General features: G+C 33.5%; 1 protein-coding gene across 1 annotated transcript; it reads left to right on the forward strand.

Moving 5' to 3' along the window:
• The first annotated feature begins 26,138 nt into the window (after positions 1–26,138).
• Positions 26,139–37,980, forward strand: LOC128241302 (uncharacterized). The gene is made up of 6 exons (XM_052958237.1): positions 26,139–26,198; positions 26,964–27,098; positions 30,347–30,466; positions 31,110–31,208; positions 31,745–31,880; positions 37,850–37,980. Exons 1-6 carry the CDS (start codon positions 26,139–26,141, stop codon positions 37,978–37,980), a joined length of 681 nt encoding a protein of 226 aa, XP_052814197.1.
• The last annotated feature ends 34,109 nt before the right edge of the window (positions 37,981–72,089 follow it).

Raw genomic sequence — 72,089 nt, forward strand, 5'->3', positions numbered from 1 at the left:
GATTAATTTCAAAAACATCCGTCTAGTTCTTTGCTGATATTTCCATGATTATAGACTATCATTGGCAGAGTTATAGATGTTAGAAGCAACAAGAACATGAACTGTTAATTACATGCATGTATGTTCCCTCACTTCCAACTTGAACTTCTTTTGAATCGACGCAATTTTCCACAGCTGCCGAACAATATATTTATAAAGTATGGCTTAACAAATCTTGACAAAAATGGGGGCGGTAACAAAGAATGATAACCGTGGCTCAGGACAATTTCTACGTTGAATACAATGACTTGTAAACAAAAAAACGTGAGTTACTACACTGAATTTGGACATGATAGAATAATTTGTCAGAGGGTTTGTACCAATCCATGTGGAAAGTGTTTTCAAGTTTGGATTTATGATATTTTATGTATTAAGTTTGAGGATGGAAGTTCATTAATCGTTCCGTTCAATTGTTATAATAAGCCAACATATGTATATGTTCTTATATCAATGTGAAACGTTATGTTGTTCCCATGCACTTTCTTTTTTTTTACTTCATGTTTGATGTTTCATCGGTTTATTTTTAAAAGTATATTCTTTGTTATATTGCTTAAAACCTTTTTTAATAAAGTTCACAGATATATTGGTACCTTAAACTGTATTACGGGTAAATTAACACCAGACAGTTTTATTAAATTGAAAACAAATATATATCTTTTATTCCTTTATTCTGAAGAATTTTATCTTGGAAATTTTCTGACTAATATAACAAAAAGCTACCAGTTTGAAAAGAGAATGTGTTTAGTTTTTCTAATGTAACTGTATTCTTGTTTTTTTTTATGTCTTCTTCAACAAGTTGTTTGATTTTCTGTGATCACTATCTGAACACAAATATTTATCAATTTCCCCATTAAGCTCCCAACTTTTTAAACTTGTACAACAGCATATTCATTTGTTATCATTTTCATGTAGCCTATTCAATATGTGCATATTATTTTCTGTGAGTAACTAAAGTATAAAATGTAGATTTTTTTCTGCTGATTAGACGTATGACTGAAGATATATAGGTCCGTTATCGGCCCGACAATATTTCGGTCCGACTTGTATCCGATGAGCAACACGATATGAAAGATACATCGTATACGATATCTATCCGATATATGAAAATGATTTATATCGGTCCGATATATATAATTTATGCGAGTTTCGGCTGGGAAATAAAAACAAATGCTATATATTCATATATTGATTTTGTTTTATTACTTTCCTTCAATAAAACTTATCATAATATAAGCCTCATTATGGTGTCATTACCAAATGTCATCCGTGCAAAAATAATTTATGATTAATATAAACAATATAAATTAAAGACAAAAAATAATGTCGATGTTAATATATTAAAACCACTAATACATCTTTGATTCAAATGTTAAATTGTATTTATAATAGATAATCATTTAATACATGTCATATTTGCTATTTATCGGACGGTGTCTGAATAACTTTCAACTTATCATTTTTTCAGCAATCTTATATTACTGGTTTCCATGCACTTTTGTTAAAATTGGCTCGTTCCAAGACAAAAAATAAAAAAGTTTTCAAAAGGTTAAATCTGTGAGAGTGCAGCTTTAAACTATCTCAAGCTGCGGACTACCTACAGCTTCACGTTAACGTGGTTTTGTCCATTTTCGTACCTTTAATGAAGGCCATGTTTGGAAGATCAACGTCAGGGTCATTTCACCCTCATATTCCTATGTTTGACCATCGCTGAAGCCATTGATCGATTTAATAGGTAGTTTATTCGCCTATTCTAACATTATGTGCCTTTGACTTTTTTTATGTGGTTTCAATACTAGAAAAGGTTGTAAATTCACAATCGAGAAAAATACTTCTTGTACGGTAACATGTACGTGTGGGCAACTGTTTGTGCATTATGTCATCCAAGTAAGGGTTCATTGTACAATTAATAGCATGTCCGATATTACTAAGAAAGTTATAAATGCGCGAATCACTTAGCCTACACGTCAAGTTTAAATGAAATTTTGATAACGACTTTGAAACTCAACTGCATCTTTTACATCAACGTGCAGCTACAAGTACACTTACACAATTTGCTTCGCCACCTCTGTAATAATTGATGAATGTGTGATATTTTTTGTTGTCTTAAAAACAAAACAAGATTTCAAAAAACGCATCAGGATTTTTTTTTATTGAAGTGAAAGATAATACTTAACTTATATTCTACAACCATTAAACAAAAGACTGTATCAAATACTCCATCTCATTTATTAAAGTTTGTTCGCAAATGAATGCGAACACGACTAACCGGAAGCAAACACCGACTGGAGAATATCCGAAATACACTTAATATATGTGCTTGTATGTGGCATTAAAAACCACGTGGTATGTAGTACGTGCATATATGTGACAGAACGTTAGCTTATTCAAAACTGTTTGCTTTCTTTTTTAATATACAACAAAGTTTTGCTTTTAGCATTGGTACCGCTAATCGCTACTAATTGAAATCTCTACGCAGTATCCAAACAGACAAAAGGTGGCGGAGAAGGACCAGGATCTCTTTCTTATAACTAGCTGACCGTCGTTCGTGGAATCTGAAGTTATGAAAAAAGTAAATAACTGTTCGATCGGAGTCATATCCATTTATCGGTTAAACATTATGAACAGAGATCTTTTTAAAAGGGAAACCACGTATAAAACTGATTTGGGCAATTTTAAAACAACAACAACAACAACAACAATAACAACAACAGCTACAATAATACAACAACAACAACAACAACAACAACAACAGCAACAGCAACACCATTAACTATATCAGCAGCAGCAGAAACAGGAGTAGCAACAGCAGCAACAACTGCCACAGCAACAGCAAGAAGAACAACCATTGATGTATAATCGATATAACGTCGCAACAATAAAACAATAAATAAGGAAGCGTATGATAGTATTTTGTATTTAAAATATTTGATAAAAACGCAACTTCTACTTTACCCCAAACACAATGATACATCACTTGATACTTGTTAAACATTTGGTCCCCCTTTAACGGTCATCTGCACATTGCATCTACCTGTTTGTTGTCTAAGTATAAACAGATCTCTTCCGACGCACATAGCGGCCGCCTGAGGACCTAGCACTGCCCTATTTACGGTGATGTCCGTCACTGAGAAGCGCTGCTTGGTGGTATGTGTAACCTCAATAGACACCTGTTAATATTGAGATAAAATATTTGATTACTACTGAGATTGATATAGCAATCTGCAACTTTGTACCAGTATAATAGGCTCATTTGAAGACATGTAAAGCACTGCCACCGTTTCACTGAGCTACAGGCCCTTTCTATATCTATTTGTTTGGAAAACGAAACAAACCTTGTGTATTATCATCAAATATAACATTTTCACACAAGTACATGTTCGCCTATTTGTAGCATATTTTTGTAAATATGTATGTCGGTAACGTATTAGATTTACGTGAAGATATCAAATATTTCACTACGTGATTTTCGTATGCCTTTGTGACCATATATTTTATTGTACCATTTGAAAAGGGTGTCTGTATTGTAAAATGAATTTCTTTTTAAAATACACCTTACGCGCATTTGTTATTATAGATTGCAAATTATGTCAACAGCTAAAAGTAAATAACTTTCAGATTCTAATGAAATAATAACCTACTCAGCATTCAATAAAAGAAACACCTCTAACATTTGCAATTTAACGACCGAGAATCAATACAGCTTTAAATGTTCTTATTTATCATTTGAATGATTGCAAATTAAGAAAGGAAACACAGATTTACTCTGTGTAACATCAAGAAGCATGGGAAGCCACTTTACATATTTTGTTATCAAACCTTTGATTGAACAGTGACTTAACTGTCATGTCTTATACTTTTCCTCTGACTTCAAGTTTTATCAACCTATAACATATTCCTTAACATTATAATCAACTATTTTTGTGAAGGCCATAAAGACTGATTTTTTTGTTTTATAGTGACACTCTTATTCAAAATCAATACATACACTTGTATAACAAACAAAAACTTAGCGTTAAACCTTTAACTACTAACTAAATAATGCATTTATGGAAAATATCAATTACTGATAACAATATTGTAACCGTGTATTTAATAGCTGAAAACACAGAAATATTAATTGATTGGTGAGTGCTAATACATTTAGTGTGATCTACTATCGTCTCATAAGATAGAAATACCGTGTTTTCTGCACCTTTCATTAAAAAAAATAAACTAGGTGTCCTTCATAAGAACCGTTGTTATCGACTTTCTTTTATCCTTCTTGGTATATTAAAACAATTGTATTAGGTGTGCATCTTTAACACATTTGCTACCATGTAACATAAATACATACAGATATTTTTAGTCAGATTTTGCAACAACCTAACCTTTATACTAACTGTTAGAAATTTATGTATAACGCATGTTCGGTCCGTCAATTACATAAAATTATATAACAATATCTTTTTAAAATATACCATTGTTCAAAATCACTGCAATACCATGCGCTTCTATGTGTATACGCCTGCCCTGTATTCGGTTAAGGCTTACAGTGGATGACGTACGCTTGACTTAGCAAACTGTTTTGTTTCAAATCTATGTTGCATACCACCGCATAAACTAAACTGTAATAAGGAGGATCAAATCGCAAATGTAAGCTGCTACACTTGTACTGAACTCAAAGCGCAATATTTACTAAAGGTTTTTCGGCTTACATTTACGATCTGGTTCCCTACTCACAACGTAGGGGCTGCTGCGGAACTGGGATACAAAATAAGAAAGTTTGCTTAAGGGAGCGACCGTTTGTGGTAACTAAATTTAGGTCTAATGTTTGAGTGTTACTGAAGAAAGAAAGAATTTGGTGAGCTCTGTTTTGTCAGCACTAACCTGTTGCTGTCCATTATTGCTGTAGTTGTCTCTGTCGCTAATGTTAAACGTGGTCAGGTAGCACCCTGGGAGGTGGTCCATCTTGTACACTGCGAACCCCTTAGGTGGTAGATAATTAATTATTGTTTGGTAACTATTTCTTATGGAAGCATCAATTTAAACCAATTTAGCGGGCTTCTCTATGTTTGCATGTTTAGTGTTACATGTTCATACGTCAGCAATATAAACACAATGCAGATGAATTAACAACTAGTATGTAACCGTGCATTTAGAAGGGTTGTAAATGTATACCGCGGTATGAAGTTATTTCGGTGAAAGGAAAAGGCAATTACGTTCAATTTGTATGTATTAAAATGTATCTGATTGTTTTGAAAACATCAAATTTCTAAAAATAACTCTATTTAAAAAAAGATGAAAGGATTTCGCCGTCGGCATATATCGAGCACGTGACCTTTTTGCTTTCATACGGGACTAGCATCACTTTACCACAGAGACAGATGACAACGGAAAGGTTTATGATTCATTGGAAGAACATATTTCTTCACATTTGTTACTTCTTATTGGTTAAAACATTTATTTTATCATGTCAAACAAATTATCCGCAAAAGTATGTTTCACATTTGAGCAACCTACTGTATCATAGTCCTTGACAACGCTGTTGTTGGGGGAAGCGAACACATCTTCACGTTTCGTGATGACTACAGTTTCCTTGACAACGTGGCGACCGTCCTGGTAGAAATCCGCCGTGTATGTCTACAGCAATAAGGTTGTGATGAATTACCATAGCGCTACGTAAAATACAAACCGGAGTACAAGTGCCCATTATATATGAACGCTTGCAAACGGATTATACAGCAACTTAGGAGAAAAAGAGAAGAAAGAAAACATTACAAAGCTTCGACTGACATATGTTGTGCCACCCTTTTGTCGGGCATGCGAATAATAACTAAATTTTTCCCGCGTTTCAGAATTTAGCTTCGTTAGTTTATACTTTTTTATTTTCATCGGATTGTAAACATATATAGTCCATTTTCGAGTCTATTTCTGGTCAAGTAACCAATTCTTTTGACTTGGCTTAAGCCTCAGACATTCTCAATTAAAATACACTGTGTATTGCATTGCAATTTAAAAGAGTGATTTTCATTCAAACGTACAGTACCCCAAGTACTCAAAATGCCAATGGACAAACACACACGGCAACCTCCATATACCTATGTTAAAAATATGAATAATCTTCCATATCTTTATAACAAAGTATGTTGAAATCTGTTCAATCTCAACTCTACTACCCTCAAGCCAAACCTTCTGTAAATTCATATATTTACGCTTAATTTTGTTCGTGGATTAAGTGAAAATAAAAATGATTTGTGTACCTGTTGTTTGCCTGTCGAGTCCCGGTGGTGAAGCGAGTGCCCCAGATACACGGAGCCCAATATGGCGGCCGTTAGGAGAGTTAGGAATACGCATGCGCTTCCCACCAACATCGCTCGAGTTCCGGTATTTGTTCCCTGTGAAGAGAGAAACAGACAGTACAAACACAAGAAAGTATTGGATTAGGTTTATGCTAAACTATATCACAAACTTAAGAGTAGTAATACCAAGTAAGGCTTTGGGAAGGATGTTCAAGATGGTTCTATCAATACAATGAGGCTCCGTGGAGGAGGTTTCTTAGAAGCCTGTCCAAATAATGAGGCTTATAGGAGGAGTGCTAGAGATTCCTAGTAAAACAAAGAGGCTTCGTCAAGGATGTATTGAGGTTCCTATCAAAGTAAAGAGGCTTCGAGGAGGAGGCTTCAGAGGTTCCTATCAAAACAATAAGCCAAGAGCATCGTTAAAAGTCAAGTTATATTTGCACCCTTATGGCGCTACTATTATGATATAATATATTTAAGGTAGGTAATAAATTAAAATGTATATATAAAAATTTATAAATTTGTTTGTTAAGTGCCTGTCACGCTGAAAAAGTCTTTTGAAGGACAAAACATCAACGTTTAAAAATCATATCTTACATTAAGTGTTGAGGTTCAATATTTAGTAAGCATAATATATACATATATACATCCGTTGCAACTAAGTGCTAAGGTGTTTTGAGCAGTTGAGCATATTGGCGAAAAAAAAATTGCTCAGATTTTTAATAAAAAATAATTACTATTTTTTTTAGGATTTCTTTTGACCAAATGCATATGTGTTTGTGTCGAAAAGGTCAACGCTTCGCAATTAACAATGTGGTAATAATAGCTATTTAAAGAAATATATTTGCATAAGTGAACCAGGAAATAAAAAAAATAAAACATGAACATTTGAAACATATTCATTTTTGGCCTTCTCCGCCTTCTTTTGCACTATGGAGAGCCTTCAAATAAGATATTAAAATTATGATACTTCGGTGAAAACATTATAAATATTCCAATTTGACAGTTTGTAATTTTAAACTAGAGCTGTCACAGGAGTGACGAATACCCCCAAATGCCCCCTGGACACAGGAATGGCAAACCATTCCTTTGAAAATTCCATTGAAAAGAGGCCATAACTCCAAGGTTACTGCACACTGCATCTTCTTTTATCATGCATGTATTGTTTTATTTAAATATGTTGAGTAATTTAGAAGTTACACTGCTGACTAGAAAAACTAGCTGATGCTCTAGCTAATCTCTTCTGGAAAAATTTAAGGCCTGTATGCATCTAACTTCAGGACTTTTGATGGTCTTTTTAAGGACAAAATCAATTAAAGGTCTTTTTAAGGCCATGCAAACATTCTGATTAATACAGGTGCACCAAATCACATATTCAACAGTTCATATCATGGTCATTGACATCTGAAAGTTTGAAAAAGATTTATAGAAAAAATGAGAAAAAATGACCAAGGATTAGGCTAGACAAAGCTGTATAATTTTTGCCTATTTTAACTTATTCAGGGGCCATAATTGGAGACATGATCATGTGATTCCAACCACAATCACAGGGGCAAATGTTCTCACCATGGCTAAAAGTTTGAAAAAGATTCATTCAAAAATGACGAAGGAGTAGGACGAACAAAACTAATTTTACCCAATTAAACTCATTAAGGGGCCACAACTCCACTCAGGATCATGTGACTCCCACCAAATTCATGGAGGCAAAGGTTTACATCATGGCCATTAATATTTGAAAGTTTGAAAAAGATTTGCTCAATAGCTTCAAAGAAGAATCCTGGACAAAGCTAATTTTGCCCAATTTAACTCATTAAGGGGCCACAACTCCACTCAGGATCATGCGACTCTGACCAAATCCACGGAGGCACAGGTTTACATCATGGTCATTAATATTTGAAAGTTTGAAAAAGATTTGTTCAATAACGACAAAGATGAATCCCGGACAAAAAAACGGACGGACAGACGGACAGACGGACAGACAGACAGACGGACAGACGGACAACCCGATTCCAGTATACCCCCCCCCCCCCAAACTTTGTTTTGGGGGGTATAATGAGACTTTACTGTTAGCATGTGTGTGTATTCTTAATTGGTTGATTACCTTATTCAACGTTTGGCTTTAGCAAGAAAAGGCATGATCATGATTTAACTGCATAATAACCTTTCTCAATAAGAATTGATGATAAGCCCAAACTCTAGAAATCAGTTCACTTACAATATAGTCGTTCATTTGTACTGAACGGCTGAAGAAAAAACAAGTTATGTAGCGGACATGTATCTTTGCAAATAAACAAGTCTTTTATAAACGATTATAAATGTAATTTGTTGTTAAGTCGAGACTGTTTGACATAAAGATAAGTTAATATAAACACTAACATTTTAATTGTACCAGGATATAGTCTGTAAAAGTCTTAATAATCACAAAAACTGCCACCTGCGGCTTTGTATCATTCTGTCATTTTTGACGGGATAATATTTTAGTTTTACCAGCACTTAAGAATTTTTCGTTTATTACCGTCTTATGTTTTAGACATAAAAGAAAACATCAAATCCATTTACATATAAACACTTTCTACTCATACACGAGTACCAGTATATCGATAACCTTCTAAATATATATCTTTATATATCTAAATAAATAATTGATGCCTTAGAATAGAGCCTTCATATGAGAAAACGGAATAGAAGCTACACAAAATTATATACACATTTATGATGATATTAAGAGAAAAAAACAGACAGTGGTGGAGAAGTTTTAATATCACGGATGAATATGAGAACTACATTAAACACTAATTAGTATAAGTACGAGGGTCGTCCTTAAATGTGCACATGTATAGTAAACGGAAAGAGGGGAGTATTACTACTATTGAACTATACATGGGTCGTCCCTAAATAGCGTATATTATAGATACGGCGATAGAGCGTAGTATAAATAGCATTGCGTAGGATAACAATACTTGAGTCGTCTCTTAATAACGTATAAATAACGTATAATAAACTATACAAGGATAGTCTATAAATAGTGTGTAATAAACTAAAACAGAGAGGGAGGGAGAAGAGTATTAATACAATTGAGTAAGATAAGTAACTTATTCACATTGTACCTCGTCCAAAACTAGCGTATAAAAACTGACAGAGTGAGGAGTATGAATATCATTGAGTAGTTAAACTACCTTTCATTTCTTGTACGACGGTTGTCTCTACGTAGCGGAAATAAACAGAGAGAGAGAGAGAGAGAGAGAGAGAGAGAGAGAGAGAGAGAGAGAGAGAGAGGAAGAACTATATTGATTAGAATAACCACCTTACATACCTTGTCATCCCTGAATAGTGTGAAATAAACGAAGGGAGGGAGAGGGTAATATAAATAGCATTAAGAATGACAACTACCTGATATGTCTTGCCCGAGGGTCGTCAAGAAAAAGCGTATAACCGGTAGGAAGGAGAGTATGAATACGATTGAGTAGGATAACTACATTATACAACTTGTACGAGGGTCGTCCGTCCCTAAATAGTGTGAAATAAACGAAGAGAGAGAGAGAGAGAGAGAGAGAGAGAGAGAGAGAGAGATGTGAATGTCATTGGGAAGAAGGATAGCTACCTTATGCTCTGTGTAAAAGGGTCGTCCCTTGATAGCGTATAATAAACATAAAGAGATAGCGAGGAATATTAAATCATTGAATCAGATCACTACCTGTTATATCTTGTACGAGAGCCGTTTCTAAATAGCGCATAATAAAGAGAGAGAGAGGGAGGAAAATGAATTTCATTGAATAGGATTACTACCTTATACACATTGTACGCGGGTCGTCCCTAATATAATTGAGCAAAATTACCATCAATGTTTTCTTCTGGAATAAAAGGCACTTTGAAATAAAGATTTTCAACACTGAGTCGAGACGTTTTGTAACATCTGTCACACGAATGGTCTGAATTGAAACATTCTTATCTTTATTCCTTTTATGTCCACTTTTAGAAGAAGACCACACACGCTTTATGTATTGTGATTTATTAACAATAAGTACAACAAGAATGGGTAGGTAAATGTTTGGCGACGCATATTTTTCAAAATATTAACGAAACAAATGCCGATCTTATGAATATACCTAAAAAATGCAGTTATGATAACTATATTTCTTTGCCAAACAAAGCAGAAATAAAATGTGGCACATTTGCCTTTTTATATGAATATGATAACTGTTTTGTTATGTTTTCTGATTTGCGCCATCCTTAACTACTAAGCATGTGTGTCCGTTTGTAAAACATTAAATATGACAGAAAGGTTATAAATGGAATGCCAAATAATAGTACATACAATTCAGTGTACAGTAAAATAATATGTTATGCATTCAATTTTACATGATAGGTTGAAACAATACTTTTTCATCTGCGAAGTACCGTTTTGCTCAATTTGGTTTGCCTATGTTCTGTTTCCATAGTAGCTTACCGGTCTAAGCTGTGTATTTCTGTTATAGGATTGCTACTAGTCCGGGACAAAATTTTAAAGTATCGATGATACTGCTTTCCATGGATCATGATTACATACAGTCTCAAGCCCATGGCCCAGTCTTAGATTTTCATTTTTTTGTGACAAACATACATGCGAATAACTCTACAAATTCGAAAAGTAATAAAATTCAGGAATTTCTGTCATCAATACTCAAATACAGAGTCTGATCAGAATATTGTGAAGAAGGGTAGATTGTACTACCCAAACCCATATTTTTCACTGAGTGACTAACCTGTTTGTACAGTGCTATATAAACAGCCAAAAAAGAGTTTATAATATCACGTGCGCAGACTCGTTCATTTTTTAAGTCATGAAACAACGATTTATTCATCCATCAATGATCTATAAACTTTGTTGATTGCGATTGTGGCCTTAACCTTATATATGTACTTGTATTATTACAAATTCACTCCACCAACACTTCAAACTTCAATTCAAACTCCGGTGATTGTTTGAAATGCTTCCAACCAGGTTGTCAGATTTCTTCTCTAAACATAGTTTTAAAACAAAGTAGAAAAGGGTGATCATCAAAGACTGTGTAATAAAAATAAACCAGCTCTGTCTTTCTGGAATTAGTCAGGAATAATTGATTCGTAATATAGATACGAATTTTAATGCCAAGTAGCAGTGGAGCAATCGGTGTCCAAATTACTTTTCTCAATCTAGAAACGATTTCACTTGAAACACTGTCTCCTTTAAGAAACAAGAAATTGATGAAACGTTTTAATGCTTAATTTGAACTCGTTATGATCCGATTGTGTATCACGACTCTTCTGTTTTCCTTACCACAAGGATTATTTTTTTATCCAATTTACATTGGATTAGTTGTAAAACAGTTGACGACCGAACACATTTCTATCCCTTATCGCTAAATTACTATACTGTATCTTCTGCGAACTGGATTTGTGCTTGTGCTGGTCCTCTTTTATTTACTCGAAGTAATTTACATTGCTAAACCGTGAGCGAGTGATCTGAGCGCCTAGATCATCATACAAAATGGTTTTCGCGGTTAAGCTATCTGACTTGAATTTGAAAGAAAACAATCTCATTTGTGCCCGTTTCAAAATGCCATCGTTTCTTCTGATTTATATAGAATGGCTCGCGCGGTTGACGTTATGGACGTTGACATAAATTCTTTTTGAAATAAAAGTTGGACAGCGCCACCAGAGTAAATTCAAAACTAACAAGGTTATGATTGTTGACCCCTACAAATGACCTTAAAGTTTTATTGGAACCTCGGGAAATTTTGAAGTCTTATTTGCTACCACTTAGATCGCGATTTTACTTTGCATGTATCTTGCATTTGTCTTATGAAGGAAACACCATTACTTCTTATATTACCAGTTATCACCAAACCAACAGCGATATTAGTACTTATTAATTGATATTAATTGGACAGCAGCACATTATCAATCAATATACATTTTGTAAACGAAACCACTGCCCTAAAAGGAAAACATAAAAGGTACAAAAAGTCAGTTTGATGTTATAAATTGACCTACTGTTTAGCTAGATACAAAAGTATATCAGACACTAACCTGGACCCTTTTGAAGACTTGAGCTTCACTATCCTTAGCAGTTCCCATCTGGACTTTCATTCTCAAAGTAGTAACTTTAAAATAGTAAGACCTTAGAGAGTTGCTAGTCTGTAGCCTTCTGGCCGTGAGTCTCGATGTGAAGTTAGAGAATGTCCCATTTTATACAATTTGAGAGCCGGATATTTAAAACTGGCTGTTAGCTGTCAACCATTAGACAAGAAGCGAGTATTAAAAAAGTAATATATTTGACTTATAAACGTGCAGTTCAACAATTTACATGTGACGGTTGAGATCTTTTTATGATAAATAAAACTCTAGTTTCACTTGACATGATACGTTAATTTTATGCTCTTAATAATTCAAAGTGCTCCATGACAATGGCTCTATGCACACGTCGATAAGATGACCTTTAAAGAAAAAAATGTAATACTGGACTAGGAACCAAGAGCATAACCATTGAACGATGATTGTTACATGACATTTTGATCCTTTTGACTCCACACATGTTCACCAACCCAACTGCGGTTATACCGTGATAATGGCATCAATCCCGCAGTTCGTTTCTTAAATATACGTTTTACATGATGCTCTTCTTAGAACTATATCTTCTAATATATGATTGAGTAGTTTGTTTTTTTCAAATTACAAAACAAACTGTATATTAACTATACTACAATACACCTGGTACAGAAGAGAATTCAAACATGTGTTACAGTATATTTCTTATATGTCAATTAGGATTGGCCTAGTTTTGTTTATATTTTTATACATCACAGACATCACTCCATTTACGCTTTTTTACACCATGTTTTCTTTTCTTTTTATTTACCCTTGACTTCACATACATATCTACGAATATAATAACATCATATAATGAAGGATTCAAGATAACTTCAAAACCACATACGCGATAGCTTATATTGTCATTAAAATTGAGAGCCCAAGATATGCATTCTCATACACCACAGCGATGATGCTTTGCGTGCAGCCCTCTGGTTAAATCACCCCGATTCTGAGTGAAAACAGCGAACATTTCAAAACCGTTTTGCCTTTTTATATTTATTGATTCGCTGGCAAGCGGCAAATCGTGCTGATTGCCTTTAAGCCAATTCGGATTTTATCTTCTCAACATAACAAGATGGACGCTATCGATGAGAAAAAAATGTGGGATGTATCTTTGTCAAACCTCTGGTGATTGAAAACGTATTTTGTATAATATATATCAAAGTATGGGACGTCATTGCTGTTATGGTTATATAATCCATCAATGTTTGCGCTGCTTCTCATGAGTAATAACTGGATATTGCATGTAAGGGCATAAGCCATAGGTGCACTTAATGTTAAGGTAAATACAATTGACAACTTTGTGATGAGCCTCTAGTTTAACATATGACTTTTAAAACGACCTTGGTGTTATACTTTCGGACAAGCGACGAGCCATAATCATTTCTTATTAAACATAGCATAATTCAATGCACAGTTTAAGATTAATTGCCAGAAAACCAGTCTTAATTAACCGTTTTTATTTGAACTATTTTTTATCTTTTCCCGCGCGCTTTTTTTCGCAGAAAATGCGTTCAAGACAAACGGATAGGTAGAATCTATCTGTCTTCCCCCGTCTTGGGTAATATATATCATGTTCCTTAACTCGCCATTTCAGTATAATAGCTTAATAGAATGTGATACGTGGTTAAATATGAGATGGGTTAGTTGTTCAAGGCATAGCAATTGCCTATTTATATAATAGAGCAACAAGTTATTGGTTTTACTTGCCTTGCTATTTGTCCAATGTGCTAGTAGCTTACTTATACAAAATATAGAGGTATGCCATAACCTTTCCGAAATCCGACTTACATGGACTTACATGACAGATGAGTGTTGGTACCCTTGCCATTTGACCTAACACTTCATCATAAGGTGTAATTTTCGAAGCCAATACTGAAATGCATGGCTCTGTTATGAACGGTGTTGATGCATGAACACGACTTTGAGATGTACCGTTCACTTCTAACTTGCCATACAATATAGTCATTTAACTAAGTGAACTCGTCACAAGGCATACTATCGACTCGTATACATTAAGCAATATGAAGTCCAATTGCACGGCTAGCATTCTGGGCAAAAGCTCTGGCAGTTATATATTAATCAAGATATTCGTTGGTTACAATGCCAAAATAAGTATAATTATATATAAACTGTTTCTACCACTGATTAAATGAGAACTAGCATTAATTGCGGACCCAAGTGAACAATGCTATTCCTAGTATAATTTGCAGTCATTTCATTAATATTTCACAACTCAGCTAAACCATTTAAAAGTGTCTGTAAGTCAGTTTCGGTTGAAGATAATGGAGCAATGTCATCAGCATATATGAAAAACCTATTTTATCATCTTGTACAAAAACAGTATACCATCTTATTTTTGTAATTAATTCGCTTGTGATCCAAGCATATATTAAAGACTAATGGCGACAGGAAGCAACCTTGTCAGTGACAATTAAAAGCATCACACCAGTCGCTGTACAAAGGGAATGAATGTCAGCTTAAATTCAATCAAATACAAATACGTAATGTTTGCAGATGTCAAAACCCCCATAACAATCTATTTTACTGACAACCCAAGGTTAGTGAAACAATGAAGCTATAACTTAAAAAAGAAAATGTTATGAAAAATGTAAAACATAGAGATTAGAGATGCACTCTCAAAGATATACCATTTTAACAACTTTTATTTTTTTTCTTGGAAAGAGCATTTTTTTGCGTAAATATCTGCAAACCAATGATATAAGATTGCTGACAAAAGGTCAGATCGTAGATTTTCATATTATATTTCCGTTAGAAAATATAGTATTTTATGGCTTAAACCGTTACTTACGGTTTAAGAAAAATGCATAAAACATCAATTTTTGATTGAACTTAAATATAAAAATCTGCGATTTATTTTTTTGTCAGCAGTTTTATATAACTGATTTACATGGATTGTCGCAAAAATGGCTCGTTCAAGACAAAAAATAAAAAGGGTGTCAAAACGTTCAATCTGTGAGGGTGCAGCTTTAAGAGGCTGTGCCTTTAAACATTTTATATAATGCAGGAAAACCTGTTGTTTTTTTCTAATAATACTGTAAACGATTTTCAAAATGACCAACGCTCTATTTACTTGGAGCGAGTGATATAATGTAATCATATTCTGATATCAACAGAATTGCACAATTATACTGTTATTAAGTGTTGAAAAAATACATATTAAATTTTAGCTAAAAGCGTTGGGATTTAGTTGCACTACGCAGACCGTTGTACTGTCTTTGGCGTATGCCCAGTGCCACTAAACCGGGTTTATGTTTAAACTGTTTGCTACTGAGCTTTTTTCTGTAGCTTTTTGCATAAATACTGTATTTAAAGTATATGTATGTATTGTTGTGACGGTTGGGATTAAGGAATATTCTCAACCAAAACTCGTCGCTACCATGCAGCGTAATAATACACCATATTGATGCAGATATTGAGATTAATGGATCTTCAGAAAATATGAGTCACTGAGTATTCCAACATGGAAATTTGACAAAAGTTTAAGAAGCGTGTGTGTGGTGGCCTTTATGGCAGGTACTTTTTATTTATTGGACGACTTTGTCGTGGCAGAATATTAGTTTTCACATTTATACTCAAGTTGGATCAGTCAAAGTATGAGCTTACCAAATGTTGAGGAATTAATGGCAAGATGTTGATGTGAACACTTTTATGAATCCACATTTGGTTGTACGCTGAAAATAAAATTGCACATTAAACCCGACGGTATTATTTACCGTTCGATTTATATCGCGATGGGTTGATATCATATGCTGAGCCTGCAATTTTTGAAATTGCTGATTGCTAATAGTATTACTCGTTTTGAGTTTTATGGTGATGTTTTAAAGACAATTCGTAAAATGAAAATGTTTCCATCAGGTAATTGGCCAGATAGACTCAATGAATTACTTGTATTTAATTTAAACCGTAGATATAAAGACAATACTTTGCCTTCTATTTTTTGAAGATGAATTTCTGAAACAAAAGATAGGGTTGAATATAGTATCTTTACGTAATAACTAAGCTTTCAGTCCTTTAATTTTATGAAAATTTGGCAAATTCATGTTATCTTTAAAACCGTCTTTGGCTTACTTCTAAGCTTTCAGTCCTTCGATTTTACGAAAATTTTGCAGATTCATGTTATCTTTAAACCGACTTTGGCTGGCTCGGAGTGCTTTGGCATTTGACGTCATTTTCTTCAAATATTTTACATAGATAATCATTTGGAAGAAAAGATTAGCTAATATATATGTCGCTTTTATTTTTAATTATGTTTTCTTTATTTGTTCCCAGTTTTAGTACAATGATCGCACAGTTTTAAACCTTTTATTTTGTAAGGCAGACTGTGTGTGATGCTCATAGTTTCAAACAATGACTGCATCGTATCTTTGAAAAGTTTTTGCATTAGGTGCTCTGAATTGTATTCCTCCGTCTGCAGATAGAGTTGGGATCTCTAATCATTGAAATACTTGGGGTTTACCTTTTAGTTTATTATTTTTTTATGTTTTATTATTAAGTTTCCTCAAGTTAATGCATACTTTGATAAGATTTACCCTTTACGAGTGAGGTTTGTGCACGTCAACTGGTTAAAACCCCCAATAAATTTACATTTCACTGACCGTTCAGTTGAAAATCCTTGATAAACATACCTAGTGTTTTATATAGTACTGTTTGTGGAGTTTTGTGCTGTTGTCCCATGTTTCTTGCTTGTGATATTTTTGTGTTCTATGTCTTTGGCGATTACCCAGTGCCATTAAACGGGGTCTATGTTAAAACGTTTGGCTTCTGAGCTTGTTTCTTTAGTATTTCACATAAGTATTAACATACGTATTTGCCATGTGTTTCCTGTGCGGATGGAAAAAGAATCCGTCCCGAGAGCACCTGCGAAAGCCAACGTGCAAGAGTTTCGATGTTGTTTGTTACTAGTTATTGCATATATTATAGGTCAAAACCACAATTTTGTCAATTTCACCTGGCAAATTGCAACATTATAATAATGTTACAATTTTGATTATTGATATAGGACTTGAAAGCCTATACGTTCTATCTGCGTGAATATACTACTTCCTTTTTTCCGTATTGGTGCAATGAAAACTAATTGGTTCAGTTAATGGGAACCGGAAAAGCTTGTCGTTCATTGCTGATATAAGGCGCGTGCAGGCCGGTTTCAAATTGTACAAATGGGCGGGAATTGACCTTCGTAAACCAATGAACACATCAAATACGGAAAAACTCAAGGTACAGGCTCATGTTAAGATCGTTACTTTTCATAAATATATATTGTTGTTTATGCATTTGAAATAGTTCAATATTTGAACGTTTCATTACTGCACAAAACAATATGAAGCAAAGACGTTTTTGTCATTTTAACCACTATTGCCATTGACGAGTTGATAAACATCGCGAAAAAAAAATATATATATATATGAAAGATTTAAATATAATTATCAGCATTGGACGCTCTGATGATCATGATGTTGTCAATGCTGGACGCCATTTTGTATGTTTGCAGCTGATAGAAACAAGTCGGATTATTTCTTGTCACGGTTAGTGTAGTTTTGCATCAAATCACTTAAGAATTGAACATTATTTTCCTGCGTTTCATTGATGTATGAAGTGTCGGAAAAATTACACCTAATTTGCATAAACACCGAAGGTGTTTAATAAAAAATCAATTTTATTTTGCTATTATCCAAGAACCGCTATTCATTACTCGATAGTTCCAAGTAGTTTGTAGCCTTCCCTCGCTTGTGAATACATCATCGTCTTGGAGACACGTGGAGCTAAATGTTGTAACAATGAGACCAGTAATGGCTGACTACTCCTCCTTTTTCCCATTTCGAAGCGGATTAAAAGCACTTTTCAGGTAAGGTATTTACGTAAAGGCGATTTGTTTAAACCCTGAAATGATTATTCCATTATACCTTGCCTAAGACAATATTTTTATCATTAAACCTACTGCCCTATTTTTTATATTCATGAATTGTTGGCATGTCATTACTTTCTTTAAGCTGTTGACCTAGATCTTAACTTTCATTTTCACTTTCATTTTTATTTGTGACTTCAGGCAAATCATCAAATGAAATGTTCACCAGTTCTTCATTTTTTGGAGAAATCTCAGCAGCAGCAGCAGCAGTTTAATCACTCAATTCCGGCACAAACAACTCAAAACTACCCAAAAGATCTTTAAACAAGTCGAAATCTGACAGATCATCCGCCATGTTTACTCTGTGCTGCGGACGAACTTTCAGCTTCCAGTTCTACGCTATCAATTTATTGTTATTTATAATAAAAAAACAAAAACAAGATCAATATTTTTAAAAGTTTTATTGGTCAGTTGTTTCATTATTTTAACCCCAAATATGTTTAAGAAGGAAAATACACATGCAAATACGTGACGTAGCGTAATTTTTTGTTGTATATAGAAAATAGCCTGGTTATGAATATTAACTATACTGATTTGCAAACACGAATGCTTTATGGATAAATGAATGAATGTCACATGGGTTGTTTTATCCAATAGGATTTAAGCATTTACTCGCACCTGCTCAAAGTTGTAATTATTCATATTTGAACCCTAATCAGTAGCGACTTCATGTTCTATCGGTATTCGGCTTCCATCCGGGAATCTTGTAGGACGATACAGGTTTTAATTTCCCCTACTCATAAGGTATGACACAATTTAAATATTAGCATTTTGATAACTTAAGGGCCTTTCATAGCGCAAAAGTAGTGGGTAAATGCCGAAAATTAAAATGTTTCTAAAGTTCGTTTAATTTAGTTTTGAGGAACAATACATCCTTCACTCATACAAGCTTTTTGCGTTCAAGGTCACTGTGACCTTGACGTAATTCCCCATTTATGGAGGGGATACATAATAAGTGACAATGTTACATCCCGAACAGGGTACATACGACAAGAACTATCGAAATTTAAGCACCTTTTTACACTTAATAAGGTTTTATTTTGTGTTTTCAAGGACCATTTGTCATCATTAAATAACCAAATCTGAACAAATATTGAGATTATTTACTCAACCCCGTTTGATGTAATACTCTTATAAATGTATAACTTAACAAGCAACCGTGTATATTCAAAAAACTTTTGCAGACAAAAACATGGATTCCTGATTAACGAAATGTTTTTCAAGCACTTTTTAGGAAAAAGCATATAATTTAAGCACTTGTTAAGTCTGTTCGAACCCTGCCATTCACAACACTCTTACTCTTTTTGACGCTTATGTTATATATCCTGCAATAAAGAAAGATCAACCCCTAGCTGTGATCTTAGCCTTTGAGGTAGGGACGTGGGTTTTGCACAGAACACGACAACTGCGTGTGCTAACACATTTGCCAACTTATTTGAAAATCCCTTGATGCATGACAAAATTACAGCTCAGACAGGAGAAGTCTGTCAGTTTGTCTAGAGGGGATATTTAAACATACATGACATACTGTGAAATCATTAATGTTCGTGGGGCATTAATGTTCGTGGTTTTCGTGGGTTGGGTGATCCACGAATTCAAGATCCCACGAAATATAAACCCTTTATTCACTTTTTCATTTGCCTTGTTACGTACATACTCTAGTATATTATTTACAGAGGTCGCAGTATACAGTGTTAACACCTGTCTCACTGTATAACTTGCGATCATTATTCTGTTAATATATAATAACTTCCTTTAACAAATAATGAACCAAATCAATTAAATGTGTTTTATGAACCAAATGAAAGTTATAAGCACGTGTCTAAACGTGCGCTGTTAATGAAAATCTCCAAGTTTACAAGATGTGCATGATGAGTGTCCATACTCGATTTTTTTATTTAATGAAATAATTAATCGATTACTAGTACATCGAAGGTTACTAAGCACCGAACGTGACAATATACGCAACGTTTCGGTGTTTTCACAGTTTGCAAAATTCTTAATTGGCATTCAATGGCTTCCCCTATCTTTATTTATGATCAGGGTACATCTTCTTTTATTACCTTTATTCCCAATTAAATCGATAAGTGACATGGTTATATGCACTAATTGGCATGTCGTATCACATTGGCGAGTGTCATAAACCGAGTGACATAGAAGACGGAAATCACGGGCCAGCGCGTGGATATTATGCAGACGATCTAGAACGATCGCATCTTCGATTTCATTTTTTTTTCAAAAATGAAAATCCACGAATTCAAGTACCCACGAAATTGTTTTTTTCGGCAAACCACGAAATTTCATGCCCACGAACATTAATGATTTCACAGTACACAAAGCTAGTTATCACTTACGGAGGATAACTGATGATATCAGCAATGCCTCGAAGGCATTCTTTCCCTCACCTCAAGTCCAGTTATAGTTTGACGCAAATATACTGGTAATGACATACTTCATGGCACTTTTTGTCATCTGAGATGCACCGCTGGTAGCTGCAATATGGTTAAAATAAATTGAAATTAATGCTACATGTATAGAAAAAGATATATGTATTAAAATAAGAATGACAAACATACAAAAAATGAGTCAAACAATGGCTAATTTTAGGATTGGAAATAGGTTAAACATTTTTTTCTTCTTTTTGATTAGGTTTTGCTACAAAAGAAGTTATTTTTGTATAGTTTGTTAGTGTACGACTAAAGAGTATATATCTCAACAACAACATGTCTACTGCTTGGATCTGAAGCTGTTCCTAAACAATATTTACTTCTTCCACATTGCTCATTGGAAAAAAAATATGTTCTCCGGGCACTGATAGTCGCGAAACTAGTGACATCATATTACAGTTGTCTGGTCTATCATTACAACAATATTGTTCACTTTAAAAATGGATTTTTTAATTTTCTAATATATGCAGTTGGCGTGGTCAATTGCAATGCAACGTGGCGCCTTTTATTTCAAACGCTACAGCGAATTTGAATATATTAATTAAGCATGGTTTTCCATTTCTTTATAACGCATACAAGTGTTCTTGGTTAAAAATAATCAATCAATACATTAATATATTTTTACAATACATATTCTAATATTTTTATTTACTGCATTTTCAACGGACATTTTGCCGCTATTGGTCCGCTTTTGTTTTGTGATCAATAACAAATCACTCTTTATTAGTCAATTGGCGCCAGAACGAAAGCATACTTTATGATAATAATATATAAACATAGCACATTTATGGATTATATATTAATATCGGTCAGCGGACCGATTTGCCGATATTTCGAACAGAAACTGATATCTATACGATATGGCCGAGCTCACTGGGAAGTAATTAATTAAGTGTGCGTCTGATTGATTATTTTTGTAATATTCTGAAGCATGTTCGTAAACACATACGTTTCATATCCAACCACTGGTTGAGGATAATAGTAGATAAAGAATGAATTAAATATGTCTACCGATGCTTGAAATTGGATACGCTCAAATGCAAATATGCACTTAATCTTTCTCAAGCTATAACTCATGCTGATTTACTTTCATAGTGCAGATAGCTATGATGGCTGATATCTGCCATTTTGATTTTTCGCAACGAAAATACGATTAGACGAAAATACGCCAAATGGCGGGGCGAAACTACGACAATACGAACATACGCCATGTGGCGGGGCGAAAATACGCGAAATGGCGAGGCGAAAATATGCCGTAGTGATATTTCGTCGTTTCACCGCGCCTAGTGGCTTTTTTCGCCTCGCCATAAGGCCTTATTCTTTTTTCGTCCGGTCATTTTGCGACCTATCGTATTTTCACTCCGCCACTTGGCGAAAATACAAAAACGAAATGGCAGAACTCAACTTCCATAGATAATAGAACTATTGATACCATATAATTTATCTGAACTAGAACAAAAAAATGTATATTTAGGGTGTGGTGTACCACCATTAATTAGGATGACTGTTTATTTCATTAATTTTGTTTCATTTCACATCAGAGAAAAATAGTTACATATTATGTGACCTAATATTAACATTACAAATTGGATATTCATCCGTTAAAAAAAATTGGCTATTTTGAGTACAGTTTTTATATAAGTGTGCTTTGGTTTAATATATATATATATTAAGAATTATAAGTCATTTATGTTTTCTTATTAATATATTATGTTTACCATGTCTTATCCGTGGTAGTTTAAGCGTGCATCAAACTAAAAAAAAATCTAAATAGAGGAAAGAAAATTGCATTAATGATGAGTATATAGTAATAAAACAAGTTAAGACTCAAATATGTACATAGGAGAGTAGCATTTGTTCTACTTTCCAGCATCAATACTTGATTTACAATTATACAAGTTGTCAAAGTGTTATTTCAAGTTTTTATAGTACAAACTGGATACTTATCCGTTAAAAAAAATCAAAATTGGCTATTTTGAGTTCAATTTCGATAATCTGATTCGGAATTAAGTTCAATATAAATGAAAGCTTAAAAACTATGTTTCGGTGTTAAGTACTGGCTTGATATTAACTAAACCCATTTGGTTAGTATGATATAAATCAGGGTTCCCTCTGGGTTCTGAAAAGTTGTCGCCACTTTTCCGCCGAGGGTTAAGGGGGCCGCGGTAGGCCCGCTTACGGTTCAAGGGTAGCGTCCTTGTGGGGATTCAGAGGGGTCAAAGCCCCCTTTGAAGCTCCTGTGGTTTAAGCATTTTAAGAGCCTTAGATGACATTTAAACATACCTATACATGTTGATATAAGACAGACAAAAGTAGGAATATCATTTAAATTTGATTATATGAATAACACACTTAATTAGCACATTTAATATGCACATTGTCATCCAATAAATAAATTTTATTGTTTAAGAAACACATGTTATTAGCACATTGTCATCCAATAACATAAATTTTATTGTTTAAGAAACACAAGTTATTAGCACATTGTCATCCAAAAACATAAATTTTATTGTTTAAGAAACACATGTAATTAGCACTTTGTCATTCAATAACATATCATTTTTTAATGACAAATATATGGGTAAGTATAAGTATAAAAACAATAATAAAAAATGAGACATACATGTATATGTTGAAATCTGTCTAATGCCTGCACACAATAGTGTCATAAAATTAAACAATACAATTATGAAATTATGAGATAAACTTAAAATAAATAGAAACTCAAACAAATATACATTGTCAACTCTAGGCTACTATAATACTACATAAGTTTCCCGTCGGCCTCGCAGAAAATTTTGTCATTGCATAATTATGAAGTTGTCAGCACAAATTTTTATTTTACCAATTTGGAGAATTTTCTTTCTTTTCGGTCATTTTGTTGGTACCAAAACTATTACATGTGTTAAAAACGAAGCTTTCACTTTTGTACCGATTATAAGGAAATAAGAATCGGTCAAGAGGCTTGCAGCCGTTATCAACCTGATTCATCAATCGGAGCACCTCGTCCATTTTCCTTCGAAAACAACCTCGGATATTTATTGAATGAAATGTATATTCGCCTACACTGTGATAGTTGTGCAGTCGACAATTACCAATAATATACGATGTGGATTGACGTAGTTAGATTAGGCGTTTACCATATGTATCGGGTACGTGATCTTTAGAAGCACGTGGGGAAATGTTAACAAAATCTGACAGCTGAGTGTCGTTATCTGTCAAATGATAGAAAATCTGCAGTATTAGATGTTCCACTATTAAGATCCCCAATAACAAAACATTTCCCATTTGGGGAATATTTCTCGAAGCATATTTCTATTTCTTCAAAAAAGTCAAATTGTTCGTTTCTAAATACTTTAAAATTTATTGGGGGGGGGGGGATGGGGGGGGGTGTACGTAGTACAAATATACACATCTTCGTTGAAACTAAATAGATCTTTAGATAACATTACCCAAAATACACCATGTTAATTTTTATCAACAATTTCATAATGCACTATAACGGCCTTTTTTTAAGTTGCCTTTTTTCTAGTTATATGCTCACTTAAATAACCAGTAAAAGTATGTTTTGAAACCCATGTTTGTGATAGAAAAACTATCTCTAATTGATTAACAATATCTAAAAAATCAGTGTCAAATATGTTTCTAGAAATGCCATTAACGCTCCAAGATAATAGTCTTACGTCCGATCTCTCCTGACTGTGCTAGGCACCGTTTTAGCAGGGTCACATTATTCGCCGTTTACAAACTTTTTTATTTAGCGTTTTGTTGATGTACAGTTAAGGAATGCCTTAAAAGAGAAGATAATCTCTCATTGAGCGCGCTTTCATATCTAAGAGGTCGTCTTTAAATTTTTCAGCTTCTTGCTTGTAAGAGCTCATGTTAGACTCCACATGTTTGTACATTTTCTTTAGATGTTTTAATTGCTGCTGAATTGTGGTAAATTCAGTTTTTTGCGCGTCATTTTTATGCTGATAAAACTGCACGATTTCTCTTTATTGTTCACCTTGGTCTCAACTGCGCTCATTCTGGTGTCAAAATCTGAAAAGTTTAGTTTCATTGAGCTCAGAGCTTTTTCTATTTGATATATTTTAGGAATTACTGATTTTATAGATATAATGTCCGACATGATTTCAGCGGCCCATTGGGCTTGGGCACTGATTTGTGGTGTGGACGCTGTGAAGAATCCCGGAGACTTTATGTTATATCCAAATTGTAGTGGCTGTCCATAGTTTAAAACTGGATAATAATTAACCAATGGGAGCGGAGCGACCGTGGTTTCTTATTGACTAAGAAATTTCTTGATAAATTCTAACCGACTTAGTGTTAGCACCTCCCAAATTGCATCAGCTTTAATATCAAGCCGTGCGCCAATCAAAAAGACTTGTCAATCACTACAAGATTTTGTGACGTCATTTAAATCAGCGTTGATACTGAAATTGCGCCTTCGCATATGTAAACAGTAGGTGTAGTTATATGCGCATGCGCAGTTGTAGCCATTTACTTAATCATGTAGAGTCGTCATCAGCAATAAGTTACGAGTTAACACAAATAAGAAACTAAACATTTTAAAAATCTAGCGCCCCTGATTGGCTGAAAATGTAGGGCAAACACTTATAGCTGATAAAGTCCAGGTCGATGTTGACGCACGAGTTACTCGACACAGCGTGGTTACTATTTCCAATAGGGCAACCCGATAACGAATTGTTTGCTTTCCTCTTTTCAACCTTTTTCCTCTTGTTTGCTGTTTTATTTTCCTTTTTCTGATTTTCTGACATGAAGCCTGATGTTAACACTCCAATTATATATTAAATAAAAAAAAACACATCCAGTTTGTTTTGCAAAAAATCATTAAAATGTTGAGGAGTGAAACATTCGCTGTCTTCACCTTTCACGCTTCGATGGAATAAACTATATGTAGATTAAAGAAATAATGCGGATCTGTCTCTAACGTAAAATAAATCACCCATGCGTAAATTGAATCTAGATAAACAAAAGTGCAGATTCATTCATCATACAGTGATCGGTAGCAACCCACCACAAAATCGTACGCATTTCTTCATGTACGTAAACTTATGAACATCACATATTTACATATCAAATATACCATCCTGTAATATTGATTCAAGTCTATTGGTTTCTAAACTAACCAACCCGTTTTGAAAATCCGAGTAATAAATTGTATATAAGGCGACCTTCTCTAAATAACCATCAAGATCCAGAAAGACCTGAGCACGAAACCAAGAAACCTAATAGGACTACAGACATCGAAGTGAACATAGATAACTACGATCTAAGTGAAAAAATATATTTTAAAAAGCTCACTAGAACTTCAGAATGAAGCCACAGATTGGAACACTCAAGGACAGTGAAGGTCAAGTCTGCAACTGGGTCAAGGTCAGTGTTTGTTAAACCTTTCATTTTATGGAGGAAATATCTTGCAATACGATTTGTATGATGTCAATGTTTTGATTTAAACGTATTTTATTGCAATAGTATAAATTATGCACAAATCAAATGGGTCAGACACATGTTAAGCATCAATGCTTTAACTAAAAGTAGCAATTGAGATATGAAATATGTTCTAAAGGAATCATAACTGTAATAATAAATTAATGTATTTTGCAAAACAAAGTGTAAAGTGTATTTTTTGTTCATTTTACAGGGCTCTTAATGGAACAATGGATGTCTCTTTAGATCCAATCCTCATGGTTGGATAATATTGAAAACCTATTTTTCTGCTGGAGAGTGTTTTGTTTTTGTTTTCGTTTATACATTAACTCCAATATCGGAACAGTAACACTGAGTATGCGGATCTTAATCGTGCTATAATAGCGTGCGAACAAATTGCAACGCTACTCACTTATACGAACGCTAGTTATTGAACGTTGTCCTTGGCCACTTGGTATAAAAAAGTTACTTCACCTCGGGCTGTTGGTGCAGTTGCTATTCCTTATCTATCAATAAACGCTTTTGATTTAGGGGTTACTGGGGGTTTTAACTCATGCTTTTTACATCATAAGAAAAACATAAGACTCAGAATACCAAAATTAAAGTGCCCTAGCAAAATGAATATAATAAAACATTGCGGAGCGTATATTTACGATATGATTATAATCCAATACTATCTTTTGTTTTACTGTCGGTTTCTGTTCTTTTCAGGAGACCAAGACTGGAAGTCGAGCACTACTGGTGGTCGGCGCATGCGTGTTCCTGGCTTTGATGACGGCCGCCATCTTGGGCTCGGTGTATATGGGGTACTCCCTTCATCCCCGGGGCTCTACTGGAAAACAACAGGTTTGAGTCATGGTTGACTTTAGGAAATAAAAAATATATAGTTAAACTATAAGAAGCTGTTCTGAGTGTTAGAAGCATGATGATTGAAATAAGATTGCAAGATTTCTTTTTATAATCGCATACATGATTATTCACATTGGTTAGCTTGATCATAAGGATCTAGTTTATCGCATTTGCAACATGCAGTAGTGTTGTCATCTCCATTTGGAGAAATGGGCCGGCGTTCATCAAACATTTACGCCACACGAAATTGATGTCTTGGTCATCGGACTAAGCGCAACAAATTTTGGGAATTTAAAAATAATAATAATAATTCGCTGGCGCGCGCACCTAGATAAAAAGTCGAAATATTATAATCGAAGCGCACCGATTTTCATAACAAGTTAGAAACCGTTGTATCTAATAATGTAGACTAATCTATTAACCGATCATTCAGAAAAGAATCAAGCGTACTATTGACTTAATTGCAAGTTGTTATAGCAAATAAACGAGTTGCCATACAGGCAAAAGAAAACTAAACATTTGAGGACGCTTTTATCAAATTTGTTAGCCAACTTCACCTTCCTACGTGCAGCGCTGAATATGTAACATGCATAAAACTTTACGAAAAAAATCTAACACTTCAAGTTGCACTGGAATTCCTGGATAGCATGAGCATAATGTCCGATCTAAACTGTAGATATATTGACCTTTAAAAAAAGAGATGACAAATACAATATAAGTGAGAAAAACATATGTTAATATATTGATTGGATCTCGAATACTGTATTTAATGCCTGAAAAACCAAAAGCTGAACACTTTACTGGTCCAAAAAAACTCCTTGTTTGATCTCAAACTTATCATGTGTCTCTTACTGATACATACCGGTATATACAGGATTTAGTAAATTTTCATTCATATCAATGACATGTTGTTGATTCTATTGATATTGTAAGAGTTAAAATTGATGGCAAAGTAGCATAAATGCTGTTAATTTCTGAAAAAAGGTATTCTTTAAATGCCATATCGTTTGTTATTCATTTAGTTTTTGATAGAAAAACTGTGCTGTTTTGGTTTTTTTAACAGGTGGTTAGACATACATCCAGTGTTTTTCATTGTGAAAACGTTTCTTTTTTTTGTTAAGAATAAAACTTTTTAATTTTTATTTTTTTCAATATGTTACGATCTGCATCTGTGTCCAGTTGTCACAGGTCTGTAGGCGCTCTGAATCTAACTAGAAATAAATACTCAACTCTGCAGATAAGTTAATCTAGAGTGAAATTATTTGCGTCTGGAATTTTATATATGGAAATATGAAATTTTAAATGTTTCCCATAGTTTTTGTAACGTAAACCTGCATTTTATTTGATGAAATTGATAAATACACAATTAAATCTTGTTGTGTATATGGTAAAGATTTCAATCTGTTCAAAAGAGCTAGACATTATTGATAACATATTGCCAGCTTCATCGCTCGCTCTGAAAATCTCCAAATTGATATATATATATATATATGTATATATATATATATATATATATATATATATATATATATATATATATATATATATATATATATATATATATTCAGTTATTATATCATAGGAATAGTGATATACTGAGGAAAATGACTTAAGGTAGAACATGACCTAAGACCACACCACATTGATGTCTTGGTCATCGGATTTTTTCAGAAAAAAAATGAAGCGAGCGAGCACAATATATATATATATGATGACCAAGACATCAATGTGGTGTGGTCTTAGGTCATTTTCTACCTTAAGTCATTTTCCTCAGTATATCACTATTCCTATGATATAATAACTGAATGATATCTAAAATACATTATTTTCCTTAATTTTATGTAATTAAATGTCATACTTTCATGTTAAAAACACTTGTACTCTATACATTTGATGTTGAAAATTTTAGGAAATTGACTCAAGTTGATACTACAATGAAAACTACAGGGACAAGCCTAGTAGTCGAGAATTACACCCAGTTTAGGGGCACAAGACAAGAAAGGATTTGAGATGTTTTATGAATACCGGCCCAGTATGCTTGATTTTCATTCCCCCGAAGGTGGGCATATTAAAATCGCACCGTCCGTCCGTCTGTCCGTCCGTCCGTCCGTGTGTCCGGCGCAATAACTCGTGTCCGAGCTGTAACTTTCCCTTGTATGGACAGATTTTAAAATAACTTGCCACATGTGTTCCACATACCATGACGATGTGTTGCATGCAAGACCCGTGTCCTTACCTCTAAGGTCAAGGTCACACTTAGGGGTTTATTCACAGTGGAATGCTGCATATATAAGGACATAGAGTATAGGTTGTCGTGTCCAGGCTGTAACTTTCTCTTGTATGGACAGATTTTAAAATGACTTGCCACATGTGTCCGACATACCAAGACGACATGTCACGAGCAAGCCCCATGTCCCTACCTCTTAGTTCAAGGTCAAACTTAGTGTTTATTCACAATGGAATGCTGCTTATAAGGACATAACAGTGTCGGTTGTCAAGTATGGGTGGTATTTTTATGTTTAGAGGCAATTTAAAATAACTTGCCATATGTATTTGACACGTAAAGGCAAGATCAACTTTTCATGTACTGACCTTGGTCATAGGTCAATGTCACATTCGGGGGCATTCGTCACATACTGTGACAGCTCTTGTTTTATTGCTGATAACACACTTTAAAGCAGAAAATACATCATTGTATTATTAGGGTAAATTCAGGTTCTCTTCAGAAGGACACAAATATTATATCGGTTTCTACCCAGGTCTCGAGAGTGATTTATATCCTTTCACAATCAATTTGCAAAGTAAGTTATAAAAAGGTGTAAACGAAACTCATTTAATTGTAGTCCTACGTATTGTATTATAGGTATCGTTGGCAACCTGCTGACACTATATTAGTACCGTTGGAAAATTGACTGATATAAAACTCTTCTTCCAATGAAATCGTTGTTACAATTAAATACTCTTCATATTAAAGATTGACAATGACGTAATACAGGGGTTTTGTTACTAAATATAGAAATGACCGCATACCGTTATTTCATTATTAAAGATTCCGAACAAGTCCCCATTCGGCACCAATGAAACTACCTCATTAACAATTCATGATACGAGATTTTCCTAGCAAAATGTCCCCAAAAAGAGTTACTGGTACTCAATAGAGCAGAGCATAATATTGTATGGGTTGTATCCAATGATGTATTATACGTTGCACGTTGGTAATTCATTGGTATTTCATCTCATTGTAGACGTACACGGCAGATTTCTACCAGGACGGTGTCCACGTTGCCAAGGAGACGTTGGTCATCACTGAACGTGAGGAAATGTACGCCGCAACTAACGGCACCGTTGTCAAGGACTATGAGACAGTAGGTTACTTATTTGAAACATATTTTCGCGGTTAATTTTATAACTGATGTTTTGCAATTTTTATTTTGGAATTAAGTTTTTTGTGAATATTTTTAGGATTTCAATTTCATGTAACAACATATGTTTTTCAAAACAATCAGATATATTCTACTACATAAAAATTGCATTTTATGTGCCTTTTCCTTTAACTGAAATTAATTCATGCCGCAGTATACATTTACAATCCTTCTTACTGTAAGGGTACATATTAGTCTTTTATTCCTCTCTGCTCGTTTAGTATCGGTGCTTTTGTCACTAGTAGTATGTGACCCGAACCGGATTTAAGATTACATTTCGAGAGATGCACATGCGCTCTCTTGGATGTGTGCCTTGACGCACAATGGACGTGTTCTGGGAATAACAGAACTTTAAGAGATATTCTAGAGTATTTAAATGGGTTTACAGAGGTTATGCTTAAGTATTAAAGGTTATTTAGGGCTAAGGGAACCAGGACATCCACAAAATACTTCATCGCTTTATCCGGGAACATGTAACAATAAACTGGCCAAGATAGAGAATGCCGCCAAATTGGTTTACATAGATGCTTCCATAAGACTCAGTTACCAAACCTCAAAAATTATAATCATTTATCTTTCACCTAAGGGATTCGCAGTATACAAGATGAATCATCTCCCAGGTTGCTACCTGACCACATTTAACATGAGTGACAGAGATAACTACAGAAGCAACGGCCAACAACAGGTTAGTCCTGACATAACGGAGCCCACCAACTTCGTTATTCTTCCAATAATATACTGACATCATGTACTTTCGTTCATATAAAATCAAACTTGAAATTAAATATTTTGCAATCTTTCATGACCAAAAAATGCATGTTTGTTATATTGAATTAGGTATAACCTTTTTTGCAAATAATGGTCACAAGGTATCCAAAATTCCAATATTTATATATCGGAAACCTTAACGGAAAACCAGGAGGTTACCGACAGACACACAGCTATAAAAAACGCTAGCCTATACTTACTTCAAAATGGTGTTTATAATAATAAAGGACGACGTTTATTTGATGCTCCAAAACATATTGCTGTCTACTCGGAATGCAGCTCAGTACAGCATAATCTCAGTGGTATTCAGGGCAGAATTTTGAGATAACCCTTATTTTTTAATGGAGTTGCAGTGCTTTACAAGCCTTCATAGGAGCATATTGTACTAGTACATCGTTGCAGATTTTATATCAATATAAGTATTAATAATATATTTGATCTCTATATTAACAGTTATCTGTTGAGGTAACCCACACCTCCAAGCAGCGCTACTCAGTGACGGACATAATCGTTAATAGGGCGGTGCTGGGACCGCAGGCGGCCACCATGTGCGCCGAAAGAGATCTTTACATGCTCCGACAACAAACAAGTAGGTGCCGTTAACAGTAAAACAGGGCGCACATATTTAACAAAAATCAAGTGCTGTAATCATTGTGTTACCGGTACACTAGTTTCATTAGTCACAACAATGCGAAAAAAGTCAAAGTACTTGATAAAACTTGATTTAATAATACACCAAAACATAGTTTATCTTGATTATCTTTAAAATGAGTTTCTTCAAAAGTATCAAAACTTAGTAAAAATAGATAATTAGTACACAATTCCAAAAAAAGTCTAGTGAGCTTAGCATGATCCTGCTTTAATATGTTTAAGATTGTTCTAGAAATTTGGGCCTGCTAGGCAATTGTTAAAATGTGATCAAGGCTCCCTGTAACCATTTCATGATGTGTCAGTTCATACGGCATCTAATATATACTGAAGCAATCGCAGAGTTAACAGCATATAGAATTAAGTTTTATCAGGTATAAAGCCGTATAATATTATACCTTTAATATAGAAATCCGTCATTTATTCCTTTTTAAAATGCATTGACTAAATGACGTACTTTTTGGTGCAATACGACAATTATTTTATAAATAAGGAATGGTTCGTAGTTTTCAAACATGTTATTTAAAAAAAAGTGTGTCTCGGAATAGCCAATGTCGTTATTCTCATATCCCAAATCTTACCGGACCTCATAAACAAGTGTTAATAAAGATGCAATTTATTTTTTATTTTTGGTTTAATAGTTTTAGGAGTCTACAGATTGTCAAAAACATATACAGTGTGGTTATGATGATGATGATGATGCCATCAGATGATCCAAAAAGGATCAGTGTTGTTTTTGTAAACCAAGAAATGATAACGACCTTGTTATAATCATATCGATCTTAATTATAATGATACTACATAGAATACCACATGGGCAAGTCCAGTAGCTAGGATTTAAAATGAATACCCTGTCTGATTATTCTGGTAGGAACTTGTAAGAATGTTTGCACAAAAGAAAATTTAAATATTCTAAACGTGCATTCAATACAGAACTCCAAATAGAAACCGGACGATGATTAATTATCTGACTTTATCTGCTCTTCTGTGAAAAAAAGAAGATTTAAGAATAACATTCATTAAGATACAATACTATACACACGTGCCGAAATGTTGTCAGTGCCCAAACTCAACAATAAAATTACTCGCAAAGCTCAGCATCTTTGTTTGTCTCATATTTAAATACTTTGGCAGTCACCAATGAACAGAAGTGATTAATTTTCGACTCAAATGAATTATCCGTACGTTATAAAAATCCTCAATAAAGCTGTTATATGGATTGGCGCTACTCCAAATATATTTCAACCCATTTGGCCTCATGCAAGTCTTTCCATTCATAAACTCTGAATTACGCGAGAACATCGTGCGCTTTCATTCATCTTTTTCAAACGAATCATTGATCAATATGTGTGACCAAGGGCCCGTTTTAGGGCTCCGTTTATATATGCTTGTTAAAGTGTATTGATACGTTGTTGTTGTTGTTGTTGTTGTTGTTTTGTTGTTGGTGTTGCTGTTTAAACATGCCAAAGGTAGTTTTATACGTGAGTCCTCTTTCAAAAGGATCTTTATTCATAATGTTTAACCGATGGTTGAATATTATTCCGATCGATAACAATTATTTACTTTGTCTTAACTTCAGATCCCACGAACGACGGTCGGCTAGTTAAGAGAGAGAGTTCGTGGTCAGTTTCCGCCACCTTTTGTTGTTGCGGATACTGCCTTCGGGTTACAGTTAGTAGCAACTAGCAGTAATAATAGTGAAAGAAGAGTTCTTTTGTGAATTAAAAAAAACAACAACAACAGAGTTTCGAATTTGATAACGTTCCGTAATATATATGCACGTAGTCTATATCACGTGTTTTTTGACGCCACATGTCAGCAGAAATTTGATGGTTTTTTCGGATAAACTTCAGCCGGTGCTGCTTCCAGTATGTCGTGTTTGCATAAATGTGAGAAAAACCTTTAAATCTGAATGCAGAACTTCATACAGTGACTGCCATTGATCCATGTTATGTTATATAATGTTCACGATAGGTACTTAAGTCATTTGTTTTAACATTATTAAATGTTATTTGCTTAAGCTACTTTTTGTGCACTACGTCATTCAGGTATGGGTGCTTAGTACAAGTTTAGAATAGTATGTCAGTGTTGGAGAATAATTGTTTAAGATATATTTATCTTTCTAACTAATCCTGTTCTAGATTGTACATGTGTTTTCTGTTTGTCTTTATGTTATGTGTATATACGCTGATGAATAAAATATGTTTAAACTAATGGCGGTCAGTGATGGTTAAACAGAGTATTTGTTTTCCCCAAAAGTTTAGGTTTAGATGTAAGTACGGAACAAATTCATTTGTGGAACGGTTTGGTGAATAACAAACGCATTTCCAAGTTGCTTAATCGTTCAAAGAAAATGAGGGTGACCCTGACATTCCAAACATGGCCGTCATTAAGGTACGAAAACTGACAAAAGTAGCCCCAAAGGCGCAAAAACGTAAAGCTGTTGGTAGTGTGGAGCTTGAGCCATTTGAGTCTTTTAACTTTGATTGAAAGCACAAAAGCTCGCATTGATTTGCACGATGAGTATCTGCTGTACACCAGGAAGACATCTATTTCGCATATGATCATTTGGGTATGGAAACTGAGTTATTTTTTATGAGCACGGGGAGAGACTTGTTCCGTTGCGCGAAATATCAAGGTAGTACAAAAGATGCAAATCCCGGTTACTTTATGATTGAACTTCGACGTCGACCTAGTCATACATAATGCATAACGTTTAACGTTCCCATTTACTTTACCACATACTGTAGCAAACAAAACATTACATATTGTCTTCACAACATATTTTAAAAGTTATGGACTGACAGTAGAGTGCCGTTTTAAGGTCGTTGTAAAATCATTATTCTATTTAAGCCCAGTAAATAAATGACAATGAATAGCTCAACGATTGTAGTTTGCAATAATATGAACAAGTCGACTATATAGCTCTGTAATATAGTTCAGAATCTGACAGTAAGTGGTTCGAGTCCCACACTCGTCGTATCTGTTTGGCACAGGTAAAATTGTCAAACTGGAAGGTGACTTCTACTGCTTTTGTGAAAATATACGTACTATGGATCGTTTAACACGATCGTATCCACCTATTATATAGAAAAGAATAGAAATGGATAACTTGAGGCCGTTCACCCCCTTGCATACAGTACACCCGATATATTTGTATCAACTTATGCGTACAAACTACCACACAGACAAAATTTGACAGTATGAATACTGATACGGTGTGTTCATAGTTGCGCGGATTTCATAATGCTTCCATCATTAGAAAAAAACTGGCGCCCCTAGCGTTCGCTTCACCGAGAACTACAAATGTTGCCTCTATTTGTATCTCACTCGTTTCGCTACTTACGGCCAACTCATCCCTGAAGTAGATCCATTTTCAACCTGATCTATTGTTTCAACAAGTCTATAGCTTTGTAATGCATTATGAGGGCCCTACTCGTAAACTAACTAAAGTTATGAAGGCCTTGATCATGCACGAGGATTAAAGCTGCTTTCTTCTTCTCGCAACCCGTTTCAATAGAAACGAACTATGTAAAGGCTTGCTAGACTCTTTAGGCACCTATGCACCGATGATCGTAATTATTTGATATACCGGGAGGACAAGTTCCAGGTTCTAGAAGGAATTATTAAAAATGTCACAGAAGAATATTTATATTGCAGTCAGTTTTGTATTACTGAGTCAGAAACCTTTTCACCTTTCCTCTCTACTCCTTAGTCATTTGCTTGCTCACCAACCCTTCTGCGTACATAAAGCATAAACGCATGAAAAAAAGATCAATATTTGTATTTACATCTTACATTTTAAACAATTATTCATTACGATTGAAAATAAGAAGCATCTGCAATTGAGTATTTGTTCTCAAAGAAATATAACAGACAACATATGTCTGTAAAATGGCATTTAATTTTAGTATTTCAAAAAAGGACGCAAAATTGTAAACAAACGTAACATCATTTCGGAAATTAAGTTATTCAATTTGAGTCCCAGCCCTGTGAGCGCTGACGTTCGATTTTGAATTGAGAGCGGGCTAAAATTTCAAAACAGTGAAAAAAACACAAAATGTTTGAAATACTGAAATATTGTTTTTATTTAAATGATAAATGTTTATAAATCACAGGAAAACATATAATAAATATGTCTTGAATTTTGTTTTGCATACTTACTGTATTTATCGTTAAATTAATTGCTTTTTGAGTCATTCACATTGAATGTGTTCAAGAAATTTGGAAAAAACTTTTTTTTTTGAGAAAAATGAACACTTTTTCGCAACGGGTATAGGAAACAGTAAATTGAATCAAGAAAAATTACGGAACTACAAGACTTAGTAACTTTTTTCTCATCCTAGATTATATGCATGTGAAAACAAGGTATAACATTGCTTGTCGGGATGGAAAACCTAAAGTTGTAAATAATTCTTTAAAAGAAACACTACTTCTTATGCCGAACTCTCCCCCATTTTACTCAGATACTTGTTGAAACATGGTCTAACATCGCTGTTCTCTCGAACCCTCCCCTGTTAAACAAGTATCTTTTTTTCTTCTAACTTTGTCAAAAACAGTTTGACTGCAACTGCTTTGCACCTTCTACATGCCTTCCAATCTGTTACTTTTGAAATTGGTTGGTAAAGTAATTATTGGCGGAAAAAGTGTGCCTGTTTTTTCTAAAGTTTTAAATATTGCCAAAAAGAAACACTGCTGTTTTTGCCAAACCTTCCCCTATTTAATTCAGACTATATGCAAGTGAAAACAAGGTATACAATTTCTTGTTGGGAGGTTGAAACCTCTCCCATACCCTTCCCTAAATAAGTATGAACTAAACGGTTATATTTTTAATTTTGTCAAAAAGAGCTTGTCTACAGCTGTTTTGCGCCTTATACATCTGTAATTATGAAAGTTGGTTAGTAAAGTAATTCCGGGCGGAAAATGTGCCAGTTTTTTTTTAAATCATTAGGTATACTATCAGACGTTTATCATAACTTTAACCACAAAGATCATTTATTCTTGATTTGTTTCACATCAGCAAATAACAAGCATTTCATTCTTTTTAACTAAATCAAATCTTTATTACAAAGAAAAGCAAAAATTGTAAAGGAACAATAGTTTATTTAGATTTTTTAGCGTAGACATATATACAGCATATCGACTTATAAAAAAGGAGTTTAAAATGCACTTATTGAATATATTACATGAATATGAAAAAAAAAGATATGTTTTTTATACAAGTATTAAAAATGTTTTGGAGTTTTGACTTATGAAATAAGATTTTTTCTTATTTCAATGTTTGTCTATAAGGAGTGATTTAAGCATTTATCACTGAAAGTTAACGTTAAGAATAAAATTGACAAATAAAGCGACAAATTAATGAAAAAAGTTACATATTTTTGTTTTAATAGTGATCGCAGTAAAACAAATAACTAACTTGTGTAGCAAGGTGCATATTTCAGTATTTTATTAGTTTGTGTGTTTGGTATGGTTCTATATCGTATATCGTTTTGTATTGTTTGTGTATCGTCGTGTTTAGTGTTGTGCTACGTGGTTATTGTCCTCTGTGCGTTACTGTCCGTCAATGTCCGTCTTTGTCCGAGTGCGTCAGAGCGTGAATACTGGTTATGCGAGTTTGTCTAAATTTATAGAGTGATTGATTGGTTCATAATGCCTTTTCCCCTTTTTCCCGCCTCATTGCACACGCCCTTATTTATATATACACGTAAATCATTCCGTTCTGAATCATACTAGGTGTACAAGCAAAATGAGATGGGGGCGTGGAAGGCTGGGTCAAAAGGGACATCAATGGTTGGGGCTTTGGCTTGACATTAGAACCTGAAAGAGGTTTGGGCTTAACATCAAAAATGGGTGGGGCAAGCTTAGGTGTAATATTATACTTGCTGGACAGTAACTGTAACATTTCAGCTTCAGATGGTTATGACATATCACCACCAACTGCACCAAGCTTCTCCTCGGACATGGGGGCTTCTTCGTCACTCATGGTGACAGAAAGCAACAACAACAGAAGGTATAACAAACCCAGAATGAAGAAATGATGTACAGAAAATACAGTAGAAAAGAAAGGGCAAATAAAACAAAAATAAATTAATAAAACAGAAAGCGGCTATGATCCACTACACTGTGTGTGACTATGAGTGTATTAGTGATCACAATGTGCTATGCTCACCAGTGAATTATTAATAAATGCCAATGTATATCTTCAATTAAAAAAAATATATCAACGGAAGTGTAAAACTATATGTGTACTGTATGTGTAATTAAATTTTAATGTGTGTAAATTAAGTCTAATTAATTATGATGAAAATAAATTTCCAAGTTGATTAATTGAAATAAATAAATTGAACTTATCCTATTGATGTATGTGAATGTTAAATTTTAATTCAAATGACAAACAAATTAATTTTAATTAAATTTATGAAATTAATTGTAAAGGCCAAAGACAAAGCAAAGGACAGATCCGTTAAAAAGTATAAATAATACAAGTGATAAGTTTAATGGCCGGGGACCAATCTAGGTTTAAACAAGTTCAGGGTCAAATAGGGTCAAAAGGTGTTCCCTAAATATTTGTAGTAGGCTACCAAATTTATTTATATAACTATTTCTATTTAAGCTATGACACAACTACCATAAATACACCTGGTTTAGCTATATTCACACAGTGACTATGAACAAAACCAGGCACGTCTAAATAATAATTAAATATGAATGAATATTTAATTATTATTTAGACGTGCCTGGTAAGTTTATTGCTCATAGTTCTTAGAATGTTTTATGTATTTAACCGCGAAGTCTCCCTTGATATATTTACCGATCACTGTCCATTGTCTTTGTATTTTGTGTTATTAATAATATGATTATGTTAGCATATACTTTTATATGTTTTATTTTATGTTTTAGGTTTCGTTCGACTACGTATAAATAAATAATATTCGAACTCCGAAGTTGAGTGGTTGTGTCTTGGCACACCCACGCTACACTTGATTGAGAAGTAACAAAATGAAAAAGAATACAGTTACACCAGAAAATGAAAACACATTATATTATTAAACTTGTAGATAATATCATAAATAAGGAAATGGCCAAGACAAAATTAGATTTTAAGCTTTTATACAGTTCAAAACAAGAGTTCAATAACAAAAAATTCAAATAAATATTTTTTTGCGAGTAATTAACTCGTAATACAGTTTAAGGTATCCGACCAACATATATATATATATATATATATATATATATATATATATATATATATATATATATATATATATATATATGTGAAATGTTATGCCTAGTGATACCATATCATTTTGTATCATTTTAAAGGGATTATTGAGTAGATAAATTATATGTAAAAAGTACGCCAAAAATGATATAAACTTCATCTTTGGCTTCAAAAATTGCGAAAATGGCATTTTACATCCAATATAAAATGAAATAAAGGACAAATAGACAAGCTGCTACAAGTTTGTCTTTATTATTCGTACTCCTGATCCCAAATTATATATGTTAATCGACAATACGGTAAAAAAATCATATAAAAACAAAATGAACTAAATAACAAAAGAAGAGTATCTATTTGTTTAGAAGAAATTAAATAAGTACAATATAACGTTTTATACACTAATAGAAACACTATCAGTATAACTTCTATTACAGGTTATACATAACTGCTCTCACTTTATGACCTGCTGTTACTGTTTGTTATTTAGAAAAAAGTGGTGTTTTGACCATGAACCAAAGAGGCTTGGTATCGCTAGCATCACAGCATCTGTCATCGTGGGTATGAAATAAGAGATATAATACGAAAATCAAATAGTAAACTAAATGATAAGTGACCAAAAGTTTATGTTAGTTGGCATACACTATATCCAATTTATTACAATAAACTCTTTCCCGCATGAAGAATACTGATGCTTTAGGTACTCAAGTAAATTTAATGATCCTGACAACCTATGCAATCCAGTCACATCTAGAAATATATATGGGGTATCTTCCAAGTCAATCTGTGATCTTTGTCTGATATAAGAGCAACTGACTTTGATTTGGATAATCAGTAGTCGAACATGCTAAAACTGTTTTAAACCCGAGGTTATGGGCTCTGTCACCACATAAAAAATATCATCAAAGTCGACATCTTGCATAACGTTTTCAATTAACATTTCAACAATTCCTTAAACTCTTAAATTCTGCCTTATTAAAAACAGTCAAACGTTTTATAAACTTCCAGCATTTACCTTTAGACATAAAATATCATGAATCAAAACATGAACATGATTCAAAATACTAGCCTTTGAGGTATGGACGTGACAGACCATGTCATCTGCTTGTGCCAACACAGTCCATATAGGAAACGTCTGTCAGTTTGTCATACTTAAACCTAGTTATCACTTTCGGCGGATAACTTTGTTATCAGCGATGACTCAGCAAGACATTCCTTAGCTCAAGTCCGGTTATGTTTAAAACCCCAGTAAATTTACATTTTACTGACCGTTGCAAGGCGGTACCTAACAAAACTTTGATAAACAAACCTAGTTTCTTAATATATAGTATATATTATGCACTGTGCTGTTTGTGGAGTTTTGTGCTGTTCTTCCATGTTTCTTGTTTGTGATTTTTTGTTTTGTGTTCTATGTCCTTGGCATTTACCCAGTGCCATTAAACCGGGTTTATGTTTAAACTTTTTGCTACTGAGCTTGTTTCTGTAGTGTTCACATAAGTTTTGACGCTAATGAAATGGTAATAACATACTTCATGGTACGTTCGTCATCTACTTCTGAGATGCACCGCTGGTAGTTGTGAAATGGTAAACCTAAAAGCTTCATGTATACAAATATACGTATTAGAACAAGGATGACAAACAAACAAGAAACAAATTCAACCAATGGCTAATTTTAGGATTTGAAAAAAGGTTAAACAAAATTTTCTTCTATTTATTAGGTCTTGCTACCAAAGAAGTTATATTTGTATAGATTGTCAGTGTACGACAAAAGAGTAAATATTTCACCAGCAACTTGACTGCTGCTTGGATCTGAAGTTGATCCTTGACAATATTAACGACTTCCACACTGCTCTTAGGAAACGATATGTTCTCCGGGCACTGATAGTCGTGAACACTAGTGACATTATATTCAAGTTGTCTCGCCATCATAACACCAATATTATTCACTTTTAACTGGATTTCGTAGAACAAATTCTATATTGTCTATTCAAATTTATGTAACAATTATCTTTAAAGGGGAGCAAATCTTGCTAGTTAATTTTATAGAGATAACTTATATTTATACATAAGGACAAGAGTCTATTTTTTGTTACAAGGGAAATGAATTAATAAATTTATTTCATCAAATAAATGATTTCTATGGTAGCTATTATTTGATTTGTGTTTTTATACAGATACAGGTTTAAGTATAATATAAATGTCTTAAGTACATACAATTACACTGTTTTACTCAATATTGAATTTAATAATCATAACTCCTCCAATATATAACACAGATGGTACAGCAATATTCTGCAGTAGATTGGAGAAAACTAGTGGGTTGACGTCAAAGTTCAAATCACGAATTGTCATTAAAAAGATGTAGGCTCGTCCTTTTCTTGCTCTTGCTTCAACAGCAAGGCCAATTTGAAAGATCTATAGGGAACTTTTCCAACATGAGTTGCAGTTTCTGATGAACAAAGGACAGTATCATTAATCAGCACTGTGTCATTGAAACCTTTGTGTATCCTAAAATCAAATATGCAAATTTCGAATCATTGAGTCTGTAAACCAATGTCTTGGTATATGTTATTTTAATGTTAAGCTGGACCTGTAAACATCGATATGAGACTCTAACGTTAGGTCGTCTGCTAACTTCGGTTTTCCGGTTTTGATGTTCCCAATAAATAGGCTTTAAGCCAGATTTTCAAAAGGATAGGGTGCTAAGGGAGAAAAGGGAACTTTGTGTCTGGTATTGAAGAATTTGAACATTTTTAATTTCACAAAAAATAGTAGGAATTGTGCTTAACTGAAGTAATAGTAGGTTTCAACTGCAAAATTTATCAAATTTGTGTGCATTTATAATAATATTTTAAGCTTTGATCATTTTTTTTCATCATATTAAGCATTTCATTCTATGAAGGCAGGAGGGTTCAAATGCTGGTCTCAGTGAGGGCAGAGGGGTGCTACGAAAAAAGGACAGGGTGCAGCACCCTTCCATAACTCTTCAGCTAGAACCTACAATAAAGGAACCATATAGGGAATTCGCTAGGTCACACAGAAGTCTGTTAATAAAAATTCATTCTTCCTTACTTTATGAACCGGTACAACAATTGACAGTCCTTTGGAACGTATGCAATGTAAGAGTCATTAGGAACAGTGTTTGTATGTAAATACGTATCATGCTTCTTTCGTGACTAGATGTGTATTTTCAATTTAATCATAACCGCCGAACTAAAGCTCTTTAAGATTATGTTATAGTGTTTAAATTTCGTCAGCGGTTACGTCACAATCCATAATAGAGTCATTAGTGCAGTCGACCGAGCTCAAGAAACTTTGACCTTTGTCATGGATTTTTGTTTTGAAGTTTGTATCAAAATTGTTTGTACATTTCGCATAAATCACATTTTCGAAAATTGTTTGTACATTTCGGACGATACACTGTAAAATATAGAGGTTCGCTCAGTAAACGGCCGATGATTCTTTAAGACTGCATTTAACATGGTTTTTATAGGGTAAACATGTGTAACAGTGTTCCACAAATTCATTTTGGACAGCTTCACTGTTTTTCTGGTGTGTTTTTGTCAATATTACTGCCAAAAAAGGTAACTACAACACTTGCCGTATTCAGAACCAAGACTCTATATTACTTGCTTTAAAGTCCGATTCGTTCAAACGTGTCGTATCCCTATGACGATGTGTATTGTCAAGAAATGTTCCTATGCCCATACTCATTAGTATCTTGATTCTGAGTTTCAGACTCAAGTTAAAAGGCACAAAACTTTATTATTCAATTGGCAATACTAGGGCACTGAAGGCTAAACTTGCTGAACGCGTTCAATATAACAGGTTTTACCATTAATGCAGTTTTACCATTAATTACACATCATTAAAAACAATTTTTAAAAAAATATGTTTCATTGCATTTAAAATACACATTTCTGAGCCTAAGCACGTTAGCCTAACTAATCATATATATATATATATATATATTTTATTCATATTAAAACTAAATTTTATATAGAATGCAAAACCATAAGGAAATGCATGTTTACCTTGCAAAACACATTCCAAATAACAGGTTTTACCATTTATTACAAATCGTTTATTCCCTAAAAGGATAAACATATTTTTCAATACATTTAATAATTCGCATTTCATCTGGTTGTCGTTTTGAAAGTGATTTTGAAAAACGCATTAGGTTTTGTGCACGTGCAACTAGTATTAACGCACAATTCTTCTGAGGATGTATTACATAGTACTACTGTAATTTCTGCTTCGAAAATTGTTTCCGTCTGTACTTTAATCAATCAGGTTATCTTTGTGTAAGAACCTGTGTCAATCACCTACGCAGTGATCTTACTTGACAAACAGATAAGATATCTGCCACCGTCCAAAGCTGGATTTCGGCTAATTACCTTTTTTTTTAAAGTTGTTTTACACCCATTTTTTTAACATTTCATTGAACATTTACAGATAAAAAGATTTTCAGTGTGAGTGTCATCATGCAAACGTGTCGAGTTTGGGAAAATGTTTGTGATCCGAAGTAAATCGTTAAGAAATCTGTTTAAACATTTAAATTGTGAGGATGAACATTCTTTACTCGGTGTTCACTTAACTTGGACTCTTTGAGAGTGACATGTTGTAGTGAGATATCTACGTTACATAGACATGATTTACACAATTATATAGCTATTGTTTAGGATTTAGAACAAACTAACGTGGGTCGTGATTAAGCAGCACATATACGATTGAGCACGATGCGTGCAGACATAATATATGTTTTAACATAATTACCAAAATCGTTCAGCATAATAACTTAATGTTTCAGCATAATTACCATGAAGATTCAGCATAAAAACCATTTTCTTTTAGCATAAGAACCATATTGTTTAAGCATTATGTTTCAGCATGATAACCAAATTATTTCAGCATAATAACTATTCGCTTCAGCATAATTACCATATGTTTCAGCATAATTACCACACATTTCATTATAATCAGCATTACCCCCATATTTTAACATGATAACCATACGTTTCAGCATTTTGACCATAATGTTACAGCATAATTACCATATGTATAAGCATAAAAACCATATGTTCTAGCATATGTTAAACATTAATTGCTATATATATCTTGAGTTATATCTCAGTTGGAATTCAACGGGGTTCCCTTCCCGAATGATTGAATGCTAAACAATGCATAGCTTTGTAATATTAGAAACCATTAACATAAGATGTGTTGAATATCTATATGTGAACAATGTTTCTTAATTCATTTTCTGGCCACCTTAAAGTGACCTAACGAAATTCATTTTCTACCCGATTTCTGCGTGACAAATAATATTAAATTATTTTGAGTGTCTGCACGCCGACGGATGCAAAATGTATATTTTCTATGAACCGCGTACCGAATCCTGTGAACTCGTTAAACATCCCTTAAATCGAAATGAATCAGAGGATAGGTCTTCCTCTTTGTTACATGTAACTTAAAATAGCTTATAAATTAACATACCATTGAAAGGAAATTATAGTTGTATATGATTTTCATGCGATATAAACAAAACAACTGATTGAGGGGTACTCATCCTCTGGAATCCCCTTTTTAAGCAAACTCGACACTATTGGAGAATGAAACTGCAAGTTTGGGCTATGGATGTCCTTTAAATAAAAAATTATTCCCCAAAAACGCAGTATGTATATTTTATTGTTAGTGCAGTAAAGGTAATATTTAAAGTATACAATAACACTTTAATAATACTAATAAATGTTTTCTAAGTTTACATATGGCGTAAACCACGTGGTATGGACACGGAGCTGTTGGCGTTCTTGGTTTCCACTCAAATCCACAACAAAACTTTACTCTTACGCTTCTCGAATTATAATAATGACGCACTGGTCGCCTCTACAAATCAAGATGATAGCGACCCTCTGTGCATCTCTCTTAACGAATTCACCGCCATTCGTGGACTCTAGAATGAGAAAAAACAACAACTTTATAACTGATTCCGATGTTAATCATATTTAACCATCCGCTCAAAATTACCTAACGGCAATCGTATTAAACAGGGTATTTAGTTTAAGTACCGGCACCTGCATTTGCTTGTCCCTGTAGTTTCTATGTATTTATTATCATTATTGTTATACTTATTATCATCATTATTATTATTTTTATTTTTATAAGTAGTTGTAGCAATAGCAGAATGGCAGTAGCTTTAGTAGTAGTAGTAGCAGCAGTAGCTTTAGTAGTAGTATAAAAAGGAAGTTGAGTGTTTTATATAGAGCCTGGTGATGCTAAGAATAAAAAAACGAAATACTTATAAATGACTTAATTTAATATTGAAGGTGTTATTATAAAAAAAACTAAAGTGTTCGAACTAAACATGAGATAATATAATATGCCACCTTTCAGCCGTCCTGTATATTATCCAGTTCGGTGTGTTATCACCTGTCCAATGAGACCATGTAGCGGCCTAGACGGATGCATGTTTATACACCGAACAGAACTTACAAAATGTAATACTGGTCGTCAGAAAAGCATGCTATCGTAATATTCATTTTATTTGTTTCTATTCTGATACACATTATGCTTAATACACTGTTCGTTGTTGTAACCAAAGCAACTGATTTAGGATTTTTACGATATTTTTCAGGAATTTCCATCCCGTAAATGACGTCATGAATAAATCCCTTTAGATTATTAGTATGAGATCAAGCTAAGCTCATTACATTTGTTATGGGACAAATCGTCTATTTTCTCCTTAAATTTGTTACGCTTAAATTCCTAGTTTAAGCCTTCTATAAGTGTCAACCCTCCAATCCATGAACAGTACACAACATATGTGTATCGATCTTAATCTTTATTGCTGTCTGCTTCCTATCAGAGCTCAAATGAGTGTCCTGCTGTGCTATTCTGGAGGTTTTATTAAAGAAATAAACAACTGATTTTGTCTTTTTAGTTTTTTTGTTTACTTTTCAAATAATAAATAAGTTTTTATTACAATGCTTTAGAGTACTAATAAGAGTAATGTTATATGCTTTACATACTAGCCATGATTATGATTTAACTATATTTACATTCACACTTCATTCCTAAACGATGGTTGTTGTTTATCAATTGCACTTTATTTCTGTATAAAGTGCAATGGCATTTCCCATCGATATCGCGTGCGTTTGTTCGATACTTCTGTCCTGTCATTGGGCGCAATAATACCAAGGGGCGGGGTATATTTACTACGGAACTATTTTTTTCAATGAAATCGTAGTAAAATTTTTGCCAATATTGGCAACATGCAAAACTGTAATCTGCAGTAAAGCAGTTAAAAAAAGATAAGCAACGATAATTTGATTGATTTTAATGTAGATGGTTTCATGATGGATGGAACAGTTGAAGAAACGTTGGTGTTTAAAAAGGCTGTTAAATGTCACGAAAATGCAAAAACAGTTAGTTCAAAATAACCTCTATGACGGGTGCTTGTATGACGTCATGAGTGATGTCATTGAAAAGGTTTTACATTAAGCTCGATTCGGGCCGCAACATAACTCGGCAGCTGCATTTTGTTTCGACGCCATTTTTTGCAGTGTTCATTCGTTTTGAAAGTGTTGTTTTTTCGAAAATTGACTGAATTACTGGGATTATTTACACGCAATGCCTATTGGGTAATCAATTAATTACCTATTCAGTCATACTTTAACCATCGTTTGTTTTGATAACTAATTTAAGACTGAAAATTTGGTAAACATGTTCTTGATAAAATGAACAGCATCTTCAGCATCAGAGAAAACATATTTGAAATTTCTTTGTTCATTGCATACGACGTAATGGAATCATGTCCATATAAGTCGTATGTTCTGAATAAAATCGACAGAAATAACTACAGTTCAGGGGAGTTAGTCGTTTTAGACATAATTCAGTGCTTTTAATAGTCAAAACAATTGCAGAAAAAACTATTTAGTAAACACATCAGCTTGCCAGGAAAAGACAACTCAGTAGAAAATATGTAAGTTATATGTGGTTTATTTCATGTTTTGGTATTTGTATGCAGCTACGTTATATATGCTTAAATATGTTTTTGTGCAAAAGTTAGCATCGTTGACCAACTTTCGGTCAAAATCCTGGTCGCTCAGCCTTCATTGTTATGATGCGGGCCCTGATAGCGCATATGTAAAGCAAAAAACCGGGCATTAACGGCACGTGAATTTACTGAATAATGCACGTTTTCTACCGATAACGCCCGGGTTTTTGCGTTTTAATACACCACGATAACGGACCGAAAACACACATTTTAAGCAATAATACGTATTTATAATATTCTTGACCTTGAAAAGATAGAACGTAATCATATAAATAAGGAACTATTTTATCTGTGCATTCATTGTGGTATAAAATTAGGTTGCGATAGCTGTTCTAATTTACCCACCGTTGAGAACAACGAGAGAAAGAAAAAAGAGAAAATGCTCTTGAATAATCAATTTATTTTAGCAGAAATGTAGATTTAAATGAATGTAAATATAAGTATTAAAATTCGACATGTTGCATTTTATTGGGGTATGGTATGCAATGGCGCAGTTCAAAATATTGGTGGAGTCCTTCGGACTCCACCCATTTTGAACAGCCCCATTGCATACCATACCCCAATAAAATGCAACATGTCGAATTTTAATCCTTAAATAATGCTTCACACATTTGATACTATAATGGTGACCATGTATTTAAAGTAAATTGAAATATCTCAGTTACATAACTATTAAAACACTTACTAGTATTACTCTTATTTGTTTATTACTTTATCCCCATCGATCAAATTAATTTATACATTGGCTATGCAGATTGTATATACAAGAATAAGTTATGTATAAGTGATACAATGATATTATTTACTGTAACAGTGTCAAGTATAAATGGCACTGAAACAAATAAACAAATAAACAGGAAACTGACCCCTGTTGTGAAATCAGAACAAGAAACAAGGGAAACACAGCAGGGAATTGTCATGCCAAACATTCCTTAAACTAGGCCTTTAAGAAATTTTCGAGAAAATTACCCGAAACACAAAGATAACATGACTTGTCCCTCTTTTATGATTTTCGGCACCAACCTGTTTGTTGTCTGAGCATGTAAAGATCTCTTCCGGCGCACATTACGGCCGCCTGCGGTCCCAGGACCGCCCTATTAACGCTGATGTCTGTCACTGAGTAGCTCTGCTTGAGGGTCTGTGTTACCTCAATGGATACCTGTTATTGAGATATATGAGAAATATATGATTAAAGCGTATATTGAAATCTGCAAACACGTACTAGTATTAAATCCTCTCTTAATAAAGTAAGGGTCACCTCAGACTTAAGTCCTGTATATAAGGGTTTCCTCAGGTAAATGTCCTGTATACTAATGAGGTTATGGACAGCTGAGCTGTATGCCGAGTAGACAACGACACTTTGGAAAGTCAGGAACGTGGTACATTTTTTTATAAACATTATTTGATTAAGCACACGCTCGCGTTATTGTTAGCTGTATTTAAATTATGAAGTAATCGTACATGGTGTAACATCACCATATAATAGAAAGCAAAGTTTGTTAAATGTTTAAAGTGTATGTTGTGATTCTTACTGGATATCATCTCAGTATTTATATCATTTATCAACGGAATTAAAAAATCCGATAAAGATATTTTGTTATACATTCCTAGGGGATAAAATTGCATGTAATGCGTGAAATATAGCTTTACTTTTTTGTCAGTAAAGGACATTCGGACCATCTTCAACGAAGGGAAACAGGTAGGTATTTGAGTTGTTTAATACATGAAGGGTTCATTTATTAACATTTTTCCTGAAGTCGGTGAATAAGATTGTGTATTATATGATGATAGATGTACATGTATATAACGTATGCTCGATAATTTCATTTACATTTTATAAATCAAAAGGTAATACCCTTTCAAACTATTTCCAAAATGTGTTGGGTCAGCATTCATTATCATCCAACAACTAAATGGTATACTCACACAGATATTTGTGAGTCGGATACTTTAAGGTTCTTCTTTACAACAACAATCATTGTTAAAACTTATTGCACCGCCATGCGCCTGTACATGTGAGCGCCTACTAATCGATGACGTAAGCTAACGTTAGTAAACTGTTTTATTTGTTATCCCTTTTGCATAGCAGCGAAGTGGGATTCAAGATTGCAAACAATAGCCGCAAACACCTTTACTAAAGGGAGGGCTGCCCTGAGGTCTGGTTAGGGTAACTACAGGTGTTGCGGCTAACGTATGCTATTTGGTTCCCTGCTTACAGTGTATGCGCTACAATGCAACAAGAAAACGGAACTACAAAACGTAGCTTAATTAAGCGGCCGTTAACGGTAACGGAATGCAGGGCTAATGTCCAGTTTACTATTGGAAGGAGAAATAAGAAGTTGGTGGCCGCCAAAATACAAGCTGCGTCTTATCAGCACTTACCTTTTCTTGTACATTGCTGCCGAAGTTGCTTTCTCTGTCGCTAATGTTGAAGGAAGTAAGATAGCAGCCGGGCAGGTGGTCAATCTTGTACACTGCGAAGCCCTTGTGTGAGAGATTAATGATTAAAATTGTAGCGGTTTGGTAACTGTGTCTTTATGGAAGCAACGATTAAGAAAACAAATGGCGACATTTTCGACAACAGCCAAACCATTAATATGGTACTCAAGCAATGTTATTTACATTCAATTGTTTATTCTGATTTTCTGAAGGTTACTTGAAAATACATTTTAACATTGTGTTGTCTTGTACAGCTATAAATCAGAATGTTAATAACAACTCTTCAAGAGGCCTTAATGCAGCCAGCAATTCATTTTGTTTTCAAAAAGAGTACGGGAATTAAAATGGGCACTATAAAGGTTGAAGAAAAAACCTTTTTTTTATATATTTTTAATGCATTTTTATGTAAACTTTAATGGTGAAAAAACAACAAAAAAGAACAACATATGATTTTTGTTCTGATAAACAAATATTAGCGTGACTTTTTATTTTGGGAATATGTGGCCATGAATCATTTAATTGGAACCAATAAAATCTTACGACTATTTTTTTATCTAAATTTCTGCACAACTTGATCATGTCAAAATACATGTTATAATTTTTCCGCACAAATATGTTTCACATATAATCAACTTACTGTCTCATAGTCTCTGACAACACTGCCGTTGAGGGTGGCGTACATGTTCTCACGTTCCGTGATGACCAACGTCTCCTTGACAACTTGGTGACCGTCCTGATAGAAATCCGCCGTGTACGTCTACAATGAGATGAAAAATCAAAGAATTACCAACATACTACATAAATTACATAGTCGCATAGGCCTGGTATATATTACGTTCTGCTCTATCGAGTATCGCGGGACATTTCGCTAATAATCTCGTTATCATAAAACACAGGTTGAAACTGTTGTCCAATGGGGACCTCTTTTAATTTTAAGGTAATGGAAAATCGTTGTGCGTTCTTTTTTATATTAAAACAACATGAATGACGTCATTACCATCTTATATGAAGAGTATTTAATTGTTACACGCTCATTGACTGGAAGCTTAATGGATTGTCTACTTGCTTCGTAAAATAGTCCTTGTATGTGTACTGTTCACCTAAGTTATTAAATGCTTGGTAACGGATTAGTGAAAAGCTGAAGAATCGAAAGAAGACAACATTATCAATATACGGCTAACTTATAGTATTTCATCCTTTCATAGGGCATACCAATTATTTCGTTAGATGTTTTACCTTAAGCGATGAGTTTAACTCGATTGTAAATATAACTACAACATATCTGATCCGCTGTTAATTCCACTTCCGGTCCAGAAACCAATACAATTTGAATGGGCTCCAGCCCACTACTCTCACCCTTATAATATCATGAGTATGTATATATTGATTTTTAAAAACAACAACACTGCAATAAAATTCGAGCGTATTTTACTCCAAATACAATTAAACAAATGCACACGAGACAACCTATGGATTCTAATAATAAATGATGTATGCCATATTAACAAAATGTGTTGTATGTTCAATCTCATCCCAACCAACTTCCAGCGGCCTTTTATATAAATATATCTAATAGTTAATTTATATTTGTTGGTATACTTGAAGAAAAAAATGAATACTGCACCTGTTGTTTGCCAGTTGCGCCCCGTTGGTGGAACGAGTACCCCAAATACACGGATCCTAAGATGGCCGCCGTCAGGAGAGTCAGGAATACGCATGCGCCGACCATCAATAGCGCTCGACTTCCAGTCTTAGTCTCCTATGGAGAGTTAAACCAACGGGATGAGCTCAAGAAAAAAAAGAAACTCTGAATAATAAAATAATCCTACATGGGCTAATGGGATTTTGTCTGTAATTTTAAAAAGAGACACAAGTAACAAAGGTTTAATTATGATTCATTTTTTTTTTCATTTTTGGAATTACCAAATGGCAAGTCGTTTTTATAATTCTAAAATATTTTAACAAGCATTATGTTTGAAAGTGCATGAAAAAACGTGGAATTAGTTTTTGGTAACATCAGAAAACATAACGTGTTCGTACGTAGTAATAGATTGACGTGTCATTCTGAAAATTAATGCAACTAATGATACTATACAAATAAATTTAAAGTACCATTGGAGACATCGGCATCCATATTATTTCTGTCCATCTAAAATCGATTTTAATTGATATTGCAAATGTTCTAAGCCCTATGTTGGCTGTAATAAACTTTTTTTCTAAATACACTATGCCATACAGTGTTCTGTTTTTCTAAACACCAGGAGTTCTTCCTCAAATAAACACTGAATTTAGTGTAAAACCACTTACCACTGTAGAGATTGAAATCCGTTTTCTCTAAAATAATTTAATGTACGTATGTACAATATTGATACTCTCGCGTATATACTCGAAGTAACACTCATTGCTTTACTTGTATGAAATTTTCTGTTACATAAACATTATTTACACATATATTAACAATATATTTATACAATGTTGAGAGCGACATCAAAGAAATATTATAGTATAAGGAATGAAGTGTGTGAATGATGTCGTTATCAGGGTATTAACCCAGTTAGGCTAGTTAAAGTGTGTGGACTCCGAAGGACCTAAAGCCTACCTTTACCAGCCAAACTGCGTTTATATACCCGATAATGACATCAATCACGCAAGTCATTACTTATATTTACACCATTCAGTTCATTATTTATTTCCAGAATTGTTAAGAAAAAACGTTATTTCATTTAAGAAATCCTTATAGTAAATATTTCGCACCCATGATGTCAATAGAACGACCCGACCGGTTTACTCACTTTACTGCTAAGGACAAAACTAGTTCCCCCAAAAAGTCAATTTTTAACGTAAAATTGAAACGTTAATGACATTAATACATTTAACAAATTATAAATTACGCTTTCAACATTGTGATTAGAAACTTCCCTGACCTGCTAAAAGAATACAAACAATAGTACGCTTTTATATCAATACGCGAGATTACGCGTTCCGAAGATATCCGAAGATGTTGCGTTCATCAGGAAATATTCTGCATTTGCTCGAAGGCTTCCCATTGAAGAAATGGAAGATGAGTTATAAATATTATTATATGAAAGATGGACTAAAATAGTGCAAGTTTAAATTTTGAACAATTGTAGAATGCACAAATATGACAAATATTTTTTTTGATAACATATATATATGTTGGAACCATCCAATTACAATAAATGGATTCCTATAATAATATCATATTATGTTTAACATTTGATATATGAAAGAAGTAGTAAAACATTACTTTTGTATTATATATCTTAAAGAATCAAATTACTAACGACATTACATAAAGGTATAAAATGTCTCATATATATTCATTAGTAAAGTATAAGGAAACTTAAATGCTTTCGATATATATTTGCGTAAATAAACATAACATAATATTTTAACCGCGAGTCTGTGAACTGCGCTAAACAAACTATACAATACGGTTTGCGCGGGTAAGCTATCTGTCTTGGATGGAGACCATACAATCATTGTGTGTGAACTGCGCAAAAACAAACTATACAATATGGTTTGCGCGGGTAAGCTATCTGTCTTGGATTTAAACATACTGTGAAATCATTAATGTTCGTGGTTTTCGTGGGTTGGGTGATCCACGAATCTAAGATCCCACGAAATATAAACCATTCATTCACTTTTTCAATTGCCATGTTATGTACAAAGTCTAGTTTATTCGTTACAAAGGCCGCAGTATACAGCGTAAATATCCGTCTCACGGTATATCTTACTATCATTGTTTTGTTAATATATTATATCAGCCTTTAACAAATAATAAACCAAATCATTTTAATGCTTTTTATCAACAAAATGACTTAAGCACGTGGCTAAACATGTGCTGTTCATGAAAATCTCCAAGTTTACAAGATGTGGATAATGTGTCGGTTCTCGATATTTTTCTTTAAAGAAATAATTAATCGATTACATTGGAAGTTACTGAGCTCCCAACGTGTCAATGTACAAAACAATGCGTTCAATATTCTTATTAAACATAAACGTGTGAATAAATATTGAAAGGAGATGATATTCAAAAGTGATTGAATTTGTAGACATCAGCAATCTTTAGGGATTGTTTACTGAAATATACGGACCTTCTCGGTGTTTTCACAGTTTGCAAAATCCTCAATTGGCATTCAATGGCTTCGCCTATCTGTATTTATGATCAGTGTTAATCTTCCATTATGACCTTAATTTCCAATTAAGTCGATAATTGACATGGGTATATGCACTAATTGGCATGTCGTACCACTTTAGCGAATGTCATAAACCGAGTGACGTAGAAGACGGAAAACACGGGCCAGCGCGTGGAGATAATACAGATGATCTAGAACGATCGCAGTTTCGATTTTATTTTATTTATAAAAATGAAAAACCACGAATTTAAGTACCCACGAAATTGCAATTTTTCGGCAAACCACGAATGTTCATGCCAACGAATATAAATGATTTCACAGTACATCTTTTTTGTGTGCACGCTTCAAAATATCCACCTCAGCTCTTAACCAATACAAAGAACAAAGGGCTTGCATTGGAAAACTAACGGACGTTAACACCGATTAAATTTGACTGCGCCATCTCAGCCACTTCCACGCGGGAAATTAAGTGTTGTGGTTCATTCATTATTAATTTGGATTTAAATCTCTTGAACATCACCAAAGACGCTTTTATTGCTACTACTAAGAGCACAAGTTTACTTTCGCAATTCTTAATTCATTGCCCTTTCGTATGAAAAAAACTAACATCAATAAAATTACCAGTTTTACCCTAATGAAAAGCGTCCATCCTTAGCTAATATCAAATTAGACAGAAAATTATCAATTATGGTATATTTTATTAAACGAAACCATGACACGAACAGCTAAAGAGAACTCAATGGTCCTAAAAAGAAACTATTTAAATGGACAAAATTACAGGTCATACATTTGTTTTGCAAGATATAAAAGCATAACGTTATTTATAATTATTATGTTGAGTCAGAACATATTAAAATATCTCAATCTCTGCTAGAAGTTAAAGCAATGACCTAATGGTATTCGTATAGCTAGAAAAATAAGATTGATTTTTATCTTTATGATGAAATGCATACCAAACACTGACTTGACTCCGTCGCAGACTTGACCTTCGCTGTCCTTGACTGTTCCTATTTGGGGTTTCATTCTCAAATTAGTATCTTTAAAACTAATACGTCCTAGAAAGTTTTTAGTTTGTAGCCTTCTTGCTCTAAGTCTTTATGTTAGGTTAATGAAGGTCCCATTATATATAACTGGCTGGTCAGCTGTCAACCAATCGACCTGATGCGAAAATTATAAGGAATTACTACTAAGATATTGCGACAGTGTGCCACTTCCTATCTTTTTATGATAAATGAATCCCTAGTTAATTTATTTACATTTGCGTGGTTATTTCATGTATGAGAACTGTCCGCATTGTTTCTTCAGCTAGAAATATAAACGTATTCGGATTTAAATGGTATCCGGTTTTGTTTTTCATGATTTATTTTACGTAATATATATTAAAACGTGTTCATTACAGAAGTATCTAATTAAGGTTGATGAATAGGTCGAGTATGTGTGACATCTTAATTTATGTTTATGTATAAGGAAGAAGCTTAACTTCATAAAAATAATTTATAAAGATTGCAACACTGATAAGGAAATGAGCTTACATTTATACCTTCACTCAATTAATACCAGAATTTACTATTTACTATTATGCATTTATGTGGTTCAACTTATATAGTCTATATATGCATATTATTCGGTTATTAATTTTCGATTTTTCTTTCGTGCGTCCCTTGGTTTCGAATCTTTCAAAACCATTACATCTGTTGCAAGTAACTGAGAGTCTAACATAAACATTTATGAACACACTAATTTAGAATGTTCCTTTTCCCCGTCTAAATGCACACGTGAAAAAATAATTAAAACGAACTATGAGTAAAGGACTTTCTGATATTTATAATTGACATAGATCTTAGCAAACCACACATGAAAGCCTTAATGACAAGTATGCTTTATTTTGGATGGACTTAATTACTACTACAATAAATATTACCGCTGTAGATTTGTTTTATAGTGTACATATGTTTGTGTATTTACAAGTTCGAGTTCACTCACACTGCGCTGTAATCGTAAGTTAGGATATTCTAGCCCGGCCACCATAGTTATATAGATAGATTTATTCGTGCATATATATATGTCATAGTAACAAACCAAATATTTTATAAGGTTATATCTCAGACTGATAAACAAAGTTTAAGTGATGATATCTATATTAAAGCACAACGTCATTAGAATGCTTTGGATACATACGTGCGTTAAAAAAGATTTAATTCAATGTGACAAATATATAACACAGGATAACCCATTAAAGTTATTCAACTTATTTCCAATGGGGTCATTATGACAAATATCATTATTTGCCAAGATCTTAGTTGTAAGCTGTTTAAATTAGGGTTTCTTATACAAAAAATAGCATGCATGTACTCTTGACTAGTTAAAGAATGATTAAATGTTTGAGATCGAAATTCTCTTAAAGTTATAATGCAACCGACTGTTAAAACCATATGACACTTTAGCATAATATGTTTTTGTATGATATTCGGCCACATGGGTCTATGATCTTCTGGTAAATAAATGATCTGTTCTGTTATGACAAAAATCTTAGAACTGATATTCAAGCTTAAATGAATAACAATTAATAAAATAGGAAATCTTCCAATTCTGCACACTTAATACCAACAATGAGATGTGATTTCACTTCTTTTTTAAAAGTATTCTTATTTATAAATTCTTTTAACTTTATTGGAAGACTGTTCCAGTCCTGGATTGCTTGATAAAAGAAAGTATTTAATATAAAACTGTCAGCCTGCGGCACTTTAACATTTCCAGCACTATGTCTACTGTTGTAAGAATACTGGATCATAATGGATCGTTGGGGTAGTATTGCTTAATCACAAAACAAGACAGAACATAGTAGAAAAAACAGAGCTGAGCAGAAAATATCAGGACATAATATAGCTGAACAGAACATAACAGAACTGAACAGAACATAACATAACTGAGCAGAACATATCAGGACATAATATAGCTGAACAGAACAGAACAGAACTGAACTGAACAGACAGTGTATGAAGACTACATCGTCTATTATTATATTTTATTAACGTTGATTTCTCTTTATAAAAAACAGGAATATGTACAAAAATCAGGGAATGTAGTGCCGTATAAAGAGGATAAAGCTTCCTGAAAACACAGTTTCATATTTTAGACATGTAAATCCAGGTGATTAAGATCAATAAACAGAGGTTGTGTACTATACACTGGGTTTTTTTTTTTTTTTTTTTTTTTTGGGGGGGGGGTCACTTATAGAAGGCTTAAACGAGCCTTTAAGCTTACCGCCAATGAGTATTAATTCATCTTTCAAACAGTAATACAGTAAATAAAACATTTTCTTTATGCAAAATAATAATAACATTAAACCATTAACATTTAAGTTTAAGAAGATGCAATCCAATACAATTATCAACGGAGTCCACTATTCAAACAATTATATTCGATCGCTAAACAATTTATAAAAATATTGTCATATTCAAGGATATAATAATATCCCTATTATATCATCTATCTCTTTACATGTTACATTTGGAGAAAAGTTTTAATAAAAGTATGTGTTTCGCCGTGTTGCAAAACGTTGAAATATACAGAAAAAAGTATTTGTGTTTTTAGTTAAAAGAAGTTCAGTGAATGTTGTAATATTTGGGGTACGCCATTTCGTTATATATAATGTTACGTGACTGTGTAAGAATTGAACAATATGGATATTTGAAATACTTAGGTGTACATATATAATAAAGTTATATAGCTCTTTTTATTTAACGTTTATGTGGTAATTGGCTTTAAGACTCTAAAAGTCAGATATACATTTGTAATAATAATATTATCATAATTTTAATAATCACGGTATTTTCTTGTTGTTTTAGTCTAATTTAAAATTCTTAAAAACGGTACAAACATTTTGTGATTAGAAACGCTTAAACTTTCAATGAAATTTAAAGCAAAACCTCTAAAAAGACCAAAACATGCACAAAAAGACCAAGGGCAAAACATCGCACGAAGCGGCTCATATGTGTTTTTGCAGCAAAGTTAATAAAGAATCTTAAATAAATAAAAGTTATTACGCTTAATGGTATTATTTTGTGATAACACAATTATTTATACATTAATTTATTAATTATATTGTTAAAAAGAAATAGTATTCGTTACAACAAATAAGTTGTATTAATTAAAAGAAATGTTTATATGTAATACTTGCTACGGATGATGGTTTTGTTTCGTGACGAAGGAATTGGTTTTAATTTACAAAGCATTTGATTGGTTAATAAAACAACCCGACAGCCAATCATAGCTTCCGAAGACAGCAATAGGTCAGCTCTTTAGAATTGAAAACATACCTAATTTTAAGAAACATTTTTTTTTCTCGCGCGACAATCATGAGTGTAATACTTGCGTCCAAAGAAATGAAATATTTCTACCATGCAGCCTAACACACACAAACACACGCACACACGCACGCACGCACGCACTCACACACACACGGTTGATAAGACCTTTGTAAAAATTCCATTTTTTGCTCTGGATCCCGAGTTCTGCATTCATTGTTCTTTTCTGAGGACCCTTTAATCTTCGCGTTACTTGAGCCACGTTTATGGAGCACTTTTAAATAATCCGTGTATATAATTAACGTATTAACTTATATTTAACTAGAGATTCAGTTATAATAACAAGATCAGAAGCGCCGATCCGTCATAAACACGTTTATAGTGAACAAGTTTACTTTTTATTTATAGCTTCATTGCTCCCATAACCTTGAGCTGTAAGCTAGGTAGATTCTTTATTGTTTTTCGTGACCTCTAATAGCTTTCCTTTCTCCATTTGATGGAACTTTGGCTGTCATTAACTATCTTTGTACATACTGGTTTGATGTTTCGTATGGTCCTGTCGCAATTAGTATTAAATAAATTCTTAGATGACACAGCGGCCGCCGTTCCCTTTCACATATATAATAATTTCCAAACAGTTTGTCCATACAACTATCTATCTTGAACTTCTTGAATTAGTTGGACAGTAGTTACGAACAGTCTCAAGTCTGAGTTCAGACTCAAGACCCAAATTAACAATCTTCATTAAATTTTTACTTTACTTTCGTCATTACCATTTGAATGTTTTATATTTATTTATAGTTAATCCGTTAGTTAATGGAGACTTTGCAACAGTTAATTCGTTAGGCAAAAAGATTAAACAAACTGTATGGCACAAGATTCCATAAGATCAGTATTTAATAACAAACAAGGTGTTAATTGTAGAAATTGTTAGTATGAAGTTTAATGTTTAAGTTATACACTATGTGTTTCAAAATTGTTGTAACATGCCTAATAAGTTATTTCTGAAACAGATTGCTAAATTAAATTTGGAGGAAATTGTATCGATAGAAAAGAAGTTGAGAACATATATACTTTGAAGCAAAATGTTTAAAACTGATACATAATTATGTTGATATGCTCATTCCAAACTGATATGGATCCTCTTTTTCTAAAATGAGGTGTGGAGTTGAACCAACTAGTGACAGATATATATATACCTGCTATGATCATTAAATTTTAGAACTAATTTGCATTATACATAAGTAGATAAACACAGTTAATTGATATGATAAATTCTAGTTTTAGTTTTTACTATACAAGTACACATGATATTTGGTGACATTTGTTTATTAAGCATATCGCATGTTTTGCAAGAAGTATCAGATAACTATGCGACTAAATGTTTCTCTCTCTATCTTTTAAAAAAAATAAAATTGGCGACTGTGCTTTATGCTTTCAACGTCTCTTATATCTCATGTTTTAGGGGTTAAGCGTTTATATGCTTATGACCTTCTTATATATAAATATACTGTCAACGTTTATAAATCAGATGATAATAAACGAAGGCATCTTAAGTGCTGTTTTTTTTCCTGTCAAATATGACAGAATTGGATCAAGCAGCTGGTCGCAGTATATTTTGTGGCGTAACGCTGTATCGTAAGGTTAAATAAACTTAATACAATATGTCGTGTTTGTCCGCTTTTTCTGTTTGCTTATTTTTATGTCGAACTGTCTGGACTGTACAAACAATATTTAACTGTTAATCGTTTTTAATAGAAAGGTATATTTTCATGAAAATACAGATGTATATAGGTCTGTAACATAGATTGGTGTTAAATCATCTGTTAAATACAATAAGTTTGGACCTGTTTGTGTATATTATAAATATGTAATACAATCCTATACATATGAGGTATACATTTGTTATCATCTGAAAAGAGAGAGATATTCTTTTCACTTTTACAAATGTTTGATATACAATGGATACACATAATACTTATACCCGTGTATATAAATATAACTGTATTTTTCTTCATTATCAAATCTATTATTTATTTCTATTTGTATCGGGTATTTGTGAATTGCTATGTAACATATATAGGTATATATTTTTTTTTTAATTTAGTGCTTCTTTATTTATTGTACTTTTGCATGGTGACTTAGATTTATTACAATAAATGTTTCCCATACAATATTAAGCTAAAAGTGTTGCTGAATTTCTTTCTCTGTTACGTTTGGTAGTCATAACAGTAAAAATACTTAAAGAGTGTCCGTGAAAAGAGGAAATATTGTTCTAGTACTTTTCTAATTCAATAGTTTCTTTAAACAACGAATTCATACAGGGTAAAAGTCTTATCCATTATGATAACGGCATCATTAGTCCTTATACGATGATCCTTACAAGGTCGCCTGTATGGTCAAGTTATCCCCATGGCCTCCTTACCATGTCGAATGTATGGTCAAGTTATCTCCATGACCTTACCATGTCGAATGTATGGTCAAGTTATCTCCATGACCTCCTTACCATGTCGAATGTATGGTCAAGTTATCTCCATGACCTCCTTACCATGTCGAATGTATTGTCAAGTTATCTCCATGACCGATTACAAGCGTTGGACACTGATATTAATCGTTTATCCACCTGCAAAACTTCAAATAACTTCCACTTTAGAAACATGAGCACTAAGTGATGAAAAGACAGTAATGTCTGAAGGCCAACAGTCAGATAAGTATTTTGGCCAGCCGATGGACATGTCATATTTGTAGTTCTGGTCGTTTTTTTATTAAAATATCAGCGCTATGTATTTTCTGTATTGTACTTGAAATATGTTTCAATAACTAAGAAATAAGAGTAATACTTGCTGCACATTATTGAATTTTTGATTTATTTAAGCTTATGATGCCATTCGTTTTATGTATTTTTCTTTTGTTTCAAATGTATAAATATTTTATTTTTCTGCATTGAATTACAAAAACCTTCACCCCATGTAAATGCATTTATATGAAATGCTACATTAATTTTTCATGTTCATGGTTTTAGGTGGTTAAAATATAAGATCGTCTTTAACCATTAACAACAACGAGTTAAGTCGGTGTAACGTTGTAAACTGACCTCCATGATATAATGACCCCCGGTCATTATTTTATATAGAATAATGACCCCTTTCTGTAAAATACTGACACCCCTTATAAAATAATGACCCCCCCCCCGATTTTATCTATAAAATATTGACCCCCACCTAACCTATTACTAATATACTCTTTATCAATGCAAGTCACTGTCGTGTTTCTATTGCTTATAGTTGTGGTGGTTGTTGTTGTTACTGCTGCTGCTGCTGCTGCTGCTGCGTCGACAGCTGACACAACAGCAGTGTAACTTAGAGGTCCCGCTAAGAAAAAAGCGTACATCTATTGAAAATGAAATTTAAAATAGTTTTCATTTGAATTATCATCATTGTACTTAAAGATAAGTATTACAATAATAGAAACTATAGCTAAGTCGTTTTAAGGTTAGTATAGAAATAGATAATTAGGCTGGAAGATAATTTGGCTTTGTTTACATACAGTGTATTATCATCTTTTACTAGTCATCGGAAATGGTTTTGGTCATCTATTTTAAGGTTAGTATAGAAATAGATAATTAGGCTGGAAGATAATTTGGCTTTGTTTACATACAGTGTATTATCATCTTTTACTAGTCATCGGAAATGGTTTTGGTCATCATTTCATGATAGAAATTGAGATCATCCTTTAGAAATAAAGCGTTTACGAAAGTAAAAACATTTGGAAATATATTTTATATGCGGGTTGGCAATCGATTTGGGGCCTTTATATAGCCTATTTTACGGAGAAGATTTGTTTCTTGGCTTCTCCAGATATGGCATTTGCTTTAAACATAAAAGGAATACAAAAGATCTGAATCATATAAAATGAAGGAGAGGTGTCCTTGTATATGAATACCAAATATCAGGGAAATGCGATATCTTTACTCTGCAATCATTTTTTCCGAGCTTTGTATCGCAGAAAATGATTGTTATACAAATGTCGGGATGAAAAGACATGTTCTGCTATGAAATGAATGCATTTCCATAATTAACCGTTCCTGAAACATATTGTTTCCCCCCACCTTCGGTAAGATAACTTACGTGCCACAACGCGTCGTTTGAGAATATGATTTTAATAGTTAGTGATACATGATTAAAATCGAGGTGGGTACATCGTTATTCAAATTGTTATTCATATTTAAATTGAATATTAACACTTGTTACTTAACATTATTGAATAACAATCTCTACATTCTACTTGCTTGACTGGTTGTCCAATAAGTTATTATTTCAAGTTTACGAAAATCATCCAACTCTAACGACGGACATTGGCTTATATTTGTGGATACCCATGCCATTTACTTGATATTGCATCTTCGAGTGTGTGTGTTTTCAGACGCAAAGAATGAAACGCATGGCTCTACAGGAATCTGTTTTGAAAGGCGTTGATGCATGAAAACGTGTTTAGTTTTTATACCGCAGATAGATGCACCGTAACTTACAATCGACAAGATAAAAGAATCATATAACTTATAAAATTATATACTCAATAAACTATACATTGAACAGGAAGTCGAAGGGGCACGGCCAGCAATTTTAACAGCGTAAGCAGTCATAGTTTAATCAAGATATTCGTCGACTACAATGTCAAAATAAGTGCACTCATCGACTATATATGAATGTTTTACCACAAATGGTAACCATTAATTTGAACTTTTATGCAATTAATAGTCATATCCTAAATCATTCACACCAATCAACTAAAACATTTAAGGTCTATAGAAGTTTTGTTTCAAGGAAACAGAACAATGGTATATGTTATATGCATACGAGTATAATTAAACACTGCTTTGAAATTTTCTAAAGAAAAACCAACATTGATACAGTGTTGATTATTTGCTATGTCATCTAAGAACAAGTAAATTCTTAAGGCCTTTTCGTACACGCTTAAAATCCTGAAATTAGTCAGTATAAAGAGAAGTGATGACGGCTTCAAATGCATCATATAAAAATGCGGTAAGTAGGCAGGTGTGAAAAAAACCCATTACAATCTACCTTACTGATAGTCCAAGGTTATGAAGCTATAGCTATTATTTAAGAAAGTTAAGGTAATGATATACGTAAATGATAGAGAAAAAGAATCTCACTCTGTATCTGTAAAACTCTTCAAAGCTTCGCCACTCGTGAAAATATGTTTTTCTATGACACTCGTGAAATAAAATGCACATATGTTCGAAAAAATAACGAAACACTTTTATTTTAAGTGGGACATGAATACATAACCAAATTACTACGCCGCCATTTAATGAATGAAAATTTGGATGGTCAAATGTGTTAGCAAAACAAATGCGGATACTCACTGGATTATAAACATTTTAAGACTGCATGTGTTTCATGATACATGAATATTCAGTCATCTTACTGTCAAAGATTAGTCTGTTTCGCTTGAAAACAGGTTTTTTTCCAGGTTTAGAATTGAATGCCACGTTAGTTTGTTGAATTTTGAGGCGTGGGTGGGGTAAAAAAATATCAGATAATCTAAAAGTTGTTGTGTGAATTTTCCGGGAAGCTCGTTTTACGTGTTACAACGGCAAACAGTTCAAAATACATTTGAACGATGATATAAAGTTCTATTTATGTTCGAATAGCTGTTTTTGTCTGTAATTTGTTTGGTATGAAAGCAAATGTTCGAACATTCAGCTCCAAAATCGGGATAACCGGTAATAAACGGTAAGTTGTTAATTTCCGAATATATATTTATTTTAATTTATAAAACATTCCTTTAAATATTAAACATTTTTGGCCAACATTTACTGGTTCAAAGTGAAGTGTTCTGTTTTGATCAAGGGGAAATAACTACGAAGGAATTTAAAAGTAGTTCTGAAAGTTGATATTTTCAGTCCTTATTTTGCAGTGAAAATATCAAAGTGATATTTTCACTGTTATTATTTTACTGTTAAAACCCCATATTTCATCGAAAAGCATCAAAGAATAATAAAGTATCGTCTACGCTTATCAATTAGGAGCGAATGATATAATGTTATATGTTCTGATGTCAAAATAATTACAGCATTATAACCTTAACCCTGATCTTGGCTACAAAACATAGCCTATATTAAAGGCACAAACACGGACAAAATAGCCATAAAGCCACGTAAACGTAAAGCTACAGGCAGTCCGGAGCTCGAGACATTTGTTAGATATTTCGATCACTCTCAGGCATCAAAACCCAAATCGCAAACATTGATTGGAACCACAGAAACTTTCGTCAAGACAAGCACGATGAACAACTGAGTTACCTTAGTTATAACGTAAAATTGCACAATTTTGTATATAAACTCATTCCTTCCTTCTAAAATATCTGCATGGAATTTGCTTGCAGTTGAGGCAAAGACTGTAAACAATATTGCTGGTTTTATAAGCAACCTTCTATTCTGATAAGCCAAAAACACCTACTAGACTATTTTATAACGGTGAACGTCGGTTAAAGGTCCTTCACACTTGCATATGCAGCGATTGTAGTTAACTGAATCACTATCTCTATGTTAAATATTGTTCCCTCGCCATTTTGTAGGTGTGGAAGTGGAAGACAGGAGACTACATATTACTTTCTCTGTATTTGTCCTCTCTTTACTGAACAAAGGCAACATATGTTTAATACTGTTCAATCTCTGACTGTGGTAATCTACCGTTCGTTATTAAATGGTGACGACACACTGACTGAAGAGTTAAACAGTACTCTGTTTGATGCAGTTAATCGTTTTATTCATTCGTCAACATTTTTGAAAGCCAGTAATCGACTACACCCATCAACACTCACACATCCCTTAGTTTAAACGTTATATATTTGACAAAGATTGTCTGGCTTCGTTGCCACTAACCAAGACACATCGTTTACCTTGCCTCTCTTTCTATTTCATCTTCCTTCATCATTTCTGATTTATTTGATCAAATCGCTTCAAACGTAAAAGTTTGGTTGTTATTTAAGTTTATTGTTACATTAGTTTTCATTGTTTAAGTGTTTTTTTTTGTTGGAAGCTTCAAGTTTATAAATGACTTTAAATCATTTTGTTGTGATTTGTTGTTTAAACTTGTGTAATATGCTTTATTCATTAATTTTATTGAGGATTGTTTGGTAATATGTTTATTGTTGGACTGTTAAAGTCTTGTTTGAGTCATAAAAAGTGGATTTGAAGAATTATGTTGTAACTTCCGATGAACTTTTCGATGAACTATTTTTATTTATAATTTCAAGAATTATGTTTTATTGTTACATTTTTTGGCTTTTTAAAGAGTCTTTATTCCCTGTTTTTTTTCTGAAATTATTTGCTTCGAAATTTGGTTGATTTGGTTTGTAGAATGTTATATTCCACAAAAAATATATATGACAAACTTAAGGAAAGGGATAAAATTGCTTTGCTATTGATTTGAATAGTTTACAAGATAGAAAAGGATAAATCGTATTGAATCCAGTTCAAAAGTGTTTATTTTTTATCGACGTAGTGTGCACCTAGACGAAACAGAGGGTATGACAATGTCTCGCGTTTCGATGTTACGAACACGCAAAAACCGCTTTACGGGGCACAATTGTACGCACTTCGAATTATCTAGTTGTATCAACGGTTAATGTAGTGTTTTAACCAAATTCGGGACCTGAAAACACTTGTTTTAAAATTACCAGTACGGAAAACAAATGTAAATAATTGTGTGCTCTTTCTTTAAGCGAAAATGACACGAAACCCAAAAAATAAATTATAAACATAAACTCATATGAAGATACGAATGCCACGCAAAATACGAATTTTAAAGGCTATCTCACTCTAGTGCAAACGAACCTATTTCACCACAGGTCAAATGAGCGCTTTTTATTAATGGTCGGGATCCAAAGAATATTGTATTTAAATTTATAGCGAAACAAGTCTACAAAACGAATGTAGTTCAAATGCATGTTTAAGTAAGATACCAAACATGAACATATTTTTTAAATATAAACAATATACCCTCCAATGTTAACAAATTCTCCCAAAATAGCAGATTGTACCAGTGTGTTTCATAAACCCTTCTGCTTTTATCTGCCACTTTTGTTCACTGATAAAAGTCCCCTCAGTCCAAAAGGTCTTGTATTTGATTCATATCGATTGCGCAACATTTCATATTAAAACTGAATTTTCTCATGCAATCTTGACAACTGTTTTTTGTCTAGTGATGAGCCAAATCTTGCGGTACATGTTTTAATACCGGTGATACTAGACTGCTGATTGAATAAGAGATCACAGTTTCTTTGTAACATTTAGTTCAAAAATTGGTATTTTATGGCTAAAAGCGTTATTTACGCTTGAAGAAACATGAAATTTTCGACAGTTTTCCTAACAATTGTGATCTGTTATTATAAGTTATTTCTATGACTGCATTAAAAGCAATGATGCCAAAATGAGCTGATTCTGAGGCAAAAATGTAAAAGAATATTGTCAGATCAGTTGTCAGACTCTGAGGTTGTAGCCTTGATTTTTATTTTGGAATTAAGTTTTTTTTTCGAAAAATATTTTTAAAATTTAATTTCATGTTTCAACATATCACTTGAATTTGATTTTCAAAACAACAAGCTTATGTGCCTTTCCTTTTCACTAAAATAAATTCGTTCAGCGGTATACAGCATCTTTATATCCCTCTGCTCGTTTTATATTGCGTAAGATTGGAACATATAACGAAAGAGATTGCCACCAAATTGGTTTAAAAAACTGCCACACTAAGACACAGTAACCAATAAGACACAGTTACCAAGCCTCTACGGGTATAATGATTTATGTACCCTTTAAGGGGTTCGCAGTATACAAGATGGACCACCTCCCAGGGTGCTATTTGACCACTTTCAACATGAGTGATAGAAACAACTACAACGGCAACGGCCAGAAACAGGTAGGTGTTGCTCACAAACTTCTTTTTTCTTCCAATAATGAACACACCTTATGTACTGTCGTTCATATTAAATTGAACGTTAAATGACATATTTTAAACTATTGACTGTTACCGACAGACAGAAAAACAAATAAAAATGCTTAAAGTAGGCAAGCCGGTACTTTCGTGAAACGTTGTGTATAACAATAAAGGACAACGTCTGTTTTGGTTATCCAAGAAGAAATATTGATTTATACTCGGAAAGCAGCTCAGTAAAGCATCACCTTTGTGATATACAGTCAATATTCAAAGACGACCCCTATTTTCCTATGGAGCTGCAGTGTTATGATATATTGTACTTGTACATTGTTCAAGATATTATATCAGTATAATAATCAATAATATATTTTATCTTAATATTAAACAGATATCTATTGAGGTAACTCGCACCTTCAAGCAACGCTACTCATTGACAGACATCACCGTTAATAGGGTAGTGCTGGGACCGCAGGCGGCCTCCATGTGCGCCGGAAGAGATCTTTACATGCTCAGACAACAAACAGGTAGATACCGTCAATTGTAAAATGGAGAGCACTCATTTAACAAATACTGATATCAGTTTTATAAGTCGCAACCATACGGAAAATGTAACCTCCTGGACTCCAAAAATCTCAAGCGTAACATAATTCACTATATGTTATTGAGTCAAACTTGCTTAAACTTGATTTTTTAATGATATAACAAAACATCTTATCTTGATTACCTATGCTTGAGTTTCTGAAAAAAAGTATCAAAATTAAGTAATATATGTTTTGCGAAAACAAATCTCGCTCCTGCTGATCCTTTTATAAGAAGTTTAAGATTCTTCGAGAATTTTGGGGCCTTTACACAATTGTTAAAGTGTCATCAAGGTTTCACTGTAAATATGTCATGATGTGTTGGTTTACCTAAAATATTATGTTTACTGAAGCAAAACATAGAGTTAACAGCATATATAATACAATTTTAGGTATAAACAGTATATCATTATACCTTTAATGTAAACATCCGTTATTTATTCCTCTTTAAAATGAGCTGTTAAAGTGCCATCAAACTCTTTGTAGAACTAAGACAAATATATTTTAAACAAGGAAAAAACCTTCTTTTTAAATATGTTATTTAAAAAAAAGTTCACATAGCTCTCAAAATAGCTTATGTCATTATTCCCATATCTCAGCTCATACTATGCTGTATATGCGGGTGTCCTAATTCATAAAGATCTCGATTCCTGATGTTTAACCGATCGAAAACAGTTATTTACATTTTTCTTAACTTCAGAGTCTCCGACCGACAGTGGGCTAGTTAAGAGAATGGCTGTCGCGTGGTCCGGCTACCTTTGTTTTTGAGGTGTCTGCGTTCATGTTGAAATTAGTACAGATTAGCGGAGAGCATAGCGAAAGAAAAGCTTTGTTGTGATTTTCAAAAGGGACGCCAACGGAGTCGTAAATATATAACTTTACGTTATGTATATGCAATTAGTCTATACCACGTGATTTTTGTCACAGAATGTAAGCAGACTGAGATGGGTATTTCAGGTATACTTGTGCCGCTGTTTGCTTCCGGTTATTTGTGATTTAATAAATGCGGAAAACACATTAATATATGAATGGAGAACTTGATACAATGTTCTCTTTAAGATTCTAGATCATACTTCAAATTTTATCTTTCACTGTAATGAAAATAAAAATATGCATAATGCGTTGATGGAAATCTTATTTTAAAGACAGCCGACAACAACATCTCATATTCATCAATATTACAGATGTTGTGAAACAATATTTATATGAAAAACTTCAGACACAAGCTCAGTAGCTAAAAGTTTAAACATACACACCGTTTAATGGCACAGGGTAAACGCCAAAGACATAAAACACTAAAACAAACAATCACAAAACCAGAAACATGAAACAACAGCACAAAACTCCACAAACAACACAGTACATATATATTTTATACACGCGTGTTTCATCACGTACGGTTGTTAAAATTGTGCTAAAGGGTCTATTTCACTACACTAGCACTGTGAACTCAAGCAGATGGTCCAGTGCTTTCATATTTAGAAACCAAAAATATATGTGCACTCAATTCACGTGTGCAACATACAAGTTAATATTTTTTTATATCTTGAAACAACAATGTGTTAATCCATCAATGCGAACTTGAACTTGGTTGCTTGCTTAAAACATACGATTGTCCCAAACCTACTATATGTTTCTGATCGATAAATACCAATATCGTCCACACTTGTTGTGAGACCAACACTTTTAAGTTATTGTCACCCCGGATTGTCAGTTTTCTCCCTTTGATAGCTTACATCTTTAAAAGCCACGGAAACGCGTGACTTGGTCAGATAGGTATGTATCATGAAATAATCCAGTTTTGCTTAACTAGAATAAGTCTAGAAAACAAATATTGAGAGCGGGAAACAAATGTTGAAAGTATATCTTCGTAATAGATATGGAGTTTGATGCGAAGTAGAAGTGGAGCAATCGATGTTTATATTTATACTGTTGACCTACTGGAAACGATTTCAATTGAATCACTGTGTCTTTTAAGTCACAAAGAAATTGAAAATGTTCAGTTCTTTCCTTTAGCTTGTAATATTTTGTTTTGTAGCAATATAACACGATCCTTCTACTTTCCCTACCCCAAGGATAACCTTTCTTTTATCCCATATTCAGTGTATTTGGTGTATTTGGTGTAAACTTTTACTTCTGAAATAAATTTTCTTTCTCTCTGACCTTGATTTGTGTTAAAGTCATACTGATATTCTCTTATTTAATCGAAGTCAAATAAATTGCTTAACTGTGAGCCAGTTAACTGTAATCTGCGCGCGATTAAGCTATTTGACATTGGTTTGAACTTAAATAATATTTTAAGACTGCTTTTCGAAATACCCATCTGTTCTTTTGACCAATATTAAATGACTCGATCGTGAAATGTTATATCAGGACGTTGACATGGATTTATTTTGACATAGCGTTTTGAATGCGCCACCTGAGCCATTACAAAACTAACAGGATTGAGTGGTTGACCCCTACAAAACACCTACATGTTGAAATGGAACCTCCAGAGCCTCCTCCACGAAGTCTTCTTTGCTACTATTTGATGTCGCTTTTACTTTGCAGATCGCTTGCCTTTATGTATTAAGAAAACAACATCAATAAGTTACCCTTCATCCGCATACCAACAACGTTCATTGATAGATACAATCTTATTATCTGAAGAAAATTATCAATCACGGTAATCGATTTTATATAAAGTAAACCATAACGCATGGATTTAACGAAAACTCCAATGTCCTAGATTGAACAAACTAAGTAAACAACATTTCAGACTCAGTTATGCTGTATATAATTGTTATGTTATCTTCAGAATAAAATATAATATTTCATTCGCTACACATATGGTATTGAACTCAGGTTCAACGTATGGAAAGATAGATCGATACATAAGTGTAACCGACACTGACCTTGTATCCGTTGCCGACCTGACTTTCACTGTCCTTCATTGTTCCCATCTGTGGTTTCATTCTCAACTTAGTTACTTAAAAACTAGTTGTTAAACCTATATTTTTTTCAAAAGCGTTGTATGAAGGTTGAATAAGGTGCCTTATATACAATCTAAGAGCAGGATATTTAAAACTGGTTGGTTAGCTGTGAGCCAATAGACATGAAACAAATATTAAAAAGCAGTATAATTAACAAGCTGTCTTGCAGTTCAACAATTTACATAATTAGTTCACTTCTTAGGTTTTTATGGAGATTTTTTTATTATAGCTAAATCTCAAGTAACATATAAGTTAAATGTTATTTTTGTACACTGAATAATTTATATTTAACCATCTCCATGACTCCATGCAAACGTAGATTAATTGGCCTTTAGAACCACCTGACTGTTCTGAATAGCGTGAATGCATCAAAACCATTTAACACCCAAGATAGATGCACTGTTACTTATAATCGGCAAGATAATAAAGCTATTGAAAGTGAACGCGGCATTAGGTATACAACCGACGAGAATAGCAATAAGGAGTCAAAATGCACGCTTTCATAGTATTATCAACGAATTCGTTGATAACAAGGCTAATTACCGTCTTTACATAAACTGGTTCTACCAGGGATGAAATTGAAACAGGTAAGTTCTGCAGATTGAATACTTAAGTGAACGCGGCATTAGGTATACAACCGACGAGTATAGCAATAAGGAGTAAAAATGCACGCTGAGCATTTTCAACAGCGTTGGCATTCATAGTATAATCAACGAATTCGTTGATAACAATGCCAATTACAGTCTTTACATAAACTGGTTCTACAAGGGATGAAATTGAAACAGGTAAGTTCTGCAGATTGAATACTTAAGTGAACGCGGCATTAGGTATACAACCGACGAGTATAGCAATAAGGAGTCAAAATGCACGCTGAGCATTTTCAACAGCGTTGGCATTCATAGTATAATCAACGAATTCGTTGATAACAATGTCAATTACCGTCTTTACATAAACTGGTTCTACCAGGGATGAAATAGAAACAGGTAAGTTCTGCAGATTGAATACTTAAGTGTACTACATGCTACTCTCGGTATAATTATTGGTCATCAATAATAAAACACCAATCAGCTAAGTCATGTCGATTATCTGTTTTGTTTAAAGCTAGCAAAACAGTGTCATTTACGTATAATAAAATGCATATTATCTCATATTCTACAGGAAAGACAGCATCTCGATATTGTAAGTATTTCCCTGTCATCTAAGAGTAGATTAAATACAAATGAAGACAGGATGAAACATGTAAAAAGCCATAACAATCTACCTTACTAACAGCCCAAGGTTATTGAAACAATTAAGCTATCATTTAAGTTGTACAACTAGCTTGAAGATGTACAGCTCACCAATTAACACAGCTAGACCACTACTAACGCATTTGTTATGGTTCACCGCTTCTGATCTTTTCATGATAATTGAATCTCTAGTTATATATAAGTTAATACTTTAACTATATGAGAAT

The sequence above is a fragment of the Mya arenaria genome, chromosome 7 (genome assembly GCF_026914265.1).
Source record: "Mya arenaria isolate MELC-2E11 chromosome 7, ASM2691426v1".
In the NCBI taxonomy this organism is placed as follows: Eukaryota; Metazoa; Mollusca; class Bivalvia; order Myida; family Myidae; genus Mya; species Mya arenaria.

Bases quoted from the DNA above. Each gene is read 5' to 3' on its own strand.
- LOC128241302 (XM_052958237.1), top strand. From the start codon at position 26,139: ATGAAGCCACAGATTGGAACACTCAAGGACAGTGAAGGTCAAGTCTGC. The intron at 26,199-26,963 runs GTCAGTGTTTGT...TGTTCTTTTCAG, and splicing joins AAGTCTGCAACTGGGTCAAG to GAGACCAAGACTGGAAGTCG. The intron at 31,209-31,744 runs GTTAGTCCTGAC...CTATATTAACAG, and splicing joins GAAGCAACGGCCAACAACAG to TTATCTGTTGAGGTAACCCA.